Raw genomic sequence first — 72,089 nt, 5'->3', positions numbered from 1 at the left:
TGCTGGGCTTCAGAATCTTTCAGGTGTGGCCTCCAGGTCCCTATCCATTCACAATGTTTTACGTGTTGACTGTATGGATGAGTCTGACTCCAGAGGAGCGTCCTGAGCCACTAGCTAGCTAAGAACCTAACAGTCTGATGAAGTCACCACAAAGTAGCACTGATCTGTTACGAAGTTACATTAATGTCCCCCTTGGCCACCCACCCAGGCAGTCCAATACTCACATCTTCCACAGGGCACCCTTTCCCTCCCCAGCCCTCCCTCCCCAAATCATCAGGTTATCCTTCCTACACACTTTAGCATAACCATTATCCATCTGCCTAAGAATCTGTCCACACACAATAGTCTGTAAACTGACCTCACAACCACAGACAAGAGTTTCTGTGCAGACTCAGTTAGTGAAAGCAAACGGATGACCCTAATAGAATGCAATACTGGATTTCCCCCCCGGTGGATTGAGAACTTTGTTGTGTGAGCGCGGCCTTGGCCCTAATCGGGGCTCGTGATTGTCTATCTTGGGTTCTGGCTCCTTGCATTGTTCCTCTTTGCCCAGATCTTTTTTCTCGCCTCCATCTTCCAGCTGTGGTTTGATATTTTCTGTAGCTGAATAAAAAGAATAGGGATTAGGTCAACTTGCTATTCTGTATTGCACAAAGTGCCTCATCTTCTGTAGGCTGCTTTATTTCCCATGTCTCCCATCCACAGCACACTAAAGTTTCCCTATATCTGTTAATTTTTCCTGAAGGAAACAGGTGCTGAGGAAGAATTTTGCTTTTCACAACAATTCTTCTCTTCCTTCATCAATCTTTCTAACAAGGATATATAGCCTAAGCAATATACCTTCAGAATTATTTTGGCAGTTTCAGGCAATTAAGAGATGCAATATAGCAATTAAACCTTTCATACTGAGCTTGAAAGCAGTGTTCTCATCATTTTTTAACAATAGTTAGCTGAGCAATAACACATTTTGTCAGTCAGATGTTATTTACAACTTCAGAAGGCCAAGATTACATGCTTGAAGGAGAAGGCAAAGGAGGAAGAAGCAATCTGATAGGATGTTTTTCTATATATACATATATATGTATATATATTTTTATATATACATATTCCATATACATCTCTTTATACATACATGGTACCAAGCAAAGTATACACACACGTACACACACATAGTATCAAGACTTATGCCTGTGGTATTCTCCTCAACAAGAGGAAGAGGACCATTTCCCTAAGTGACTAAATTTCTGAAGGAAAACTTCTCAGTTATATTATCCTAAACACCAGCCTTAGTCTTATGTTTTTAAGAGGATGCATAAGAAACTACTCCTCAGAGCTTATCTTCTCAAAGAGAACAGAGAAAGGAATTTCTCTTGCTGACCTTCTAGCTTCTTTGGTGTTTCATCTTCTTTCAAGACAATATGATCCTGCAAAAAAAACAAAAAACTATCTTAGTATATTATTATTCTCAAATAGTAACACTGTCACAAAATCCTTCAGAAGTTTCTTTGTTTCAGATCTAAATTTATACATTTATCATGGTAAAAGCTAGCACCTCCAGACACTGTGTGCAGCCCTTGCACTGCTACATAATCCCAAAAACATTGGTACAAGGTAGCTCCGATGTTATGACAAGGTGCACATCTCAAGACAATTCACTGAAACACAGATGAAGACCATTAGTTCATCAGAGGCTTAAAAATTTGTCTATGATAAACAATTCAGTCCAGAAGTCTGGAATTACCATTCTTGTGAAGCACCAGCTACAGAATCACAGAATCATTAAGGTTGGAAAAGACCTTTAAGATCATCAAGTCCCATCATCAACCCAACACCACCATCCCCACAAAACCATGTCCTGAAGCGCCACGTCCATATGTTTTTTAAAAGCTTCCAGTGATGGTGACTCCACCACCTCCCTGGGCAGCCTGTTCCAATGCTTGACCACTCTCTCGGTGAAGAAATTTTTCCAAATATCCAATCTAAACCTCCCCTGGCACAACTTGAGGCCACTTCCTCTTGTCCTATCACTAGTTACTTGGGAGAAGAGACCAACACCCACCTCACCCACCACAACCCCCTTTCAGGTAGGTGTAGAGAGCGATAAGGTCTTCCCTCAGCCTCCTCTTCTCCAGACTGAACACCCCCAGTTCCCTCAGCTGCTCCTCATCAGACTTGTGCTCCAGACCCCTCACCAGCTTCGTCGCCCTTCTCTGGACACGCTCCAGCACCTCAATGTCCTTCTGGTAGTGAGGGGCCCAACTCTGAACACAGGATTCAAGGTGCGGCCTCACCAGTGCCGAGTACAGGGGCATGACCACTGCCCTACTCCTACTGGCCACACTATTTCTGATACAGGCCAGGACGCTGGTGGCCTTCTTGGCCACCTGGGCACACTGCTGGCTCATGTTCAGCTGGCTGTTGACCAGCACCCCCAGGTCCTTTTCCGCTGGGCAGCTCTCCAGCCACTCCTGCCCAGGCCTGTAGCGTTGCATGGGGTTGTTGTAACCCAAGTGCAGGACCCGGCACTTGGCCTTGTTAAACCTCAAACAGTTGACCTCTGCCCATTGATCCAGACTGTCCAAATCCCTCTGCCGGGCCCTCCTGCCCTCCAGCAGATCAACATTCCCACCCAACTTAGTGTCACCTGCAAACTTACTGAGGGAGCACTCGATCCCCTCATCCTGGTCATCAGCAAAGATAGTGAACAAGACCGGCCCCAGAACCGAGCCCTGGGGAACAGCACTTGTGACCAGGCGCCAGCCAGATTTAACTCCATTCACCGCAACTCTCTGGGCTCGGCCATCCAGCCAGTTCTTTACCCAGCAAAGAGTAAACCTGTCTAAGCCACGAGCCGCCAGTTTCTCCAGGAGAATGCTGTGGGAGACGCTGTCAAAGGCTTTACTAAAGTCCAGGTAGACAACACCCGCAGCCTTCCCCTCATCCACTAGGTGGGTCACCTGGTCATAGAAGGAGATCAGGTTGGTCAAGCAGGACCTGCCTTTCATGAACCCATGCTGGCTGGGCCTGATCCCTTGGTTGTCCTTCACATGCCCTGTGAGCACCCTCAAGATGAACCGCTCCATGATCTTCCCCGGTACAGAGGTCAGGTTGACAGGCCTGTAGTTCAAGGGGTCCTCCTTCCGGCTTTTCTTTTAGATGGGCGTCGCATTGGCAAGCCTCCAGTCTTCTGGGACCTCCCCTGTTAACCAGGACTGCTGATAAACGATGGAGAGTGGCTTGGCAAGCTCCTCCGCCAGCTCTCTCAGTACTCTGGGGTGGATCCCATCAGGCCCCATAGACTTGTGGGTGTCCAGGTGGCTTCACAGGTCCTTAACCGTTTCCTGCTGGATTATGAGGAGTTTATTGTGCTCTCCATCCCTGTCTTCCATCTCAAGGGGCTGAATAACCTGCAGATACCTGGTCTGACTAACCCCAAAGGAGAAGTTGGTATTCACAACTAGAACACAAGCAGCCCTTGATCACCCTATTTATATGCGACAATTACTGTCTTCAATGAGTGTCTATATGACCCCAACACTCAGGTAATTAACAAAACCTTTTAAGACCATTTCCCCAACAATCCCAATTGATTGTCAGAAATACACTGCAATGCTTCAGAAAAGCTTGCATGTTTGCCCACCCACAAAATTCAACTTGCAGTAATTTTTGCAAATATGCTATCTCCTTCCCCTTCCAGTATTTCCCACAATTCCAATGCTCTAGTTAAAGACATTAAAGAATTTCCAAAGTGTTTTCCTCCAGTTAGTTAGGAATTCATGGGAATTAATGTTACATTTTTTTAAAAGCAACCAAAAAGAATCAGAGACTAGCCCAATAAAGGGGTACAGATGAACAAAACAAAGCCCTTATCTACACCAACAGCACTACTCCTGACAAAACCTAGCTCTGAGATTTTTTTCCTCCTCCTTTCTTATGACCCAAGTTCCCCAAAATACACTCCAGAGTCTGCATAAAAAGTTAAGCAAAAGCACACTAGAAACACTTTCAAATTTAAGGGGAAAAAAAAAGAGGAAAAAGAATTGGAAGTTAAATCCTTTCTTTCTAATGTTCCAGAAAAAATGAGACAATGAGCTGTGTTTCATGGCATGTTACGTTTCCATGCTATCTGACATGTCACAAACATTGCCAACATAGTAGCTAGTCACTTAAAAGTATCTCCTTAGAGTAAGGCAGCAGGTTGTAAGTCCGAATATAGGGCATTTAAATACAGAAATAAAGTAATTAGCAAGGTATCCTCCCATTTTCCAAAACCAGATTTGGTCATAACTACAACCCTCTCCAACTATTACACATCCCAGCTTTAAGAACAAAAAATAACAACTAATAGAGCAAGACACACTTCTGCTGACATCACACAATCAAGTGCATGCTGGACCTGACACTCAAAGCTGATCTTGAATTAGCTTTTTCACTGTTGATCACTTAAGTGATGTCTCCTGCTAGAGTGCTTTCATATTGCATGTAGATACATATACTTAAGAAAGGTGAAGGGCACAGCCAGCCACATGAAGATTCATGACTGTGGCTCACTGGCGTTCACCGACTTTCCAGAGTTGGTATCAAGATCACCTCTGTCAAACTGCAGAATAAAGAGAAATATCTTCTCCCTATCTAGCTTAAATGCCTCTTGGCTGTGTGCCAAGAACTCCAGCTGCACCTCACTTACAAGGAGGACCAAAGGCTTTGGAAGAAATTTTTTCTTTCTTTTTTTTTTTTTAAATTATTTTTTTTAACACACATCTGCCGTCTAATTAATAGTTTTTCTGCAAAGTACAGAGCACGCTGAGATCTGGTATACCAAAGATGACAAGCTATCAAAAAGAGACTTCAGGAATAACTGTCTAATTTTAAGTTACCCTATGCATAATTCAGGTCTGTCATCTTAAAAAGAATACAGGCATTGCATTGTGACAAGACTGTAAGATGACCCACTGAGCTGCTAGCTTCCAGGCTTGACAGTGAAAGTAGTACAAATACCTTAGGCTTGTTTGGGTGTGCTCGCACAACACTGGTAGATACAGGAGACCCAAAGATATCACTTGTCTTCCCACCAGGTGGATTCATGCGTGGACGAGGCTGAGCAGAACTAGAATCCTCAAAAATACCACTTTCTTTTCCCCCTGCAAGGCAGTTGTTAGATGACTTAGTTTTACCACACTATATTAAAAAGAACCAAAAAGATAGAATTCAAAGACTTCTAGAACCCTACTGCCTAGAGACTTTTGCTTCCCTGAAGATACTAGTTGAAATCCTTTGTTACAAGAATTTACTAGAGGATCTCAGATTCACAGCTGTGTGCTGTGAATGTGCTGTAGTTCACTCACTGCACCTAACTGATGACTCAGCTGTAGAATAGAAGCAGTCTCCTTTCATCATTTCCTAGACCTCAACTTAGAATTAGACTTGGATGATGTGCTAAAAAGTCTGTGAACATGTAGGTCACTGAAATATTCATATATTCAGAAGTATTAATAGATTCAAGCCCACTCAGTTTGTAAAAATGCAACATAAAAAGACAGACAGATCACAGTGTTCCACTTTGGGAACACAAAACCAGTTCTGTGCTACGATTCAGAGCCCAATTGTGCTGAAGGAGGTGGCTGCTCTTACCTGGAGGGTTTGTTCTTTTTGGAAGGTTTTGAGGTTCTTCTGATGCTCCAAAGATATTGGATGCCATCCGGTGTGGCCTGCTTGAAGAAGAGACTTCTTCTGTACTCCCAAAGAGATTACTAGAACCTCCTCCTGGAGGCTTCAATACCCTACATTGCAGAATGAGAGAAGCAAGACACAAAAGTTTGTTTGAAATTCACAGCATTCAACAAATTTGATGTCCCCTCCCCATTTGCCCTTGTGTGTTATGAATAAGTAAGTTCAAAATAGAATAGTTCAAGTAATTCTGCTATGTTTATGAAGTATCTACTTTTCAAGACCTGTTCTAATAAAATATTCTCAAGTTCAGCAAATATTGCCAGCCTCCTAGTCAGTCAACTTAATCATTATGTTATCCACTATTACTTGGAATGGTCATAACAGTGCCACCAGGGCAAATGGCTATGCTATCTGTGGTGTTCCAGAAGCAACAGAAGATTAAGAGAAGACATATGACTCTGGTTAGTATTTTAAAAATAACCATTACAGAATCAGACTTTCTGCTAAACTGCACATACCAACTTCACACCTGCGATACAATTCCAACCCATCGACTTTTAAATAAAAGCAGGCATTTCATAAGTACTAAAAAATTGGCTAGTTTCAACCATCAGTTATCATATTAGCTGCTGTAGAGCTTAGAATGGAAAAGTGGAATGCCAAGAAGCCAAATTTTTAGTGGTCAAGATGCAAATCCATTAAGACCAAAGCTCTGCACCAGAGGTATATCAAACAGATCCACGTAAAAATTGGAGGCTACGACAGAAATGGACTGACTTCTTGAAAATCTACCAAAAGCATGCTTGTTCTTGAGTATTAAGTCCACAGTTAATACCTATGCCTTGTTCTACAGACTTCAGGTCCTGTCCTGAAAAAAACCTGAACCGCTACCTGGTACAATCAGTGGAATTAATTGGAAAATTAACAGAAAAAGCATGGGAAAGTGATGAATACCTAGTTATTAAAAATTATCTTTACAGTTATGTCTACTTGACCAATCACCCACAATCTTAGCAGCTGAATTCTACCTCTTCTAATCCAAATACTCAATTTGAGACCTCAACTAACCTTTACTTTTATACAAAGAGAACAGTAATAATTTACAAGACCTTTATCCCACTCTACCTGAACAGATTTCAAATATCAGTGCATTAATACAACACATTCCCTCCATAGATCTGTGACAAATCAGGTGAGGTATCCGCTAGGCACAAAAAAAGGTTCCTCTCAGAGCCAAGATCTACTCCAATTTAACTCTGAGATTTAATTTCACAAAAACAGAGATATTTGGCTGCCCTGTTAGAAAATTAGCTTTGTCAGCATTTCAGTTCTCAGGATGCAGAAAGCAGTTCTATTCTCCTTGGGAGGAAGCAGAAAAACGTTCCTCTTTTAGTCTGGGAGTAGTTTATGTAATCAGAACCATATAAAAAGCAACCAAAACAAAACAGAGAGACTGTCTTTACTGTCCAATTTCAATATTTTAATCCTTAGTAAGACTCTGGATTTAATGAACCCCTTTAGCTTGAGGGAGTAACTAGAATTTCAGTAGACAGGACAACTGTCATATCCACTGCACAGGTAAGATCATATCTGAGCATAAGGTTTACTTACAATTTAGTGTCCAATAGACTACAGATTCAACTATGCTACAGGCTTTCCACATATCTTAAAAGATCTAAAACTGCTATTAAAACAGACATCATATAGGCAAATTATTTATTTCAATCATTCACAATGGTCCAGAAACCATGAGGCAGTTTAAGCATTTAAACTGGAAGACGGAAGTGAAAAGGGAACAATAAAAAAACCAAAGCAAACAAACAACTAGAGGTGTTTAGGAAGAGGCTCCTGTTAAAAAGGCCTGCTAGTATGCCTTATAGAATTTAAGTGATTTCTGACTTTACCCATTCTTTTCAGCTATTTTTAAATGCATCTTCTTGAGTTCTAAGTATACTATCAAAGAGATTGAAAGGAAGAGAAACATAGTTTATACAGATGGAGTTTCTTACACTATAGATTCACTCCATTTACCATGCTGTTTTCTTAACACATGCCTACAAGCGTAGGAGGGAATAACTACCTACATTCAGATTTTTTTTGTTTCAGACAACCAGTCATAAGAATCAAATTACTTCTCATACCTGCAACCGGATTTAAGAACCATTGCAGAAAAAAATTCTAGAGAAAGCCCATTTTAAGATTAAAGGTCTTGATTATTCAGTTAACAAACTTAATTAAGCATCAAGGGAAATCCAACACAATCTTATATTGTCGTCCTATTTTCAGCTCAGTATACATGTTAAGAGAATGCTACTGTTGCAGTGAATAAGTCAGAGGCATCACTTGAGGTGCTTATGAGGCACTTTGAAATCAGCAGAATAGGTGACCTTTTCCGCCAGCATCACCCAAAAGAAAGTCTTGACTTTGCATACACAAAGGGGATTTGCCTTCTCAGTTTCAGAAACTTGTAACTGCTTGGAACCTTCCAAATATCCCATAAGCTTTCAAGCAATGGTGGTACCAGGTCCATAACATTCTAACTAATGCAAAGTCAGGTAACTAAGTCATTCATAAGAATTACCAAAAATAATCTTGAAGTACAGCAACAAGGTCTTCCAGCTTATGATAGCAAGAGGACAGGGTTTTGCGCTCCTTCACTTCAGCCAAAAACTGGGAAGAATACAAAGCTACTTTCTTGCTGTGTCACCTCTAGAGCATTACTGACCTCCTTGTACTCCCATGTCACTCAGCTGTAGATCAGAGTGAGATGTACACATCTCCCACACCAAATAAGAAAATAAGACTTAGTCTGTGAATCCTACCAATGGAAAACAGCATACTAAACTCGATAAGCCAGCGTGAGCTGCTTCAACAGATCAACAGAGTACAAGGACATTCAGCATACACTTCATAGTAATTTTAGTTCATGCTTTAGAGTAATTTTAGTTTATATTGGTATTATGCCAGTTTACATTGATATTTTTGTGTCTTGTAGCCAGATAAGTTAAGATCTTCCTTCGGGAGGACGAGGGGGGAAAGGAAGATGTTTTGTTCTTTCAAACAGTAATGGAAAAAAAACCCAAATCCTTTGTTTTCTACATAATCTAAATATGCCTCTCCTCTCTCTCCCCTCCAGTAGACTCGAAGTCTGTCAAATCATCTAAAACAGCCAAATTAAGAACCCTACCCTGTAAGTTTAAAAGCCTCTACTAATTGCTTTGTTCTCTTCTGGCAGGCTTGAAGAATTTTAATTAGTTCTTGTGGTCTTTTTTTCCTACATTCTAACACACTTGAATTTGAATGTCTTTTCCTCATTAAACCTTTCAGCCGACCTATGGAAGAGGTGCCAAGACTTCATCAGTGCCTTGAAGTAATGGGTATATAAATAAATCAATCAATAAATATATTTTTAAATTCTGCCTGAAATTTAAACACTGAAGTCCTACTAGTTTTCAGACAGTTCTGATACAGCAGGTAAACTAGCAGAGTTGCAGTATACATCAGAGTCCATCACTAAGGTAACTAGCAGAAAGCAGGTGGTAAAGTTTGGAACACCAGGCTCTAAAGCAAAAACCAGAAAGTTCCTGGGGGCAATCCTGCCGTCGGATCAGTACAAGCTCATGGCTCATTAAATAGCTCACACATCTTATAAACAAACAGCAAGCTTTGTTAAGTCAGTTATGCTCCTGATCTGAAAGATCTGCAATATTCCGCAATAACACTGATGTGGAGGAGGGGAACACGTGTATCACATTTCCAAGGTGGCAGTATCTTGTATTTTCAGCTCTATACAGCAGCTGTGAAACTGCTCGTATACTAGATGAATTGAGGATACATAAAAACAATGCATCTTTACAGGGTGCACCAACAGTAGAATCACAGAATCATTAAGGTTGGAAAAGACCTTTAAGATCATCAAGTCCAACTGTTAACGCAACGCCACCATGCCTCCTAAACTATGTCCCAAAGTGCCACATCCACATGTTTTTTAAATGCTTCCAGTGATGGTGACTCCACCACCTCCCTGGGCAGCCTGTTCCAATGCTTGACCACTCTCTCGGTGAAGAAATTTTTCCAAATATCCAATCTAAACCTCCCCTGGCACAACTTGAGGCCACTTCCTCTTGTCCTATCACTAGTTACGTGGGAGAAGAGACCAACACCCACCTCACCCACCACAACCCCCTTTCAGGTAGGTGTAGAGAGCGATAAGGTCTTCCCTCAGCCTCCTCTTCTCCAGACTGAACACCCCCAGTTCCCTCAGCTGCTCCTCATCAGACTTGTGCTCCAGACCCCTCACCAGCTTCCTTGCCCTTCTCTGGACATGCTCCAGCACCTCAATGTCCTTCTGGTAGTGAGGGGCCCAATGCTGAACACAGGATTCAAGGTGCGGCCTCACCAGTGCCGAGTACAGGGGCATGACCACTGCCCTACTCCTACTGGCCACACTATTTCTGATACAGGCCAGGACGCTGGTGGCCTTCTTGGCCACCTGGGCACACTGCTGGCTCATGTTCAGCTGGCTGTTGACCAGCACCCCCAGGTCCTTTTCCGCTGGGCAGCTCTCCAGCCACTCCTGCCCAGGCCTGTAGCGTTGCATGGGGTTGTTGTAACCCAAGTGCAGGACCCGGCACTTGGCCTTGTTAAACCTCAAACAGTTGACCTCTGCCCATTGATCCAGACTGTCCAAATCCCTCTGCCGGGCCCTCCTGCCCTCCAGCAGATCAACATTCCCACCCAACTTAGTGTCATCTGAGGGAGCACTCGATCCCCTCATCCAGATCATCAATAAAGATATTGATCAAGACCGGCCCCAAAACAGCCCTGGGGAACACCGCTTGTGACTGGCTGCCAGCCAGATTTAACTCGATTCACCGCAACTCTCTGGGCTTGGCTGTCCAGCCAGTTCTTTACCCAGCAAAGAGTAAACCTGTCTAAGCCACGAGCCGCCAGTTTCTCCAGGAGAATGCTGTGGGAGACGCTGTCAAAGGCTTTACTAAAGTCCAGGTAGACAACACCCGCAGCCTTCCCTTCATCCACTAGGCGGGTCACCTGGTCATAGAAGGAGATCAGGTTGGTCAAGCAGGACCTGCCTTTCATGAACCCATGCTGGCTGGGCCTGATCCCTTGGTTGTCCTTCACATGCCCTGTGAGCACCCTCAAGATGAACCACTCCATGATCTTCCCCGGTACCGAGGTCAGGCTGACAGGCCTGTAGTTCAAGGGGTCCTCCTTCCGGCCTTTCTTTTAGATGGGCGTCACATTGGCAAGCATGGTCAAGCATGGTCCCACATCTGGGACCTCCCCTGTTAACCAGGACTGCTGATAAATGACGGAGAGTGGCTTGGCAAGCTCCTCCACCAGCTCTCTCAGTACTCTGGGGTGGATCCCATCAGGCCCCATAGACTTGTGGGTGTCCACGTGGCCTAACGGGTCCTTGACTGCTTCCTCCTGGATTATGAGGAGTATATTGTGCTCTCCATCCCTGTCTTCCAGCTCAGGGGGCTGAATACCCTGCGGATACCTGGTCTGGCTATTAAAGACTGAGGCAAAGAAGGCATTAAGTACCTCAGCCTTCTCCTCATCCTTGGTGACAATGTTCCCTGCCATATCCAGTAAGGGATGGAGATTCTCCTTGCCTCTCTTTTTGTTGTTAATATATTTGTAGAAGCATTTTTTATTATCCTTTACGACCGTGGCCAGATTGTGCGCTAGCTGAGCTTTTGTCTTTCTAATTTTGTCTCTGCTTGACCTAACAAGATGGGATCCTAATGATGATACAACGATACAATTCTATCCCACTTTGCTTTCAGAGCAACAGCAATTCGTTTTATTTTGGAAAAACAAAACCTCCTTAAAAATACAAAGCATCATTATTAAAGTTTAATAAAATAAAACTGGGCAGTTAATTTGATTCATCAAACTACTTGTTCGCTATATCACTGTACACATTAACTGGATCACTAGAATACACCCCACTGTACACTTATTTAAACTGAAGCTTTCATTTAAAGTATTTTAGCATCATTTATTTCTAACAGTAATACACCTGTGTTATGAAGTTCCTAAAATATAAAGCATTTGTTTATAATTTCCTCGCAAAGATTTTTCACAGTAGGACAGGTTATTTTTTTCCCACTTCCAGAGCTGTTGGTGGTTGCTGCAAGGATTTTGAATTAGGCTCAGTTTTAATTAGTGAAACTTCTATACACCAAGAACTGCAAAAGGATTTGCATTATCATGAAATAAAGTTTTGTTTAGGGAACAAATAGAATAAGCTCTGGAAAAGCGTCCTTAAACCAAGCACTTTTTGCTTTTGGCGGCACAGGCTGTAGGTCAATAGTCACCATCTCAGAGACCACTCTATAAGATCCAGTAACATAACATACTGCAGAGTGCTGCACTATGCATGCTCGCTGTGCCGGGTCTGCTCATATAGTTGTGTGTATGACTATAGTTTGTTCTCAGGCAGGATGGAAACACTGCTACAACGCCAGACAAGCTGTAACAAGACCATCTTTGCTTGCTGTTAACTGAAGTTATGATGGTCTGCATTTCAGACTCTATCCAGGAACCCAATTCTATGAGTTAAACGTGGTTTCAAAATTACTATGAGAAGAGAAGCTTGTCAGAGACTAAGTGCAGAGCATCCTCAGAAGTCTTTTAAAACCAGGTCATAGCTTAGAGCGCACAGGAATAAAAAGCAAACTTAGAGCACCCTTACACAATTTCAAAACGCTTCCTTCCTTCCCCTCCGAGCACACGATTACCTCGCAGATGGATTAATCACTCCAGCTCCAAGTTATGAGGATATATGCCCTCGTCCGAGTATAACAATACAGTTCAACTTCACAAGGCGAAAACAAGCCAACATCTGCTTATACAGGCGTTTGTGTTGGATCCTCTCAAGGCTTCACAGAGCGTAACCAGGCCCTCCTCCCTCCTTGAGGAGGTACCGACACAGGGGAAAGAGGGCCTCCGCAGCGCCAGGCCTTTCTTCCCGCACAGGAACCCCCTCAAGGTCCAGACCCCCTCTCCAGTTCGGTACCCCCAGCAGGCGCTCAGCCCCGCTCCCGCGACGCCAGCGCCCGGGGCGCGGGAGAGGTAAACTGAGGCCCAGCCGCGTTACTGGGCACCCCGCGCCGGTCTCCTGCCCCAGCGGCCACCGGAGAGCTGGGGGCGGCGCTCCCGCCCACCGCGGCCGAAAATGCTGCTCCGCAGGGACCCACTCACTCAGCCGCAGCCGCCCCTCAGCGCCGCGCCTCAGCCGAAGCACACCTTTCCCCCAGTCCCCCAGCCTCCAGCCGCCGCTCCCGCCCTCAGCCGCAGCCTGCACCTCTCCCATCTCCAGACAAAGCCCCGCCGCGGACTCTACGCCGCCGCACGGCTCTGCCCATTTCCCCCTTCACCCCCGCACCACCAATCCGCCCCCACTGTGCCACCTGGAGCTGGGCTTGGCGGAGTCAGCCTCAGGGCCCTGGAACATGATGGCGCACGACAAGCTCGACTCCGCACCCCCGCGCGCAGCGCTCCTCCTCAGCTGCCTGGACCGCAGGTAGCGCCGGCGGGCCCGCCCTACCCTACCGTTGGTTGACCCACTTGCCCGTCATGTCGAGCAGCCTATCGAACACAGCCCGCCCTCTCGATATCCCGCCTGTCCGGTGAGCCTCCCAGAGGGAGGGAAGCTTGAAACGGGACCGCGTCGTCGTTCATCCTGGCCGCCTCCCATTGGTAAGAGTGCGCGTCCGTCAGAGGGAACGGCAGAGCCATTGGCCGAGAGGAAGAGCAGGACGAGCCGCGGGAGGGCATTTAAAGGGCCAGGTGGGTAAGTGGCTAGCAGAGGGCCGTGGCCTCCCCAGCGAGTGCGGTTTCTTGCTCGCTGAGGGGCGACCTCGGCCGCATGCCCGATCCCGAGGGCGGGCTCCGGAGCGTGTAGTCCCTTCCCCTCAAGCGAGCTCGGCAGGCCCTGCCTCTGGGGCGAAAAAAGGCCGGGTTTTGTCCATTGCTGGGTGGCGCCGTGCGGCAAACGGCTGCGCCAGTGCCGGGAGGAGTCGGCTCCGGTCTGTGCCTTAGCCGTGCAGCCAGGCCCCTGGAGGCCTTATATGGGCATTTCACCCCAAAACGTCCATGTAAAGCAAAAATCAGGAGTATCTCAGAGACGCCTTTACAACCTGGTGACACCTGCATTGTGGCTGTCGGGAACCTCTGAGGCTTCACCCAGCTTGTCAGAGAGGAGAGGGTTGTGCCTCGGTCTTGTGAGGTGCAGTAAGCGGAGAGGCAACGTGCACACACGGTTATCAACCCCAGCATGTGATCTGATTACACACAATCCATCCGCTACAGTTCATCGCTCTCCCTCCCTTGGGAAGTAGCAGCCCTGAGTTGCTCCCAGCTCTGCAGGCTGCAGCTGAAGCAGTGTTGGGCAACCGCTGTGTGAAAGCCATCGGTTTCCTGGAGCATCTGGGCTCGCAGGGGCTGTACAGTCACAGTCAAGGAGCCAGCACTTGCATGGCCTTTTTAACCAAACATTTTTGATTGACAGTAGCCTTACAAGTTAGCATTTTCAGCTGAAGGTTTTATTTAATGGCCTGACAGCTTTCCATATGCCAAGAAGTAAATTTAGAGGCAGCCATATTGCTGCCTTTGTCCTGAAGGATTAAAAACCACCTCAAAAAACCCAACAGACAAAAAAATATGTACTCTAAATGCAACATCTCGCTTTGTTTCATTTCTTGCTTTCCTAATCATTCTTTACTTCTGACTCATTCCTTCTGTTTTTACAGTGTTAAGTTTCGGTCATTAAGGGGAAAATTGGATAATCCTTGAGAAAAGAAAGTGGTAGGATTCAGTACCAGCTTTGACTAAGGTGGAAAAGAGTTGAAGGTCTCTCATAGCTGTGAACCTTTGCCACAGCACGGTGGAGGTGAGAAGCTGCACAGAAAGAGCTCAGACTTGGTCATACAGTCCAGTTTTCTCAGTACACAAGCGGCAAAGTTGAGTCCTCGCTCTTTGGATGGCAAGGAAGCATCAGAGAATATTACTAGTTTTTTGTTGAGCTTTTTAAAACTTTCTTAATTTCTTATCAACTAGTTTATTAACACTCTTGGGCTTTCTCAATGCGTAATTAAAGCTGCCATTGTATATTGCAGAGACCAAAATCCTAAATGTGTACAAAAAGGAGTTAGTAAAATTTATGACAGAGATCACAGGATAATTCAGCTTGAAATTTATCTCAGGTCTCTAGTTCACCCTCCTGTACATTGCAGGGTGAGATCAGACCAGCTTCCTCTGAGCTTTACTCAGTTTTGTCATGGAAAGCTCTGAAGACAGATGCTGCACAACCTCTCTGGGCAACCTGTTCCTCTTCCTGATTGTCCTCAGGGTGAGAAAGTTTTTCTGGTAGTGGCTATATAAAAGATGATGGCCCAAATACAACCTCTACGTCGAAGTTCCTGCTTATCTGAAGCTGTGAAAGAAAAAAAAAAAGCTAAGGGAAAAAAATTAAAAACCAAGATATACAATACCCTTTTTATTGTTCCCTTTTGCTTGGGGCAGGGTGTGTGTGTGTGTGTGTATCTTGCGGTGGTTTTTTTTCTTTCTTCCCCTTGTGACCAGGGACAAAGACAGGACATTCAAGACAGACAGCCCTCTGGTTTGACACATTTCTGACACTCACAATTAGCGGACACTACTGGGAATGGAAGCTGTAAAGTGAAAAAAACCCAAACCACCAAAACCTTCTCCTACCATGGTGAAAATCATGAACATTCTGGGATGGGATGTCAGTGGAAGTTACGGCACTGATTTCACTGAAACCAGAATTTCACCTTGGAAGGCTTGGCCTTACAAATTTTTAGCACACACACCCCCCTCCCCCCGGGGCCATTATTATGTAAATAAAAGTTAAATTTTTCAATCCAATAGGGCATGAACAGCAAGTAACACACTGGACATAAGTTAGACCAAGTATTAGTATGTATTTATGCACAAGAATAAAAACAGCTTTACAAGTTGAATTGGAAATTTAAACGGAGGAAGTTTAACAGCTTTTGTATATTATATTAAATAACCAAAACACCTTTTTCCAAAATTGGTAAAGAATAAATAATATAATTTACAATATGGTACAAAAAATAATCAGTAAGGACAGGCATTCTGCTTTATACATACACTATATAGGTATTATTTATAATCTATAAAACAAATTCACATCTCAAACAAGCCAGAAACCTTAGATGATATGGCTTAACTATTATTAAAAGAAACAGCATTAAATTTTGCTGCCAGAACCATAAGCTCTAAAGCAGTTATCATGTTTCAATAATTAATGATAACTTATTGCTGTAGTGCTTGCCAAGGTTTCACTTAGTTAACATTTACAAATTGCTCTGAAATTAAGAGATTCAAAGGTTTGAAAAGGTTAAAAAAAAGTGCAGTACTTTCCTTATAAATGCATCCGAAGTCTGAGTGTAAAAACCAAAATGCAACTTAATTTCCACTCTGGGATCTGCAGAGTCAGTAAATGAGATGTCTTTATAGATTAGATTTGATCCAAGCCATTTAGTTCAATTTAGAAATATAAAGGAGGGGTGTCAAAAAAAGGCTTAACAATGCCATAATAAGAACAATTAGTATTCCTATTCTTAGTAGATTTAGTGATAAAGGATAAAATGAATTGTGTGGGTAATGAAGATGCAACACCCAGCAGAAAACCCAGTTAGCGCACACATGCACACACAAGTACATCTAATTCTTGGGATGTAGTACTGCTTTTCACCTGGACTATGATGACAACAAATACTGAATTTTCTGCCATTCACCTTGCTGAACCACTCAGAACTTCCTTATTATATATAGCCACTAAACCAACATGGGAAAGCCTAGAGCAATTAATACTAGAACTGGAGGTTGTTAGTGTCCGTTTGTCTTCTCCAACCACCTTACAGTGCCCCAAGAAGCTATTAAGCTAACGAAGTCACATTTACTTCAAAAACAATCCTGTGTGCATTTCAGTGTAACTTGCTTGAATGTTTGCTTAGGATAGGCTGACATTGTTACACATACGGATTTTGTTACTTCTGTTGGGGAAGCTCAAACAATTCAAATTGCAAACGTTTTGTGTTTTACACACACAAGCATACATGTATGTGTGTGTATATGTATGTGTGTGTATATATACAAACACACCCCCCCCTCCACCCCCAAAATTTTTAACTTAGCAGCCTTAGGCACAAACTGATAATGATTAGTATTGTAAAGCACATCCACCTAAAATCTAGAACTGGTGGAATCAGAGGTGTGTTTAAGTGACCTTTCACATAATAAGGATAACAAATTCTGCATCAATTCAAAATTGCCACAATTATCTAAGTTATTTTCAAGTTTTTCCCTGATAAAACCTACTTGTCCTGAAAGGGCTTTATTATTATTAAACTGCAGTTTGCAAAGCATTACATTTCTGAAATCAAATTCTGTTTCATAATGACAACTTTTAAGATGCTGATGCCAAACACATTTCTAACCACAAAATTCTGAGTGCTGAACTGACCTCTGTCATTTCCACTTTGTTATTACTTGGTGGTCTGTTTTCACTTGCAAAGGTTCAGGATATTAAAGTTTTCTGATCTCATGGCATCATTAAAAATAGCCGCTACACTGATTTCATTCTGCAATTCTATATTCCCCTATGGCAACTGAATGGGCTGAGAAAGGGCACCTTGAAAGCTCCCTGTATCAGATGGCAGAAGGTCTTCGCAGATCTTGATGAAGTGCTCTGCCATATAGGTGCAACAACACTGGCACATATTCTAGGCCACCTAAGCATCAAAGCCAGTGTCACATCCACTCCATTACCAGCATGGGTAAAGAAGATGAAATGTTTGTCAAGTTACCTAAATACACTGGAGATCATCAGGATGGTCTTCCAATATTCAGAAGTTTAAGAATGAGAGTTCAGATTTTTTTTTTTATACAGTACTTGATTAGAATGTATCGCTCTCCTCCTGCATGTCCTGTAATCCACAGCCACAGTAGGAGCCCTCTACTGTTGTCCTGCAAGTCCAAAGGATTTTTGGAGGTACAGCATATAGTAATCAGCACTACTAAGTAAGACGCCAAAACCAAGAGGAAACAATCTGGGAAAGACTGAAACAAAATACAGCTCAACTCCAAGTTTAGAGGGAGTGACTCTTGAGATTAGTGCGTATCCTCTCCATACCAAGGGTGAATGCTCAGAATGATACACTCCTCAGCATTCATTTTTGAGAGCCTTCAACTTTTTATATTCTAGGTTTACATGATTACTTGATATTTGCATCAGAATTCTCAAACAAGGCTCTGCAGGAATAATGAAAGAGAAATAATGACGGAAGGACTTAATAACCCACATGACATGCAGTTAGAATAGGAAGTTAGCCCATAGGTATGAAATTCTCCATTCTTCTATTCATGATTGTTTTCTTGCTAGTAATACAGGTTTGCCTCCCCGTTGGGAACATCCAGTTGTACTAATGCTGTTTTTACACATACGTATGGTTCCTATGTCGAAGAGGAGAATGTAGCAACCTGATAACATGGGGTCTTGGAATGTCATCCAAATCTCACTACTTTTTGAGTGAAATCAGGAAGGTTGCTCTGGGCCACAAAAAAGGTGCATCAGAAAACTTGTTACCTTTTCTCTTACTGATAGAAAGCATACAGCAAACATAGTTTATGCAGTTAAAAAAAAAAACCTCTGTAAAGCAGGGTAAAGTGATTTGGAAAACAGCAAATCCAATCAGTGCATCGTGAGCAAGGTTACAAGAAGTAATGTAACTAACTGTAATCCCACTCAAATGCCTTGTAAAAGTAGCTAAAGGCAGGCAGAACTACGTCCACCAAGTATAGTGCAAGTTGGGAAAATGAACCCCTGATAGCCTAAGAGATGGAGACATTTTGTTTATTTATTAATAATATAAAGTTGAGGTTTATATAGGATGAGCCCCATGGATAAGTTCAGAGCTACTTAGAATAGCCAAGGGACATCCTCTTACTGGAGAAGCAGACAAGTGCTTAAAAAGGGGGCACAGTAAAGGTTTTTTCTCTCATGACCTGTAGGAAAGGAAATAGGAAAAGTCTCCTGAGTTATAAAGGTAGAATCAACAGACAACCAGCTGTAGAGGAAGTGACTTTATATTCCTTTGAACTTTCTGGTATCAGGATCTGGGTCTTTCAAATATTAAAACACTAACATTAAATGCATAGAGATTTAGTAGAGGGAGTACCAGATCCACTAGCGCTTGGGAGTACTATAACGAAAAATGATGCCCTGAGGTAATACAGAGCACCTGTAATTCACAGAACAAGGAGGAAATAAGGAAGGACTAAGGGATTAAGCTAGGACTTGACACCTCTCCTCTTCATTCCTGTTCAAGACCTCAACAACTTTAGCGTTAACATATTATTTGTTTCTATACAATATTCTTTCCTATTTCCTCTCCCAGGTAAATCCTCAGTTTTTGTGGAGAAAGATGGCAATATATACAGGTTTCCAGCAAAGCCAAGACTAATTATGACAAAGCTTTCATACTGATTCCAGTAAGCTCTTTTGCAGTGTTTCCCGACTTAAAAAGCAACCGTTCTTCAGGGAAAGCAAGAATGCACTCTCCCACTCATGGGATGAACTGTGCAATGTGATGAAGAATGTCAAAGGTGGAAAATGTGAGCACAGTCAGGATGATGATGATTGTGACTTGTAATGGGGTTTAAAAATAGAGGAAAATCCCCAAGGATCCAAGCAATCTGGGAGTAAGCTGAATCAGAGCTCCCCTACAAAACAAGCAAGCAGGTACATGCCCCTGCTGGAATGGTCAAACAACAAAACATAGCCGAAGAAACAGAATGGTCTATAAAAATGAAGCATCGTAGAGTTGCAGAGCCTTTGAAGAGAGTGCAAGAAACTTCAGTTTGACTGACTGATAAAAAGAGTGCCAACTAGGGCATGTCAAGATGCAAAGCAGTTCCTATACCTACCCCCACCCTTCATCCTCCACAACTTCAATGTGGATCCCAAATCATGGCATTTTGATTACTACGCAAAAAATAATTTGCATAGGGGAGCTTCTGGGCATATCCTTCCCTGCTCGAGCTTCTTGCTTAGGCCATTCTGAAGTACAAATCCATGACTGTCCCACAAACCTGCCATTTTATATCACTGATGCAGGGGACACACCGTTTTCTGTAATACTATCCCATGTTTTGTTGTTCCCAGTATATTGCACGTTCCAGGACTTGCAAGTACTTCTTCAGACATTTGAAGACAATGCTTCTCTTTCAGAAAGAAGTGCACAAGACAGGGACAACTGAGCTCAGCTGCTTCTCTACAACCCTGCCCTTGCCATGATCCAGCGCTGCAAGCTCCAACTCTAGCTGAACAGTCTACACCAGCCTGCTGGTCTCACACACTCACTGTGAGAGATCCCCAATTGGGGGACCACCACCTCCATCAAACAGAATTTCCCTGCGGGTTGGCTCAGGTATTGATAGTTCCTGGGCGAGGTCATTAAAACGAGATATGTAATCTATGCTGTTCTCATTCATCATGCAAGCCAGCTGGGAATCTACCACCTGGAAGAGACATGAGAGAAAAGAAGAGCTACATGTCAGTAGAAATTCCACAGAATCACAGAATTGTTTAGGTCGGAAGAGACACCTTGAGATCATTTTGTCCAACCATCCTGCTCAAGTAGGGTCAGCTAGAACAGGTTGCCCTGGACCTTGTCATGTCAGGTGTTGAATTATCTCCATGAACCGAGATTCCATAACCTCTCTGGGCAACCTGCTTCTCTGTTTGGCCACCCTTGCATTAAAAAAGTTTTCTTGTGTTCAGGTAGAATTTAATGTGTTTCAATTTGTGCCCACTGCCTCTTGTCCTGAGAAGAGTTTGTCTCCCTCATCTTCATTCCCAGCCTCTCCTCATATGAAAGATACACTTTATCTGAGTTAGAGAATAGCTCTTATCCATGGCTAAATGGAATCCTCTAAAAAACCCCCCTGTAGTCACAATGGGCCTTACCTGTCTATCCTTAATTCAGCATTAAGGTGCACTAGTAGATGCACTGTACAAAAAACATTATCTCCAACATAACAACTGCATTTGTGAATAAAATTTGATTCTGCAGGACACTTAATAGAAGGCCTTTCAAAATTCTCCCATCATTAAAGCCAATTTTAAATGACACTTGCTTCCTCTGAAGACTCCCACGCAAACCCACATCTGCCACAGCAGCTGCTCTGGTGTGCCTAAAAACCACGGTGGCTTACCCCATTTTCTTCTGAAGGCAGTTTGTAAGATCAAGGTCTGCAATGTCACTTCAAATCCACACAAATAAATTACCATATATTCCTTTAACTAACACACACCTTGACAGATTCTTACCAGCTGTGCGTGGAGTCTGAAGCTGCCAAGGGCACATTAGAACAGCATGAGCTTGCTGCAGCTTCCAGTTACAAGATCCATACAGAACCTCCTTATCCAAATCCAAATGGCAATGGAGAAATGACATTTTACTTCCATCAGGGCAAGCCCCCACAAAGTTACAAGGTACATGATGTTACACTGAGTCAATGACTGTAAACTGTAAGATAATTAAGACTGAAAGAAACCTGAAGAGGTCTCTATTTCAACATCCTGCTCAAAGGGTCACCTAGGAGGACAGACCATTTTACTTACAGCTTTATCAGTGTTAGTCTTGAAAAGCTTTGAAGGCAGACACTGCACAACATCTCTGGGCAACCTGTTCCCCTGCCTGACTGTCCCTGGGCTAAAAAAGGTTTTCTTTATATGTAGTCAGAACCTTTCTCAGTTCAGCTTTTGCCTGTTCCTCCCACCATGCATCACCACTCTGTGAAGGGCCTGGCTACATCTTTTTGATGACCTCCCCGCACGTACTGGCAGGCAGTTTGGTCGTCCTTGCCCTGAAGTGTTCCTCAGGCTGAACAAGCCCAGTACCATCAGCATTCCTTACAGACAGGTGCTTCAGCCTCCTAATCGTCTTGGTGGTGCTCTGCTGAACTTGCTCCAGTTTATCTATGTCTTTCCTGTATCAGGTGCTCAAAACTGGTCACAATATTCTAGACATGGTTTCACAGCTGTTGAGTGGGATAATCATCACTTCGTTCTATCTACTGGCTATGCTCCTGCTAAAACAGCCCATGACACTGTTGATCTTAGCTGCCACAGAAGCTCATGTTCAGCTTGCTGTCTATCAAGATGCCCTGGCACTGCTCAGCAGAGCTGTTTCCTAAACTATCAGGCTCTAGCCTGTGTGGCTGTTGGGGTTATTCATTCCTGGGGGCAGGACTTTGCATTTGCCCTTGCTGAATTCCATAATGTTCCTGGCAGCTCATTCCTCCAGTCTGTCTCTGTCCCTCTGAAAGAGAGCTCTGTCCTCAAGAGTATCAAAGCCTTAATAACTCCTGGTCTTCACTCTACCCCTTCAAAAGATTTCAAAACAGAAGGATAATTCTACCAACAGAGACTATAACTTGGCAGCATAGAACTTTCAGCCATTCTCTCAGGTAACCTAGTATTAGCCACTTCCTGCTGCTTCCTTCTGGACCTATTTATTTTTTCTACCAGTCCTCCAGGTGTAGTGTACCTGCATCAGTATTAACTTTTCTCTCACCTTTAGCATTTTCAATTCCTGCTCTGCAAAGCAGGACACATAAAACAGGATTACAACTCACTTTGTCAAAACAAAGATATGTCCAACAAGGTAAACACAACCTCTTCCAGCAAAAAAAAACCTGGGTCAAAGGTGCTCACAACACTTCTTGCACCAGCTCTGGCTCAGCACACCCTCAAGTCATTTTACATAGAATCATAGAATCTTTGGGTTGGAAGGGACCTTTCAAGGCCATCTAGTCCAACCCCCTGCAATAAGCAGGGACATCTTCAACTAGAGCAGGGTGCTCAGAGCCCCATCCAGCCTCACCTGGGATGTTTCCAGGGACGGGGCATCGACCACCTCTCTGGGCAACCTGGGCCAGGGCTTCACCACACTCACTGTGAAAAATTTCTTCCTTATATCCAGTCTAAATATGCCCTCTTTCAGTTTAAAACCATTACCCCTTGTCCTGTCGCTACCGGCCCTGCTAAAAAGTCTGCCCACATCTTTCTTATAAGCCCCCTTTAAGTCCTGGCAGGCTGCAGTAAGGTCTCCCCGGAGCCTTCTCTGCTCCAGGCTGAACCCCACCCAGCTCTCCCAGCCTGTCCTCCCAGCAGAGCTGTTCCAGCCCTCAGAGCATTGCTGGGGCCTCCTCTGACCCCGCTCCAACAGGTCCGTGTCTCTCCTGTGCTGAGGGCTCCAGAGCTGGATGCAGCACTGCAGGGGGGTCTCCCCAGAGCGGAGCAGAGGGGCAGAATCCCCTCCCTCGCCCTGCTGGCCATGCTGCTTTGGGGGCAGCCCAGGACACGGTTGGCTTCTGGGCTGCAAGCGCACATTGCCGGCTCATGTCCAGCTTTTCACCCACCAGTACCCCCAAGTCCTTCTCCATGGGGCTGCTCTCCATCCCTTATCCCCCAGCCTGTGCTGATACCAGGGGTTGCCCCAACCCAGAGGCAGGACTCTGCACTTGGCCTTGTTGAACCTCATGAGGTTCACACAGGTCCATTCCTCGAGGTTGTCCAGGTCCCTCTGGATGGCATCCCGTCCCTCAGGTGTGTCAGCCACACCACTCAGCTTGGTATCATCTGCAAACTTGCTGAGGGTGCACTTGATCCCACTAAGTCATTGATGAAGATATTAAAGAGTACTGGTCCCAGTATGGACTCCTGAGGGACATTGCCCATCACCGATCTCCATCTGGACACTGAGCCGTTGACCACTACACCCTCTGGATGCTACCATCCAACCAATTCAGCATCCACCCAACAGTCCACCCATCATATCCCTCTCTCTCTGTGACCCTGTTTTACTAAGCTCAAGTACAGATGTCAAAGCATCTTTGCCTTAAGTATCTCAGGAAGGTATGGTGGACAATATACAATAACACTGCACTGAAAAAGGAAGCAGATAGCTGAATGTAATGTGATGACATACCTCTGCTACATCTGCCAGAGACCGTGACACAAAAGAGTCCCGTGAGTTTCCATCCAGAAGGCTGGGTCCCAGTAAGGAGGTGCCACTGGCAGTCCCAACAGGAGTTGGCAACATTTTTCGTCCCTTCTCAGGGGAGATGAAACTTGCTATAAAGAACAGGCACATCAGTAAGTCACTACACTGAATGTCTGCAACTGGGAGGATAAAGAGATGGACAAGAAAAGAGAAAACGGAGGCCAGATATCCATTTCTTATACCTCTTAAAAATTATGTGTTACTAGCATGAACACCATCAGCACACTGCTAAGAGCACAGAGACTCATTACACTGGCCCCATTAAATATTAGTTTAAAAAGCCCCAAACAAACCCAGTGATCTCATGTCTTTGAGATTATGCTCACCAAGCACAGAACGAAGCCTACTTTTCCAACAGCAGAGCCAAGGGCATCTTTTCATTTTGGCAGAGCAGCCAAAATGTCTCAACCTAACTGATGAGTCAGTCTCCAAACAGACTACAAAGAACTGCCAAGGAATTATTTGTCCCAAGGTACGGGCCCCAATCTAGCAACAGGATCTTTTCAGGAACAGACTTGTAAAGAGAAAGAAAATGCATTCAAGGCAACACTGCTGAAATGAAAGCAAGAAGTAAGGGAAGAATCCTAAAAACATCCTACTGGGTTTACTATTTTCCAAAGGATTCACTTCTAATAAACAGCTTTTTTTAAAAAAAAAAAAAAAAAAAAAAAAAGAGAAAGAGATTTTCTGTTGCAGTTCTCTGCATACTGACACTTACAAAACAAACTGCTGAGAGACGAGTCTGTGGAGTCGTTAGGGTACCACTGGGGATCATGGCTGGGAGAGGCAATCCAGTTCTGTTGAGGACTACTGGATGGGGACGGAAGACTTTTGGAGCTGTCACTGCCATTCAGCTTTGCAGGAGAGAGAGAAACACCTTCACCTGTAAGCCAATGTCAGGAATCACTGATTCAGTCAATGCAGTAGTTATAGGACACTGCATTCATTTATATTTAGAAAGGAAAAAAAAAAAACCAACAAAAAACCACCTGTCTATGCTAGAAAATAAAGGCTAAGCACATAATTTTACTTCCAACAGGTGTTAAAAAAAACCCAAAAAACACCAGAAACTTCCTGGAAAAGTTTCTGCTGACATGTAAGATGACAGGTATTTTTTTTTAAGTTAATAGGAAGACTTTAGCTAAGCTCAGACTTACTGTATTGACCAGAGCTGATAGCTATTTCAATGATAGAATCACTGATTTGAGTGGCAGGTTCTCCTTGAGAAAGCACATCCTCAGGTGGTCCAGGCAGAGAAATATCCAAGAGAGCAGAAACATTGGGAGGAGAGAGCCGGGTACTGGAAGCCTCTGATGAGGGAAGTGGAGGGGTGGAAAGACCATTTTGGAGAGGAGTCTTGGACAGTTCTGACAGAGAAAGGATTGATGTGCCCTGTTACAAGAAACAGAGATAATTGTTCATGAATTTATGAAGGACTTGGAAACCTGTCTGAAAAGTCACAGCTTAGCTCCTAAGCATCAGATTAAAATCAGACCTTAAAAAAACCAAACTAACAAAAGAAAACAACCCCCAAATAGGACTAATAATCCAGCAGATAACATCACTAAATTTTTAGGAATCTATTATTATTTATATAATACATTTGTATTATTTTAATGAAAAATATCTGTAAGCATAAGCAAACATGCTTCAGCCCACATCCTGCCAAATCATCTGAAAAAATATGGGTCTGTAACATTCCAAAGAATATTTAATACAGCCTACATAACAGAAACAAGCATAATAATAAAATGAACATGATTTTGATGAAACTACAAGATAGTTCTTAAGTTATTACTTTGCCTTTGTATAGGCAAAAACCCTATAATTCCCTAAAGAGTATATACATACTGTAAACTGCTAACTCACTCCTCGTTACAGCCAGACTTCCCAAAACTCAACTGATCTTTTTTAAGGAGTCTTGTTATTAGTACCTCATCATAGAACTGTCTGTGATTTTTTCTGATTTGGTATATTCAAAGCTGTCCTGAGAGCAAGAACCAGAACCTAAGGCCCCACTACCACAAATAAACGCCTATGTTCATGTCCTAACATCTCTGCTATAAAAAAATCCACTACTTCTCCTTGATGCTCTCCAATCAAATTAATTTGACCTTTTTCGCATGTACCTGTCACAGCAAAGGTAGAAAGTACTTCCACTGAAAAAAAAGACAAAATCCTGTATTCTGATGCTTATGTATCTAACACAAGGTCCTGGATCTCACTGGAGAAAGAAGTTTGGGATAGGGTAACAACACTCTTACAACTTAGGTGCTGCCATAGTTACTGTTTAAGTATCTATGTCTTACTGGATCTAGCACAAAGAAAAGTGATTCTCTGAAGAGGATGCTGGCATTACAATCACGCTTTTACTCTTACTATTCCTCCTTCTGCAAGATACAAGCAGCAGGACTGCCAACTGCTGAATCTTTCTTTGTGATATCTAAAATACACGTGTACGATACAGCAGAGCAATTATAAACTCCTCCACTGTATCAAGAAATACGTGAAACCAGTTTGTCCTTCAGAGGTCAGAGATTATCAGCTTCACTTTGCTTTTTTTAGAGAATGGCACTGACATAATTTTAGGCAGCTTTCCAAGTTTTCTGTCTTTAAATTTCTTTAGATGCTAAAGATTTCAATTCCCACAAAACAGCACCAATGGTGTACCTGGGAACGAGGAGATTTAACTAGTAATTCCAGCAGTGTTTTCAGAACATTACCCATTTCATACAACTGTTCTTTCAACACGTACTCTACCTGGAAGCCATCAGGAACTGCTCCCTGCTCATGCCGTGTTGGTAGGCTGATGAATGGAACCCGACACCCAGGGCCCGAGCCCTAGAAGCACAATAGAAATCAGGTGAGCGACCAACATCAGATGCTGCAAATATAGCTGGGGAGGTAAGAGACAAGTGCGTATCACCCTTTATGCATGCTCTATCATGCCTTTCAAAATCATCCATGAACTCCCTGAGAAAGTTACACAGATTAACATGTATCTGGTCTCAATAAAATAAATGGCAAAGAGAAATCACAGCTTCCATTCCAAAGAAATCCCTGCAAGTCCATGTTTTGCCCCAAATTCCTTGCTGAATTACCGTCTATTGAAATGCTACCATGTCTTTAAAAGCCCAGATGGATGGCCAACTTAAACAGTCCCAGAGCTGAAAGCTATTCTATAGGATGGAAGTCTTTCCAATGTGATGATGATTTGATGCCTCAACCCCAAAATAACACACTGTACAACATAGATTGGGTTTACCGTGATAAAAGTGTCTAACAGCAAGCTCCAGGAGAAAGCTCACTGAAGAGTCATTAATAATACAGCTTTTTTACACAATGAAAGAGCAAGACACTTTACTTTTAAAAGCATGCTCAGGAGACTGACCTCTACAGTGGTGATGGAGCCTCCGTTCTGATGTGCTACTGTTGACTCCTGCCCTGTTACCACCGTGGTCACTCCGTCTGGTGACAACGGAGATACGCTTGACAAACCATCTGCATCCAGGACAGGCACAGGGCTACCAGGGATAATACCAGCACTTTTAGCTGCCAAGTCAATAGCACCTTTTGTGAAACAAAAAAGCAAAAAACACATTACAAGCCTTTTCTTAAGGCAATAACTTTGTTGTGACTCATCTAAAATATGAATTTTTTTTAAAAAAATTGCCTAGAGTCAAAACCTAACACATGCAAAAAGTGAAAATGGCAACTATCTGATCAGCTGTTACTCTTCACGAAGTGTAGCATTTCTTTCAGCTAAAACGTTTAATTTTTCTGCCCTGTACCAACATGTTATCAGGTATATCAAAACAGTTTACAGAAACATCCCAGTTCTCCTCTCCTGCCCTTTCCTTCTTTTTTTTCCTGCAAATTGTTAAGTATTTGGTTTTGCAATTTCTAGAAATTTCCTATGGTTTACTAGAGTAGCTATAAAAACAACATAACCTTATTTTGTTACCTTGCCTCTAGCAGCCATTTAGACTCAATATGAAAACTTGATATTGTTGCAGGGTCAACCTCACCCAGATCTTTTAAAATCCACTTAAACATCTGAATGTCTTCCCATCAGAGAATCCTCTAAGTAAAACATAGAGGCAGTCATTGTTTTCACCTCACTAATCATTCTAATTATGGGACCCATTCTTTTGTTGCAAGATAGTATTTGCTTGGAGTACACTGGCATGTTTTTTTCTTGTAGAATTCATAATCTCACATTAGTAGATAAGCTGTTTGTACGTTTCTTTCAAATATGTGACAACCCCTTTTCAAAGTGGTCTTACAATAAAACATCACAAAAGTGTTCAAGTTTGGTTACAAATTCTTGCTTTGTCTGCAGGTCAGACACAGCTAAAGAACCTAGTTCAGATTGTCCCACCACTGACTGCTCCCTTTCTGCAGTCATACAAAGCCGCAGGAAGTAAGATATCATTAACACAGGTGTTTTCTTTAACTTCCAAAGGCACTAATGATTTTACCCAGGAAATAGAAACCAACAATGTAACACCGTACACACCACAACAGACCATGACTCTCATTCTGTTTAAGAAATGACTTACTAGACAGATGGTTGGTAGCCTGGGTTGGAAGAACTTTGGGCACAATTGGACGAGAAACGGCAGCTTTCGTCAGTGAAGACTGGATTGGCCGAAATGAACCTCTCCCTAGAGTGAAGGATTAAGTACCTCTCAAGCACATGAAATCTAACATCTTTAAAGCAGAGCACAACACAGTTCAATGGACGCAAACAAATTCCAAGCAGTAGAGAGCTCTGGGAATACAAATAGTGGAGACGACGAAACTAGACTTGCAGTAGCAATGCAAGTGAGCCAGTGCCTTATCACAAAAAGGCAACAGAAAGTGTTGCCGTGTTATTGAAGCTGCTTTCATTATTTTCAATTAAGATAACCTTAAGGGTCTCATGCTGATTTTGAGATTTAAGCCAAGTTGGGGGATCATCTATACTAACGAGTGTATGAGCAGAAAAGGACAAATGGGCGGTATATTGATTATAATGTATGAAATTTAAACAGTATCCCAGGTACTAGGAAAAGTCCATTATAACATCTAGACAAATGACTACACCCTATAGAAAAAAATTTCTTATCTAAGTAATTTGTTCCAAAATTTTGTCTCCTTGTAGAGAATTCCTTATTCTTCCCTGCTTTCAATACTGGGAAATGGAAGAAAAAAAATTCTATCATAATCATGACTTGTTTAACAACGATCCGGGATAACAATCCCATTATCCTGTAGGAAGTGACTCAAGCAACTGGTATTTACGCTCTGGTTTTGAAAGGATTATTTTCCTCTTTTTAGAAATTATTCCTTTATGCAGTTTTAAGGACACTTTCCATCTCATGGTTGCATAAAAGTGATAGAAGATATGCAGACTCACCTGTAATGGATGAGTTGGATAAGATAGAAAAGGAGCAGACATGCTGGGACGGATTTCCAGATGGCCTGGGGAGCAGTGTTCTCTACGTGAAAGAAACAACAATAAACCAGAACATATTTAAACACAGAACAGAGGGCAAAGCTCATCTTCTAAGGCACAGAAGGGCATGATACCTTCCAGAATAAGCAGAGTATTTACATGGCATAACTGTCATGCAACAGACACAGCAATAAGGTCTGTGTAATCTTGAGAAAGAAGCTACAGATAGGAATCGTGTTTTCTCTGCAAACTACTATAAGAAAAAAATTCCACATGGACAATCTGAGAAATGCTAAATGGAACTATATTCCTTTCTGATTATTCTTGCAGTAATTTTCAAATCTGTCACAGAACTACAGCAGTGATCTTAAGGATAGGATCTAGTCTGTGTGTAACTGATCTTCCATTACAATTAAACAAGGGTGAAGTAATGAGGCAGCTGTATAAACTTGGGAGCTCTTAAAACAAATGGAATTCCATAGACGAGAATATCTCGGTACCAAAAAAATAGTATGCATTTCTAGGTCTCCTACTCTTATACAGAGACAAAAGGGTATATTGACACTTGGTAGCTTTTTTCCCCCAAACAAGTTTCCATTATTTTGGTTTGAAATTTCTTTTATGTTCTCCACCTGCCACAAGTCCCTAGGACTAGCCTGTGGTTTCACAGTGGCATGTGCCTTTTTGCTGGGTTATCAGAGTACTCTAAGAGAGGTTAATGCCTGCCTACCACCAAAGTTCCATGACAAAAGGCTTCCATAAATCTCTTTCCACATCCGCTTTTGAAAAAATCATTTTCTTTCGAGTAGTGTTGTGTTTTATTGCACTGTAGAGGTTTATACCCACCCCAGTTTAACAGCTGTTAGTGACTAGTAAGCAGGAAAAATTATCTAAAGGGAAATCTTGTTGCAATAGCACTGCCAGCTCTGAGAACAACATATCAAAATCCCACATGAACACACTGCTTATGCATCAGAACCAGCAGGCCCAAACAGCAGAACCTGCTTTCAGGTGAGGGGCTTTTTCACTTTTTTAAACCACCTGATGCACTGGACTACTACCATTGCTGACATTCCTCATATAAGGAATGTAACATGGCTGATTACAATACAGACTAAAATTCTCGTTCCTTCCTATGTTCAGCTTCACTTTTCCAGTGGATGTATGAGGGCAGTTCAGTGTTTTATTTCAGTTAGGTGCAAATCATGATAGCCTTACTGATATCTATTCAGGAAGCAAAATAGGCATTTCACACTTTGCCAATTGTTCTGACCTGTACTACTAACGGCTTCCGCAAGTGCCTGTTCCTTAACTTCCTTGGCTTTGGCAAGAAGAAGTCAGACTGCATCTGGACAAGAACAGGAAATGCATTAGAAATTATTTTAAGCATGCAGGCACAGCACACATTATAGCCCTCAAACTCTGTTTTTCAATAAAGTTGTAACTATTAAAATATTGTGTTTGGTTTCAGACAGTAGAATATTCTTTCTGCTAGAATAGGAAAATTTTCCACTAGGACTGTATTTTTTTTCTTCTTGCTTTATGGAAATAAAGCCTTCTCCCAAAAAAGCCATTTCACTACTTAACTACTGCAGCTTATTATGAAGTTGTTACTAAGATTGTATATAGAAAAATAAAATGAGTATTTGAATTAAATACAGCATTGAGGTTGCAGCAAAACTAGCTGCACGGTAAAACAGATACCAGTTTTGCTAAACCTTGCAAATATATTTGCTGAAGCAACTTAATTAGAGAGTGAATCAGCTTCATCAGGCTGTGTGATGGCATTCAGATTCAGGTCTGAAGAGGTGATGTCACTTCAAAGCATATAGTCAAAATCTGACTAATCTCAGCTAATATAATGTTATGTTTGAGCATCACTAAGAAGCACTGCTTCACAGGGAAGCCCATACTTTCTGATGAATCAAAAACCCCTTGTAATACCTATTGGATGCTGGCTCAGGCACAACACGCTACTCTTTTCGTTCAGTCATCTCACTTACACTGATTGTGTCTAAGTGCTGCCGGAAGGTCAATTCTGCTTCTTTGCTAGGCAAGAACAGTTTCCCATGGCGGCTGTTGGGTGGTAGAGTGGTAGGAACTGCAAAGAGTCCACCATCCACATCAGTGCTTCCAGAACTTGAAGGACCAGCCACCAAGAGAGGTCTAGGGAGGTTTCTCAAACCTAGAAGATTTTAACAGCAATTTAAATGAAGCAAAGTGAAAACAAAAAGAAAGTAACTATTTAGTAACTGAAGGATCATACAGAGAGCTGGGACTTATGGATTCTGGCCCTGCCACCATATGTTTGTGATCTCAAATAAAGAAACTCTTGATACTTCAGTTTTCCAACCTGCAAATTGACAGTTGATCGGCCTGCTTCACAAGGACACCACAAACATTCACCTGCTTTGAAATCCTCAGAAGGGGGTTAAACGCAATTTTACACTACTAAAGAAACTAGAATTTAAGCACCCAGTTTTATTCCCACACAGACTGTATTAAGCAGTTTATCTGTTCAGCTTGTAGATTTGAGGGCCCTTCCCACTAAACAAACTATATATCCACCGTCCCTTTTGTAGCGGAAGACAATACAAACACAGGCTTATTCTACAATGTTTATTTTACACTCCCTCCTCCACCCCCCCATCCCATGGTAATTCAAAGTTTAACCCAAATGAATTGATTCTGGTGAGAGAGAAATGAAAGAGCAGGGATCAATTTACCAAAACACCTTCCAAAGGATGGACTTAGAAATATATTTGGCACATTGAAATAATGGCATCTGGTCTAAGTAAAACTTCTCCATCTACATTTAACTTTAAAAAATATTGTAGGATTTCACAGTGCTGTGCCCTCTCTACAGGCATCCAGCTAGGATGAAAATCAGTATTGTTAGTATGCCACCCTGAGATAACCAAGAAGTGTACCTGCTTCTTTTCTGCAGAAGCGTTCGCTGCACATGCAACACTGGGTTTTGTTACAATGGACAGTAACGGCTATTTTCACTGGTATTGCACCCATAATTGCCATGGTACTCCAGCCTCTGCTGCTGGGCTGGAGATCTCAGCTGGGAGGCAGCAGGCACCTGACTCACCCAGAGGGGGAAGAAGCAAAGCAGGAAAGGATCCTCAGTCATGCCTGCTGCCTCCTTGGGCACAACACAATACAGCACAAGCCTGGGCCACCCTAATGCAGAGAGAGGTATACGCAACAGTATTCAAGTAGTGTTCTAAAGAACAAATTTTATTTACCTAACAAATAAACCTGCAGGTTTTATTAAGTTAAGGTGAAAATACCTGACTTGTTTGGGTATCCGTTTGACATGCTGGAATGCCATTACCTGAGGCCTAAGCTGAGTGCATTACCCCAGGAAGCACTGCCGAGAAATTAAACTAATTAACTAGGTAGAATGTTGTACTGAACACACTTTTACTGCTCCTCTGTTCAAGTCAAACAGCTCAGCTGAAGCCAACTTTGGTACTGTACAAAAGCAGGAATAAATAGTGTATATTTTTTACTTCCTGACTTTGCACTAAAGAATATGTGCTTCATTATAATATGTTAAACCACAGCGCTACACAACCCTACTTGTAATTCAGTGATGTGAATCAAAGACTAACATGGACAATTATATTTGGTTTTGAATCCATGAAGCTCTATGTAAACAGAACAGGTGTCTGTTTCTAGGGATCAGATACAAACTATTGCTATCTTCTTGCTGTTTCTGTCCGGTGTCCTCAGCAGATGATACTTACCCTTACTTAAAATGCTTCAGAAAGGATTTTCAAGGCATTAGGGAAGCATAAACTCAACCTCATAAAAATGAATGTCGCAAATTAAGGAAGTTTGATTCTTCTTGCAAGTCTGACTTAAAAAGATATGCCCTTCAAGCCTGTGTATCTCACTGAAATGTAACAATTTATCTGTTTGATCTATTAACTTACTGGCTTTTTCCGAGATATTTAAGTATGTCCTTGTCTGCAAGTAAGTGCAGTGAAGCATTAGACAAAGATGAAATTGCTATAATGCCATTTTAAAATGAAAACCACACTGAGCACCTAGTATGTTTTACAGCATGAGTTAAATTGCTCGTGGTCTGTTGCTGCTTAGAGCATGGGTGTGAAAAGCACAACATAAGAATCACAATTGTACCCAGAAACCCTGATACCTCCACAGACTTTTTCTAAAGTCATAAAACATTGGCTGGCAAATGCAACTGTACTGAAGAATAGAACTGAAATTCTTGGTCTGCATGCCTAGGGCTCACAAGTTACTTTCTATTAAAAGAAAAGGTAATTCATAATCATTCTGTATTTTATAATGGCAGAATGGCACATAAAATTTTCAGTAATTATTTTATCAAAAAACTTTACACCATATATTTACTCTCTTGCTCGGTAAGCCTTCACTCTCAAGATCCCATACCCTGTATCAGTCAGCTCCTAACAAATGCCACTTCTGCCAGGGTGACTCCTGAGAGTTCTGCATTATAAACTGTATTATTGATGTGCATTGTTTTTCAAGATTCCAGGAAATACTGAATTTAGGACAATACTAAAAACAAATTAAGACATACCAATATTCAACAGTTAAGCTCATGAGAGTTCTTACTCTTATTCTCCCAGTGTTACGTTACTGGGATGTACTCATCATGGTATGAGGTCCGATCTCTTGAAATGAATTTTTATGAATACTCACCTGAGGAGCTGGAAGCAGCACCAGGAGAAAAAGTCTTGTTGTTGCGAAGGGCAGATTGATTTCGTGCACAACCTGGACTCCTGGTGCTGATGGCAATCACCTTTCCCGGAGGAGTCAGCGACTGCTCCTCTTGAGCAGGCTTTATAGGTGACGTGGCAACAGAGCTCATCTCGGGCATCTAAAAATGCATGCACATTAAATGCATATTGTGTACTGTTACAACAAATGTATTGTTAAACTCATTCTACTCAGGAAGCTTAAAAAAAAAAATCTGACATACTACAATATCTTTAAGTACTCGTAACCAATACCTTTGTGTGTGTGTGTAGTGAGCAGCTGAAATTCCCTTCCTGTGCATTTAGCAGTGTTAAATGTCATTGGTTCAATATCATTAATGTTACAATCAGGTTAACACTCAACAGGCTTCACAGATTGTGCTGGACCACCGCAGGATTAAAGAAAAAAAAAAGGGGGAGGGGGTGTTAAAGACACAAATGTGTCATAGTAACAAAAAAGGTGGTGTTTTTAATTCAGTGGAAAACTAATTTTCATAAACTCTAACCACCCAGAGGGCTCATCTCGTTGGAAGTACACCTCGACAAAAATATTTTACTCTTAACTCTAATCAAGTAGAGACAAATAATTTTAAAGTTTTTCCATCCCTTCTCCTATTTCATACTGTAACACAGCAGTAACAAGAGGCATATGGCAAGGTGCTTTACTAATCTTCCATGCCTATCCAGTTATTCCATTATGTTGTTTAAACGCTTTTCTAGAAAACGCTCCCTTTTTAAGGAATCTGTGTGCAACCACAGGCATAAAATTACCACCTACACTTGACTGCAATGCAATTTGCTACAGTTAGTTTTATGCTGGTAATCTTCGTTTAAAGGAATGAACCACAGCAGTTGGCCATTTTTGGCTTTGTTACATAGCATCTTGAGAAAATAGCAGAGATCTAGACAATCAATTCTTCCTTTGTTAAAGTACCCTGTGGCAAAAATATTATGGTTCCTGTCATTATTTGATGAAATGCAGAGGATTTAAAGAGACAATACTTTCAGAAAGTCTACAGTACTTTCAATTAGGCAGTAAATATCATCCTCGCCTGTTGAATATGTATCAGTCCCATGACATTCATTGCCGCAGGAAAACCACCTCTTTCTGAAACACAGCGAGTATAAAGTGGTATTTGACAAATAAAAGGAAAGGTTATGTTACTTCTTTTCATTGGAATGTATGATATGGTACATATCTGAAGGAACGCCATTATTTTTCAGGAGCACTACACTACTTTGATTAAGACACTAAGAACGCTGAAGTGACAGGAAAACACTTGCAAATAATAACTGCTGGTTTTTTTCCCCTCTTTTATTCCTCTCCCCCCAAGTCTAAGGAGATGTCCTTCTTTCTAGTTTGTGATTGTTTAATCATGACATCGTTGGCTGTCACTTGTCACCAGAAGTAAAAGCAGATGCCAAAAGGAGACATTGTCACAGATCTGTGAGATGTCAGACCAAAAGTCTTTATAGCTTAAACAAAGTCTGTATCTGGAGCTGTATCTGAGAAAAGATGGTTTTAGATCTGTAAAATCCTACATTCTCTGTCTGTAAAAATCAGGATCAAAAGGAGCTTCAGAGGGGGGGGTTAAGTCTGCACCAACAAAGAAAGATCAAAGAACTATGTGTGTTTGGGAACAGTGGTACATCTGCATCCTATATTGGAATATGATGCAAGTGGTGTCTTTAACTCATCGTATCTCCATCACAGGAATTCAGTCAGTTCTGTTGAATTCAGTTTCTTACCAAGTTTCAATTGGTTGCGCTAGGTGAATGGCTGCCCATGTATCATAAACACTGGTTAAAAAGCACAAGAAGCAGCTTCATTCCCAGTTAACTGCCTAAGGAAAAAGTTATTTTTCTGGGTCTGTTACAACAACTATCCTAGAGTCTTGGAACTTTTACAAAAGTCACTAAGGCAGGCTCAGTTACATTGGCTACGCCATCCCAAAGAAAAAAATTCTTCTCACACTTACTCTTAGTCTATCTTGAACTACATAAACACTGGAAATTAAGGGTTGCAGTTTTCACATGGAATATTAATCTCATCTAGGCTCCCTCTGACAACAAGGCTCCATTTCCCACAAAAGGTTGGACCAGATGATCTTCTAAGGTCTCTTCCAACCTGGGCTCTTGCAAGGTTCTATGAACCTGAGAGAACAGAAAGCACCTACCTCACCTAACCTCATGACTGATCTTTTCAGTAGTCACATTAAATGCTCACTGTAATACCATTGAGACTCACAGCAAACCAGAAAACTACAAGGTAGTGTAAAAAGCAAATGCAGCATATTGAGGAAAAGTCCACTCTGTAGGCAAGCCAGGTTGTGTTGTCTGGGTTTTCTTTAAACACAGGAATCTCCAAGATCTTGACAAGGCTGGTCATTGATTTACTATGAAAACAGAATGGGGCAATTATTGCCCAGATGAAATAGAAGTTTAGCAACTGGAGCATGAACAAGAGCTACTTACTAGTTTGGGATTGACTTCAGTAGAGATGAGTTTTAGAAGGCAGTTTAGGAGTCTCTGCTTGTGAAAGGTGGTACATGCAGGAACAGCACTTGACTCCGATGTTTGCTCCCTAGCATCCTGGGTTTCTGGCTCCAAGACAGCCAACCAGTCATATTCCAGCTGCAACTTGTTCGGTTTGCCCATCATGAGGTAGACTTCAGCCAGCGTCAGGCTCTCAGAAGTTCGTAGACTCCATCCTTCTTCTCTAACCTGTTGAGAGAGCCGGCTTGGGTCATCCTTGAGAGACTTTGAACTAGATTGTCCCTGAGGTGGAGGTGGAAATGAGGAGCCCAGCTTCTCTTGAGAATCCTCCATTACTGCATCTGTTATATCCTTGGTACACGCATCAAGCTGTTGGCCCTGGCTGTGGCTAGCCTGAGTTTCATATCCGGATGAGCCACTGCTGGGTGAAGCCACACCACATCTCAGTAGCTGTGAATACGAGTCAGATGTCTCTGTGCTCCTCCCGCTTGGAAAAGCCACAGGAGAAGTATCACCAGCTGCTGGAGTAGAGTCTTTCCCATGCAGTTTGTCTGTGCAAGAACATTTCTCTGGGACAATCAGGTCCTGACAGGACTTCATGTATCGTGGGAATGGATCGAGCAGAGAGAGCTCCTCCACATCAGGGATCTTACAGCAAGCACAAGCTGTGCTGCACAATGGCAGCACAGTTGCTTGGTCACTAGCCAGGGCCTCCCTGCTCTCCACACAGAAGGCCACTGAGCTCAGCTTTTCGTTGTTCCCTCCTGGATCTTGAAGTCCAGAAGGCGGTTTTTGGAGAGAATTAGTGATGCCAAGATTTGAGGCTGTTCCTTCCACCAGGCCAGTTTCTGGGGCACCATCTTCAGTGCTTGCAGAAACTTCAGCTGTGGGCTGAGAGGTCCTGCTTGACTCTGCAGTGCTCTCTGCCCTTCCAACACCCTTACCTTCTGTTCCCCGCGTGTATTTTAGCTGTCCCCTAGCTGTCCCCTGACCACTCTGTATGCCTAGGATTTGCGCAGGGGGTAGTAAGTGAGAGTCTTTCGTGTTCTGTTTGCATTTGCCAGTTTCTTGCCAATGCACTGTGCAGAAAGCCTTGGAGTGGACCACTCTGGCTACCCCCGGTAGTGGAGTGAGTGTACAATTCTCTCCTGGAAAGAGATGAAGCATCACTTTCTCCTCTGAGAAGCTGCCTCTTGTTTCTGAGTCTCTAGAGTCTTGAAGCTGCCGTTCTTCTAGTGTTTTACGCTAAAAAAGATGTGTCAAAGAATACAACAATTATCTGCCCCTTCGAAACAAGCATGTGGTAGCCTATTTTGCAAGTTAAAAAAAAGTAGCTGATCAAGGATATGTTATCTATTCAGCATAGATGTAAAGACTCTATAATCAGAAATTAAGTCCTTCTGTGGTGATAAGGACTACACTGAAGACCTACTACAAGCACAAATCAAATCTCTGTTCCACACAAAATTACTTATCTCTGCTTCACACACCATTGTAATCGTAAAAAAATTCAACCAACTAACAAACCCCAACAAAACCAAACAGAAAACCCCAACATCAGTGCACACCAAAATAGACTCCCCTTTCTGTGCAGCAACCTCCATCTTACATGTTTTGACATCCTTCTAAGTTTCAAGTGCTATGCTGCTACTTCTTCCAAGCTCACAAATTAAAAAGAAAAGCCTGAATTAGAGAACTAAAAACAGGATACAGCATACCAGTCAACAGGAGAACAGAATGGCTGTGAACTCACAAATCCTTCTACTCCATGGATCAAAGTTCAGAGGTAGGGCTATCTCTAACGTTGTACAGCTTAGACAGCGTAGAGATACATAACAGGTAGCAGCAGCTACCTAGACAAGAAGCTTAAGCCTCCATTTGGTGAAATTGCATAAAGCAAGTGGAAAGATCTGTCCTTTATCTCTTTGCTGAAACTCAAAACAAAACAGTTACTATGCAGGCTTCTATGGTGGTCACCCATCTATAATGAAGCAAGACTAGGCTCACTGTTTAAGGAAATCAAATAAAGATAGGGAGCTTAATTTATTACTAACTAGTTTTTCAGACGATCATAGTAGAGAAGAGTTGAGGTAAGAGTAGAATATCATGGGATTTCCCATGAAAGGCTCCATTACTGACACTGAGATACTGACCTCTAATTTCCTAAGCATGGGCTGGTAAATTTGTGAGGTGGAATCACATTTCCGATGCAAAAATGAACTTGGAATACGAAGGGAATTGCTCCCAGGACACAGCACACAGCACAGACTAAGCAGAAAAAGGATACAATACGCACTTCATGGAGAGCCCACTTTTGCTTCAGGAACTCAATGAGGCTGGAGACCTTCCGATGTAACTCCACGATCATCCTGTATGCAAGATGAACAAAGCAAGGGAACAGAGGAAAAATGTCAGCAGAAGTTCAAATCGCAGCCTTGATGCTAAAATGGGAATTAAGGGAAGAAACCGTCATTCTGTAATACAAGCACGGAGAACACATCTACCACTCCCAAGCTTTAAAAAAAAAAAAAAAAAAAATATCAAGAAAAACAAAACCATGTTATCTCACAACTTAAAATCTGGGTAACTCACAGCTGAGAAAGACCTAAAAGCCTACCTGATTGTCATGATTCAAGAAACTAGTTTCTCCAGGTGGACGAAGATAGGAAAAGATGCCAAGATTTAGCTAAACTGCAGAAGTGCAGGCAAGGCACAAAGCCACCATATGAAGTATAGAAAGAAAGAGAAAAAGGGGCACCCCCTCCCCAACATTTACTTTTTGGTCTCAAAGAAGTTTACAAAAGAAACCTAATGCTAAAAATCTTCATTCTTTCTGCATGATCTTTGGTCATTATACCGAAGTACTCTATTTGAAAGAACAATCGACATCACAGAGGCCTCATGTTTTCTGCCCTGAGTTTTGGACTAAATGTAAGTACTAGGATGAACAGCCATTGATGACGCTGAAACAACAGCACCAACTACATTTTGCAGGGATGAAATTAAGCTACAAATACCTCCCTTTCTGTTAGTACCACTGTGTTGCAGTTGACATGTTCAGAATCTTAGTGCAGGTGCCTCTGACCATTGTTTTACTTCTCTCCCCTGTGCCTCCATCTCATGGCATGTTCAATACAAATTTTTGTAAACTAGTGCTGAGTATCTCCATTTTACTTGCACTCTGCTCTGACAACTGGGTGTAAATGGCACAAAGTATATTAATCTCCAAATCCAGCAGCTCCCATCATTACTCAAATTAAAAGACATAAAGAACAATGGCAATCTAACTTTTAAGTCTGATATCCCATGTTTACAACAATCATGTACTCTGGTTGGACAAAGTCTTCAGAATAAGTACATTTAGGCAAACCGCATTATCAAAGATGAACTGCCCAGGTGGCAAAGAAAACCCTGAAGAGAAAGGAAGATGCCAGAATGCTGCTCATATATTTTCCTGTTGTATTCTGACTATTAGAATCGGTTCTTCATTACCTAAGCCGTGGATTCTGGGCAAGACTCTGTACTCGAGCCCATGCATGATTATTTCGTGGCTGCAACTCCACAGGGACCTTGAGAGGAAGACGTACCGGCTTCTGGTCCTCTTCATCACTAATGCCTGAAGGGAGATGAAGCACAAAGGGCATGGGTCAAAGCAAGGACAATTCAGTCAGAACACTATACATGGCAGGGGCGGGATTAAAAAAAAAATAAAAATCACACAGTTGAACTGAAGAAGGTAAAAAAGGTCTAAAATGCTCGATGCTAACCAACATACTATTGCTTATTCACTGGCACAAGGGACTAAACTTTGCATATAGTGAAAGCACAACTGGTAATGCAGTAGCAATCTTGTCTGGTGTAGCTATTTCCTTTTCAATTTATCTAGTGACATATTCCAAGACTTAGAGAGCTGGGTGGGTCCTAATGTTATTCAGATTATACAAGAAACAGGATAGGTAAGACAATAGGGACATATATCTGTGCCCAACACAAATCTGAAATAGCACATATTCCCCTGCCAGTGATATACACATCAAAACAGGCCTACTCTCACTCATATTCTTCCAACCATCTGTTAAAACCATTTCACGTTCCAGCGTCTCTTTCTTACCATCTGGATCACAGAGTTTCTTCAAAGCCCTGCACATTGGAGCTTTGATACGAAGGTTTCTGCCTTTGTAACGAACAGTCGTAGCCCTGAATGCATTGAAAGAGAAGTATTTACAGGCACCGTTAACAAAAGTTTGTGAATACATACGTATTAGGGACACAGAGTGAAATACAATCATGGCTATAGGAATGAACAAAGAAATGTAAGGGTTTGCAGTGAAGATTCACAAGAACATTCAATCTTTCCTATCACCTTAGTTTTCATTATACAAATGCTACTCTTGTGACCCTTCTCTTCCAGACTTTCACAGAACACTGGGATGTCCACTTAGGGAGGGACTGCTGTGTTCTAAAGCAGATCAGAATTATGTTACTTCAGTTGAAGAGTACCCTCAGAGACAGCTTCTCCATAAACGGCAACTGATTTTGCTTTAGTCTCCTCTTTATACTCCTAATTATTAATTATGGAAAGAAAAAGTGTAAAGTTTTTGAAGAGTCTTCCACTCTGGAACATCAATATCACATGTGTTGCAGAAATGAGATCCAACAGTTTGTGCAGCAATCTGAACACAGTAACTTTTACAGTACAATTTCACTGGCTTTTAGATTCAATACCGCATTAAGAGCTATAAAGATCCTTAAAAGAGGCCATTTTTGTTTTCACACAGTGGAACTGTTTGATTTCTTCACTCAGTCAGCCCTATTTTCTTTTTAGAGACTTAAAAAGCAGGCATTGAGACAAACAAGGTTACTGATTGCAGTGTTTACTACCTAATACTTCAAGCAATAAGGATCAGCTACCATAGAAGCAGCAGGGTTGAATACAAGTCATTGCAAGTAAAATGAAAGAAATTATGGAAGAATTATCCTACAGCAGGATCTTATTTTTTTCTGTGCTGTAAGGAAGACAACATCAGGCAGAAAGAACACTTGTCTACACTGCTAAGAGGGAAATTTGCAGAAGGGCAGCAGAAGTGAAGCCAGATCTGAGAAGATGGAGTTGATGATGTGAACGGCTCAGAAATTTCAGTTACGAGGCTGTGAAATTCTACAGATTCAAAATATCCCAGGGCTGGAGGGCATATTTCCTCCATCTGCACTGAGCTACCAGAAGCTAGAGGGAATATGTTAGCCCTCACTCTTTCTAATGGACTCTGACAGAGAAGTAGTGATGGCTCAACTAATGAAAAAAGAAGGCTCTCAAGTGCTGTAGAGAAACTAGCAATAGTACTACTTAAGAAAAAATAAAAAAGACCCAAGAGCTACTTGCCTGCTTTTTAAACAGTGCTTCCTATTTCCACATCTGCAACAGCAGACAACACTATGGCTGCTGTGACACAAGCATTGTTTTACCCTTCCTCTTTCAACTTAACTTGAATCGTTGGGTCCTTGAATTGTGTCAAAGTAGCATGTCCCACCAAGTACAATGATCAATCTCTGCCAGTGGAAAGATTGTTAGAGGAGGGCACAGGAACATTTGCAGATATCTAGTCAATGACATAAGGTAGCAATGAAAGGTAAAACTTCCGCCTGGTCATTGCAATGGACACCTTAGCCTTAATGCATGAGGCTCGTATCTCTTGCCATTATACGCTTCTTGTATATTAAAGTGCAGATATGGTTTTATCAGAAAATCAGCATTTTTTAGAAAATAAATCTCCTGAAAAAAGTTTAATCATATGCAGCTAGCACCCTTCGTTTTTTTTAAATGTGTAAACAAACCAAGTTTCAGTACAAGTGAGGATGAGATCAGTATGAATCAACCCAAACTGACTTACGTCAAGTGAACAGGGACTGCAATGTGTAAAGACTGGAAACTCAACTACAAATTCTGTTGCTCTCAAATTCAGCTGGTCAATGTTTGGACAACTTCCCTCTTGGGTCCGAATCTTTAGGTGGAGAATCTCCACTTTTCTTCAGGAGCCCAAACTTTGGTCTCAGTCAGCAGTCAGCAGTCAGAAGCAACAGCTTAGTATAAAAGTTCCTGGTACAAAACCTGAAGGATTTCACAGAACCTAGAGAATTTGCAGTAAATAAAAACTCTAGATACATATTACATTTCTTTGTCCATTATTATTTCCTCCAAGAACAATAACTGAAAAAACAGCTGAAGTCTTAAACTTTTACTACAACTTCTAGAAATCTCTCTTCCTGTTACATAGTTTTATGCTAAAGTAACACATCCTCATGATTCAAAACAAATACCTTTTGCCTTTAACTACAGGGATTCAATGAAAGCTACATTTACTCTATTACCACTAACGCTGTTCATCACAGTAAGTAATTTTAAAAAGCGCATGTTGAGATGACAGGATGCATGAATGCACTCAACCACTAGAAAATGCAAAGTCTGGGAATGTGATGGAACGGTTGTGTGGAAAACAATGCTGCTGCATGAACATACCAAAATGACTGTCTTTCTTGTTCTTGCAAGGAGTTAATTACAGCACTACAGCAATCAGAACTGCTGTAATGATTTCCTTGCTTAGTGAAGACATGCCTAGATGTTCCCTCCTGTTCTAGTGGAAAACAGCTTCATAATAGCCTCATATAAAATCTACTAAAGCCAGTGAAAAGAAACCCAGTGATTCAATGCACCTTGAAACAAGTTGCTAAATTGCAAATTTACACTACTTTAAGACAGCAATTCTTTTGATTACTTGTGTGAGCTGATACTCTCCTCCTGCATCTTCATTCTAGCTAATGCAACAAGTTTTTATCAACTGTGCCCTTGAAGTAGATGCATGCAAGTGAAGAGTCATAAATAGCACTATTATTATTATTATTATTACTTTTGACAGTGCAAGGGTTTAAGTGAAAAGGGGGTTTGTGGGGAGAAACTTTATTACTTCTTAGATTAACTGATATGACTATGTAAGACAAGACAAGCTTTGTGGAAATTGTTCCATCATGTGACTTGAAGTTCACTGAAAGAAGGGCCTGAATGCTCAAATGGCTACTTGATCCACCTAAAAACAACTAAGCTAATTTGATCAAGAAAACAAAGGAGGAAGAAAAGCACTGCTCTTCATTTTTCCTGTTTGCTATTTCTCTTAAAGACCCTAACTAGTTAGTCATAAAGCATTTATTATTGGGTCAGGCCTCCTGGCAGTTGCTCCTGATCAATTCTCTACCACCTTGGGTTGCAGATATCCACGATCTGCTACCACCACAGAGCAGCTCAAAAATGAACAACAGATCAGCATCATAAGCATTTGTAGCTGTGCTTAAAAGGCCCAGGGGTGGGGGTGGAGGGAACCACCCACCAAAACACAAGATAAAAGCCAGAGAAGACGTGTGAAAAACATAAGTATATTATGGAAAAGATAATTAAAAAAAATACAAAAATCTAGGAGAAAAATCCTATGGGAGGAAAGAAAACAAATACAAAACTGCTGATAGCCCTAGAAGAGGACCAGGAACTACTGTATTCCCCAAGTACTGAGTGAGAATGGCACAGTTCAGAAGTCAGCAAGCAAAGTACATAGTTCAGTAAATGAAGAAACACAGAACACACAAACATTTGACAAAACAATGTTAAAAACTTCACATGGAAGTTTTCACCCTGGCACTAAGGCACCCTTCCACAACTACAGCAATCAATACTTTTATTTGTTCCCTAAAATATGTTTTAGAAGTAGTATCCCAGCTCTCTAGATTCAGGTGTTCTGCTTGGAGAGTCAGGAATAATTCTCCTAATTTGCTTTTCCATAAAGTAGGATGGGTTTCAAGCAATCTAGGGAGAGTCTGATAAGAAGTTATTCCCTAAACAAATATAAAATTAGACACTGTAAAAAGAGAGAGAGACTGTAATTTCCTTATTGAAATCCATGTCTGGGAGGCTGAAAAAAGAATAGCCTACTAATTTAAAAGAAAAGCACAGTAAAATGGAGACAGCCTGCAACAGAACTACTCTTAGTTCAAAAATACTTATTTCCTTCTCTTCTCTTACCTAGGTCCTGGATGTTTCCAAATGCAGAAAATAGTAAATCTTAAAAAATGTTGTTCTACTGAATATGCATCAAGAACTACTAGTACAACTTGACACCAAGAGCATATTCTGCCTACTTAAAAAAAATCATTTTTGAATACCTTTTTTTTCAGGATGAATTGCTGTTTTATTGTCAAGATTTTTAGGGAGTTACAAATTCCCTTTCAGCATGCCAAACAACTTTTACAAGGAAATCAAAGGCAATGAAGGATCACTCCCCACAAAGCACACTCAGGAACTGAACCAGACAGATCAATCAATACCTGTTAGAAGTTTCGGTCTTTAATGGTCTTTCTTACTTGTGATATTAAGAGCCTCTCAGGTTGAGGGGCAAAAACACATATGCTAACAGACACTTAGTAGTACCATGCTTTAACAGTTGTCTATTTACGGTATTTCTTTAATTATGTGTTTGTTGTGGTTTGCTTTTTTCCAAATCATCCACAAATCCTACAGATTTACAAAGCTATCCAGAAAATACCTGTAAGTTTCAATTACATGTAAGTATTATGCAAAACCTCCTAAAAGTGAAACAAAAAAACTTCGGTTTAAGTTTATTTAAATGGGTTTCTGAGCAGTTCTGATATACTGCTGTAAATCTTTGTTTCGTGTTATATACCCTAACCACACAATCCAGTGACATATCATTGCTGTAATAAAAAACTAGCAACAAAGGGCTGGGCAGAAACTAATTCAGATTCCTTATAATTTCTGAGGGAGCTTTGTTTCATGTTTGTCCGGCTTAGTGATTCTGAAAACTTCTTTAAGCAGCTCGTGTGGGCCAGTGGTGATCCGAGTATGCTAAACTACTCTGGTTACAAAAGAGGACAGAACAATTCTTGTCTTCCCCTGGCATTAGAAAATAGATCAAGTTCAGATATTTACAAAAACATCCCTGATTCATTCAGCTACAACTGTACCAAAGGCTATGGACTAGCCTGATTTTACATGTTACTGAAATTCTGAAGACAAGTACACAGACATATAACAGTGAATGACCTTAACTTCAATGACTGAACAGGGACATTTCACACAAAGATTTTGCCTTACTTGAAATAGTCAGTTGATTAAGTGTCCTGGTTTTGCCTGGGATAAAGTTAATTTTCTTCCTAGTAGCTGATACAGTGCTGTGTTTTGGATTTAGTATGAGAATAATGTTGCTAACACAATGATGTTTTAACTGTTGTTAAGTAGTGCTTATGCTCAGTCAAGGACTTTGTGGCTTCTCATGCCCTGCCAGCAAGACGCTGTGAGGGGGCACAGCCAAAGGGATAGCATATTCCGTCCCATACGATGTCATGCTCAGTATATAAACTGGGGGGGTTGGCCAGCGCAGCTCAGGAACAGGCTGGGCATAGGTCAGCTGGTGGTAAGCAACTGTACTGTGCATCAGTTATTTTGTATATCCTTTTATCATTATTATTATTATTTTCTCTTCCCCTGCTGTCCTATTAAGCTGTCTTTATCTCAACCCATGGGTTTTAACTTTTTTTTTTAATTCTCCTCGCCATCCCACCCGCAGCCGGGGGGAGGAGTGAGTGAGCGGCTGCGCGGTGCTTGGCTGCCAGCTGGGGTTAAACCACAACATTAAGTTTTCAGGCACTATTTAGTACCTGTGACCTGGGTTATAAGCTCAACTAGGAAGATTTTAAATATGGTTTCCTTATGAGCACTGCATAAGGTCATTTGTTTTTCCATACACCATGTAATTATTACAGAAAGGCAGAGATTATGTGTAACATAAGCAAAATAAGCATTAAATTAGAATGCGTAACTCCAGGGTCTACAGTTGTCCTGCAAATAAATTGCCAGGTAGCTCCTCACAATCTTAGCCTCTCTTGACCTTTGTTACCAATTAAATCAGACTAACATTTACCTACTTCAGGAGAAGATAATCAGAATAATGCATGTTCACATTCCCCATTTTTAAACACTTTGGAGTCGCTTTCACTCAAAGACTTTCAATATAGTGACAAGCCTTACAACGTGCATTGCACTCAGAGGAAAAGGAGGGAGTATCACACTTAAAAGAGACATGTTAGGAGCTGAAAACAAGAACTGCTTGCAAATAGAGAGGGGGTTCATAGAATTGTAACATCACTGAGCAAGATGGGAAGTTTAATCTAATGGGATATATGCAATGTGTTTGCTTCTGTGAGATACTAGGCTGCCCTGCACGTGCAGGGGATTAATTCAGATGGTGTAGACATCCAGTTGGTAATTAAGCCAAAAATGTGAATATTGTTTCCCTGCACAGTTCACTCCTCTTTGACTGACAACGTTTACCCACCAAATGGGGTAAGACATGCTGGAGAAAAAGGGAAGCAAAGATGTGTCCTCCATGTGGTAGACAAAAAGCTTATGCAAGAGCAACTGTATTTCTGAACTGCCTAAGAACATTAATATTATGTACATTCTAGTTTTTGGTTAGAAGAGTAGCATTAATATTTTCAAATGCAAAGACTCCTATTTTCAAAATTGTTTGTTACAAGACTGGCTTTTATAGAATAAACACCTACACTTCATAGAAATCATTAGCCCTCACTAATAATTCATTAGAGGAAAGAGTTTAATCATGCAAAGTGATTGCTTTGCTGTAGACATGATACAGCTTGCTAAAAGTCATCATTCTCATTTACTATGGTTTAGTCTATTTGGATGACACAGTATTAGGAAGGCTCTCCAGTACAAGACAGACCAAAATGACTGCCTATATCCTGAACTCTAGAGATATTCAGGACACTAGGGGAAAAAAGCTTATCCCAGGCCCATTTTAATTGATAACTCCAATTTAAAGTAGTAATTTGCTTTAAGAGTCATTTTGTTATATGAAAAAAAACTACTGCTAAGATTTTAATAGTACGAAACTGAAACCAAATGGCAATTTCTCTTCTAATTTCAAACTTCACAGTTAACAAAAGAATGAACAACTGATTTAATAAATAATCACATTCAAGACCTGCAACACAACAGCACACTGAACAAAGTACATCCCCCAGGAGATAAAGGTTAATAAAACTGTAAGGAATTAATTTGGAGACTCAGTTTGTGAACAATAAAAAGGCACGACAACAAGTATCTATTTTACGTAAGGTAAAGTCAAAAAGCCAGCAGCCCATGAGTGGGCAAACTCTTCTTCCTGTTCACAGTTAAGTTTACTTTAGCAATAATTTGTCTGTGTACAATGAAGCACCCTAAAAGCAGAAATGCCAAAAGTAAAAAGGGATCTGTAACAGACAGAAAATAATACTATTTTCAAATAACTTTTCAAGACATGATTAGGTCAAACCAAGGCCTGCTGAGTAACTACTATTTGAAACAAAGTTTAATGATCAGACTCCTTAAAATAATATCCTTTAAAAGATATTTCACTGTAGAATATACAAATTCTAAAAGCAGGGCTACTTCAGAAAATTTTACATACAAATATATTAGGTATTTCCTCACTTCTAGTAGTACAGCAATGTCTAATGCCTTCTTATTCTAAAAGCACATTGCCAAGACTGAACCCGCAAATCTCGTAATTCCTTCTTGAAGTCAAAGAGAATGCTCATTCTTAAAGTCAAGGAGATGCAGAAGCGACCAGAGGGCTGAGGCCTACGATGTAGTGGAAGCGCCGTTTCAGCTGTGAAAGTCAGGACTCATGAGCACTGTTGGCAGAACTGTTTGGAGATGAACTATATTCCCTATATTAAATCAATATAGTTATAATGCCGTAACTTCTGTAAAGATTTCTTATTTCATTACATTCTTAAACTTCACACATCTTTTCTTATTAATAACAATTAATGGCTTCACAGAAAAGGTGAAGAAAAAAACCCATACTAAACAAAATAAGAATGGAAAATGTCAAACTGCAGCTCTAAAAAAAAGTGAGAAATGCCCCCTAGATTCTGGATGACCAATTCAACAATCAAGCTGCTGAACAACCCAGTTTTAGGAGTTTCAGGAATAAATTCTTACTTACCCGGCCTGAATGAGCTCATTGAGTTTAGCTGCATTTTTGTCATCCATACCTTTACATGAAATGGGATAACACAGTGAATTAGAATTTAAAGTGATATAGTCGTGACCTTTTTTTGTGTCCTGTTTGTTTTTCAAAGTGATTACATTTTGTTCTCACATAACGATTAATGTGCGTAAATGTGCTATAACACACCCTTTCTGAGAAGTTGCTATTTTCATAAAGTGCAAGCTTTACATGATCCTTGCCAAGAAAATTACATTTTATTCATGGATTACATGACCCTAGTTTAGGTGCTACAGTCATCTTGGGTTACTGCACGTTAATCTGACACTGAGGTATTAAAAAGAAAAGCTTCTCCATCTTCCTGCTCAATCTCTGTTGCTAAGGCAGCACAGGATAATGAAAGAGCATCAAGCCCTCAGAGTGCTGGATGAAATAAAAACAAGTAAATAAAAATACTAAAGTGCACATGTAGCCCACATTTTTCTTCTATGTATTATACAGCATATTTTTCAAACGGACATCATGGTAACTTGATTTATATTCTCTATGAAAGCTAGGTCCAAATCTAGTTACGGAACAATTAACCTCCCTCTGGCAATGCTCAAAGTATTCCTGACATGCTTTCATTTCTCAGTAGCTCTACCTAAGTCATCTCAATTTTTGGGAAGATGGGACTGGGTAAATATCACAAGGAGGGGGAGGAGGGGGGAGAAAGAAAAAAAAACACTCAAAAAAAGCAAAACAACTTTCACCAGCTGCAGAGCAGATCCCTCAGCAACTGGGTGTAGAGGCTTGCAGCTTAAGATCATTTGGTCTTGGAGACTAGAATTTTCCGAGTGACTGTGTGTAAAACACATAACCAAGTACCAAAGTTATAAAAAGACAGAAGCAGAGTATGCATGCATTGCCACGGTGACTATGTGAAATCTTATTCCCAGTCATAGCAAGGAGGGTCTGTTGACGCTTTTAAGACAAGACGTGGATATAGGCAAGAAACATTAATACTGATTTCTACTGACAAGGCAATCTATTTTGCCTCTGAACCTTCTTTGTCATAAAACAGCTCAAAATTGCTTCTCCAAGATGAACTAGCACAATGGAGATCTTTAAACAAACGGAAATAAAGTCAGTACGAACATTCACAACAGTCTTGTTCGTGACACATTACAATTAAAATCCCAGGTGAGGAAATAACATAGCAAAAGCAAAGTTATCATGAAATACCACGATTCTATTAGGAATTGCACACATCCACTCATTACAGCTTCTTGCCTTTTCCCCTTTGCAACTAGTATGACTTTACAAACAAGTTAAAGCATTTTGATTATTTTCCATGTCACACAAATTAAACTAATAACACTGACTCTACAAAAAGCTTGGGGACAAATTAAAAAACCCACACAAATAAGAAGGTATATGTGCATGGGCTAGTGCATACAGTGCATGTTCCTCTGCCCATTCTCCAAGACACTCACACTAGAGCTCTCTCTATTCTGGAAGCCATAAGGAATCTTGGGCTGCATCAAAAGCAGCATGGCCAGCAGGGCAAGGGAGGGGATTCTGCCCCTCTGCTCCGCTCTGGGGAGACCCCCCTGCAGTGCTGCGTCCAGCTCTGGAGCCCTCGGCACAGGAGAGACATGGACCTGTTGGAGAGGGGCCAGAGGAAGCCACAAAAATATCATAGGGATGGAAGAACCTCTCCCATGAAGAAAGGCTGGGACAGTTTGGGTTGTGGAGCCTTGAGAAGAGAAGGCTCCAGGGAGACCTTATTGCAGCCTTCCACTACTTAAAGGGGTCTTATAAGAAAGATGAGGACAGACTCTTTAGCAGGGCCTCTAGCGATACGACATGGGGTAATGGTTTTAAACTAAAAGAGGGTAGGTTTAGACTAGATATAAGGAAGAAATTGAGGGTGGTGAAACCCTGGCTCAGGTTGCCCAGAGAGGTGGTAGATGCCCCATCCCAGGAAGCATCCCAGGTCAGGTTGGACGAGGCTCTGAGCAACCTGATCTAGTTGGAAGATGTCCCTGCTCGTTGCGAGGGGGTTGGACTAGATGACCTTGAAAGGTCCCTTCCAACCCAAACCATTCTATGATTCTATGAACATGCTACTAAGACTAAGCTCAGATACCTTGCTAAGGCAACTAATCAACTTCCAGAAAATGGGGGAGCATTGGTATGACATATACTCAATTCATCTACACTCATCCTTACAGACAGAACCAGTCCCCAGGATTGACAAAGTCAGAATGCATCTTGGTTAGCCAGTAAAGCTGTTATTTCTGATTATGCTTCTTCATCTTCAGGGTTCAATAAATAAAGATTTAGCGAATGACTTAGAGAAACGAACCATCCCAGATGTTTACTGCATAGTCAGAAATAATTTTGCATGCAAATGATATTACTTACACATTTAATTGCTTAGTTTTCAAGAATAATAAAATAGACAGATAATCTAAGCTGCATATACATTTACCTGTCATCTGTGGGCATTACATGCACTGCATTCCACAGATAGCAAAAGCTAAAGAAATCTGTTGAAGAAAGAGGGTACTAATTCAACAAACTAAAAAGGTCTTCAAAAATAAAAATACATTTAATGAAAAAATGATGCCACAAATTACTGCAATAGAATACAATGAACACAAAAATTCTGAGTAACTAAAAAGTGAAACTGTACTAGACATTGCCAACTTCAAGGGTACACCTTTCTGACTCTACCATATAAAAATAATTTTAAGTCATTCATACTCACATCCCCCAATCTTTTTCCTTAGTTCCCCATAGCAGATTAAGCCATAAAGCTCCAGGGAGGATTTTTTCAGCCCTTGAGAAAACACTGGAAAGCAGAAAAGGTGTAAGTGAGATGCAGATTGCAGATACTCATGTCAACACTGAAAATGAGATGATTTGTATTTTTCAATCTCAAATGTAAGACAAAGTTCTGTTTCAAGAAACACTACAATGAGATGCGTTCACCAATTTCCTTTTGGTGACTTAAGTATCTGAGAAATGCAACATTTTTTAGATTACAGAAAAACCAAAGCAGCTTCCACAGAATTTAAACAGATATGCAACAGTTCAATATGCAAAATAAAAGTAATTCATAATAAAGCTAAGTGTCACTATCAGCATAACTTAACTGTTTACAATTTCTAAAGGAAATGTCCAGATGCCCTCAATACATCTAGAACCCTTTCTTATAGGAAAATTAAGAAGTAGGTCTCAATTTTCCAGAAGACAGAAAATGTCTTCTATGAATACGAATGCACCTGAAAGATTTAATGGAAATTCTAGATTCTAAATTTTTACATGAAGAATAGCATACATTTTATTCCACTTTACAATTTTTTTTTTCCTTCTTCCTTATCAACACATGTGATTTGGACATTATTGCTAATAGATCTAAATACCTATGACAGCAAGGAAAGACAGTTTACAAATCAGATGAAAAGATTTATTCTTCATCAAGCATTCCATTCTCTTTGACTTGCAGACTCATTTATTATCAAAACCCAGGCACACATATTTCCACCAACACTAAATCTAATCAAACTACTGCACTAATTCCTAAATTCCTTCAGCCAATGAAATTTCAGACCTTATAGGTACGGAACTTTACATTATCCAGAAAACAGATGAAGTTCCTCCATCACTTTTTTTTAAAGTTCTTCCATACTGTGTTTGCTGTAACGTTTGTCTTTAAATAAAATACTAGGGCTTGTTTCATCTTAAAATGCCATCTTGTTTTGAAAACGAAACTAAAAAATATGCTTTAAGACAGGTGTTTTAAATGTGTAAGCCCTCCTTTAGATAATCTAATCTCAGGAACAGAAAAAACAATTTCATAAAGAGACTATATTTGTACACTATCTTTGCATTCCTTCAGCTTTTTTCAAGTTATATCCATTTCTCATTAATGAGATATTTCCAGCTTGAGAGGCTCTGGCTACAAACCATATAGGTGAATTTACTATCCAAAATTTGCCGATATTAAAGAGTTGTTTAAAGACCAAAAAGTTCAACCACCATGAAACTGCCATAATATTTTGAATATAGGATCAGAATGATAGGAAAGCCCTGGAGATAGGAAAGCCCTTCATCAACAAGCTAGCTAACAGGAGAATTGACATTCTTCATACCCTAAACAAGTCAAAAGAACTGGGTCTTTGTAAAATCTGTTCACTCTGAAATAGATTTCTTTAACCCGCTGCTCAGATTAGGCTACCTGCAAACTGATTTGAATTCTCACTGCCTGTTACTGACCAGTATGCGTTTGATAAAAATCAATTATCAGTGATCAGGTATTACTATTATTATTACAAAACAACACTAGCAGTTCATCTGACTTCCCAATTTCCTTTTCATTCAGCCAGCTGGGGAAGGAGGGAAAAGGATGGGAAGAGGAGAATATGGCAGTGGGAATCCTAAGTTACTGAACCAACCATACAATTTCAGGTTTATTTAAAGTGTGAGCAAATATTTCGCCATTTACACTTGTATCAGACTATTTATTTATTTCTACCTTCCCCCAAGAAGTGCGAAGTAGTGCTGGAGTCAATTTGCTCAATGAAGTCATGCCTGACTAACATTTAGGTACCTGTCCTCAAAGGTGTGTTCCTGAAAATAGAAAAACATTTCCTTGAACCCAGCTTTTCCCCAATATCAACAGTAGGATCAGCATTTATTACGGTGTGGTGAATTGATATAAAAGCAGTGATACAAATACCAGTTTTTGGGATGTATTTTTCAAAAAACATGAACCACAGTATGGCTATGCTAATAAGACATCTTCACAGACATCCTATTCAGTATTTATTTATTTTCTTCTCTCCGCCATTCCTACCCTCCATGATGGCACTAAAAGGCAGGACTCCAACTCTCATGAGACCAAGTGCTACACTAAGCCCATTTCATTGCATACTAACCATTATCAAAGTCAATGTACTTTGAGATCTTGTGCCAGGTGCGGTAGTAGAAATGGCGAACCTGTTCCTTATTCTTCACCATGCTTGCTGGTTTGCCTTTCTTCTTGTATTTCAGGGCAATGTTGTTCTGGATAGCTTCAAAGTCCTTCCCATGCTGGAGAATAAATACAACAAATCCAAATACTCAAAAATAAACTTGTATCTTGTCATAAGACAACTCAAACAACATGAAAGACTTTGTGGTTCTTTTTGGGAAATTAGAATTCAATGGTCATAAACAAAATTCTTGGGTATCAGAACTCAACAGCAAAAGGATTACACTAGTTTCCTTTATTTTATATAAAATGTATTATAGATGCCATGATAAATTGCTTTCCAGTTTCTTGAACTGTTCTAAAATAAAAACTGCTCGCAAACTTTAAAAAAAACCACAAAACTTTACTCATAAATGTGCTAAGCAGCAGAATTGAAAATGCCAACTTTCACACTTTGCTTTCTTTACTTTCCTCTGCATTTTTCTCCCTCTCCCTCCTCCATTTCTGACTAGGGTGAGTGAAAAACCTCTTACGTTGAACAGGTTCACTGTTATTTACAGTAAATGTAATGTTCTAGTTAGGAGTACAAAACTTGAGTTTCAAATAATGAAGGAAAATATATTTTAAAAAGTAAAAAACCCACCTTCTTACAGAAAACACATTTAAACGCTGTAGGTCATTCAAAAGTTTATTCTCGGGGTAAAAATAAAAATGAGACACCTAAGTGTCCCTTTAAAACTAGCTAATTCCTATAAAGTCCTTGGAGTTCAAAAGAGGAAAATTTAATTTTGTGCACATTATCCTCGAACTCCTGCTACCACAACATTTTTTAGTATTCAAAAAAGGCTGGAACTAATTTACATACAAAGAGTAAAAACCTCTTTTGAAAGGTAGTCACAAAAAATGAATGGAAGTGGGGTACCAAACAAACGGAGTTACAAATCCATCTTAGAGCAAATTTTTGAACTTTTTGCTCAGCATTAAAAAAAAAAAAAAAACCCCAACAAACCCCACATTTTCTCTGAGTGATGAAGGGACTTAAAAATGACATGATTCCTGGGAGTATTACTGCAAGTCAGAGGAGTTAAAAAAGGAAAACAGTGTTTAAGTAGTTAATTTTGTCCACAAAATACATACATCTGAATCACAGCCACCACTAAAAAAAAAAATTTTAAAAAGATGCACACAGGCAAAGAAAACCCACCATCACTTCTTTTGTTTTCACATTTAGTACATATTTTCATAACAGAAGTGCTCTTAAATTAATCACAGGAATGGGACAACCAGGAATACACTGTATACATCATAGGAGATAAAAGATAAGATGATCTAACTTTTCTTTATCACTCAGCCCCAGTACTGAACTGGCTCAAACCTTTTCATGGTCAAAGACTAAACACAGCGCCTAGAAATCTTATTAGAACATATTTTCTTGTTTGCTAATATTACAGCCTAAGTGTGTTGCTTTTGAAAGTTGAGATAGGGACATTATTTATTTACTTCTCATTTGAAACAGAACAATTTAAATTATTATAAACACTCATTAATAAAATTCACAAGTATTTCCTGTGTATTTCAACACAAAAAAAAAGCTTGACCCTTGAATCACAGAATCATAGAATAGTTTAGGTTGGAAGGGACCTTTCAAGGCCATCTAGTCCAACCCCCTGCAATTAGCAGGGACATCTGCAACTCGAGCAGGTTGCTCAGAGCCCCGTCCAACCTGACCTGGGATGTTTCCAGGGACAGGGCATCGACCACCTCTCTGGGCAACCTGTGCCAGGGCTTCACCACCCTCACTGTGAAAAATTTCTTCCTTATATCCAGTCTAAATCTGCCCTCTTTTAGTTTAAAACCATTACTCCTTGTCCTGTCACTACAGGCCCTGCTAAAAAGTCTGTCCCCACCTTTCTCCTAAGCCCCCTCTCAGCCCTGGCAGCTGCACTAAAGTCTCCCCAGAGCCTTCTCTGCTCCAGGCTGAACCCCCCCAGCTCTCCCAGCCTGTTCTCCCAGCAGAGCTGTTCCAGCCCTCAGAGCATTGCTGGGGCCTCCTCTGGCCCCGGTCCAGCAGGTCCATGTCTCTCCTGTGCCGAGGGCTCCAGAGCTGGACGCAGCACTGCAGGGGGGTCTCCCCAGAGCGAGGCAGAGGGGCAATGAAACTGAAATGTCGCTTTGACTGACAGCTGTTTTATAGCCAACTGTATAGACACATACACATAGACAAACAAAAGTGTATGTGCACATCTGCATTTTGCTCCTACCAAATATCCAGATACTAAACGAAGGCATCCAAGCTTGTTATTTTCCTCTACACTTACCTCATACAGTCCCTCAAAGAAAGTATTTTTGTCCTCTGTGCTCCACGATTCCCACTGCCGTCTGACCTTCTTTCCTTCCTCCTTCTCTCCAGCCGAGGAGCCCAGGTTCCGTGCCGCTGACTTAGAATTCCCAGCAGAATTGCTGGGAGGAATTCCTGATGTGCCACCAGATGCAGTCCCTCCATTATCTGCTGCTGCAAAAAAAAAGACCAGAGTGAATATTAAGCCAACAGGAGGATTAATGGATAGAGATAAGGGAGGAACTCAGAATTTCCTCCTTCTTCACCTCTCCCATCTACATTAGTTTTTTTCTTCAAGGTATTTCACCTGAAATACAACAGGCAAATAACAAGGGCTTAAGAAATAAAACCTCAAAGAGCAAAAAACAAGGGGAAGGTTTCAGTGGCTTAATTTCCTATTTCCAGAGATAAGACAGATAAGCAGGAGTACACCAAAGCAACCTCTAAAAGACAACACACTCTTTGATGCTTATACACTGGTGTGCTCTGCAGTTGCCCGTTTGTAGCTGAGGGTAACTTCTGATGAATGCTGAACATTGATGTGACCAATAAAGCAAACTAACAACCATGAGAAAATACACGTAATTTCATATCCTTGTCTCTGCTCTTCATCCTACTGCCTCCAAAATAACTGGTAGCAAAAGGACTGAAAGATGCCTACTTTAGTTCATCACATGACAATGGATCAGCGCTCTCAAGAATCTGATCCTCAGTACAAAGAGCACCATCTCTGACACTTAGTCCATCTAGGATAATTCAAGGTATCCCAAGGATAGCAAGTCCCAACCCCTTCTCCTTCTGCAAATCCTGGTGTGGCTTTTGGAAAAAGGCATAGAAGTGTAATCTTGATTGTAACTTTGTCAGTTATTGGCACCCCAAAGAGCATGGGTCAGAAAAATAATACGAAGATCAGAAATACTAAGATGAGAATAAAGCCTGATGGAACTAAGGGAAATTGCTGCTTATGCAAGTAGGGGACAGAAAAGAAAATGGGATGGATAAACTGCAGGTAAGCGAAAGCTACATACAATGCAGGAAGATTCCACTCCTCACCTTAATTCAGAAGAAAAAGCCTCTTTTTGGTTTTAAATCGCCTCTGAAACGTTTAGCCTTAGAAAAACATTTTAATCAGCAAAAACATTAGCAACTAACCTTAAACCTGTGATTTATTCACAACAGAAATCAAAACCAAACATCATGCTTGGTTTGACACTTTAACAGATTATCAGAATGTTAATCCAGAAACCAGGGAGACCTCCCAAGTGCTCTCATTTTTTTCCATGAAAATGTAACTATTCCCAGTAACTTACATTTCCAAAATATATTCTCTTCAGTCTTGCTAAAAAGTATTATTTAAGATTTGACTGCCCTTATCAATGCAGGATTGTACTTAATAAAGAAGCCTTTTAACATTAGACATACATTGTTCATTACAAAAAAATGCTTATTAACTTTTCCATTTTTCTAGTTACTGTCCTTTGTTTTGTCTTTTATCGCATGATAAAATGGCTTGCCTTAGTTTATTTGCTTACAAATCCAGCTTATACAATACATCAATCCCAACTAGTTTCCCAAACTTTTATACGCATTAGCACAGTTCAGTTATCTTTTAAAATTCAATTACATGAAGCAGTTTGTTTACGTGACAAAGTCAGTGTTTTTACATATATACACATACATACGTGTGTGTATCTATCTATCTAGCTATATCTTTCTCATTCTAGAACCAGGATATGCCAGTTTGATACTCTTTTTAAAAATAATACTAGGATTATCAGAAGCATCAACCATTATAGGCTTACTATGCTTTAAAGATTTGAAAGACTTGTATGTAAATCTTAACTGTAACTATTCAGTTGCAGTTTGAAAGCAATTTCTTTGGATGACAAAACCATATTGCTCCAAAACCTAAAAAACTGTTCGAGTAGCAAAACATTCGAAATCAAACCTGGAAGAGTGTAAGATGCATGAGAGTACATTTTTTCCCCTGCATACAATATTTACTTGATATAAACTATGATATTGTGACCATTTTAAGGTTAATGTTTCTTTTATTTCTAGGAATGACTATTTGATCCTTTCAAAGAAAATTACTGTTACCGCAGGGAAGTGCGTAAGGCAAAACATGAACAACAATTGACATCTAGAATAAAACGCACTTAAAAACAACTTCTCAAATAAACAGCTTCTCTATTTCCTAAGGCCACTGATAAAATAAGTGAAAGGCAATTATTAGGCAATTTAATTCTGGTACTGTGAAGGTAAATAATTTTTAAAAACCAACACAAGAAAAACCTGAGCACTTTAACAGATGGCTGAGAAGAAAACCAACAGTTTTAAGACACAGAATTGCTTCTTTATTCTGCAAATGTGAGATTGGAATATCACAATTTGCATGGTAAAGAAATACAGATCTTAGTATTTTAAATCTTTGGTCAAGAAAGGGGAATTCAATCACATCAGTCCTCAATCTCAATCTACAATCTCCTGTTGCTACCAGCTCCCAATGCAAAAGACATCCTTTATCAAAAGACAGATACAGAATTCTATACCAGAGTTACTATTCTGATCACAGATCTCTAATTTCCTGAGAAATCATTTAGAGGAACCACAAATAAGGGGTTTTGTTTGTTTGCTTGTTGGGTGGTCATTTTTTGTTTGGGGTTTTTGGGGGGTTTGGTTTGGGTTTTTTTACATCCCTCTGTATACATACTCAAATAAGTAAAAAACTAAAGTCAGCTGCCTAAAGTTCAGATCTTATCAAGGATTTTCTAAAGATTGTACAGTACACTTGGTACACACGAAGTTTTCATTATTAAAAAGCCTAAGAAGCACAAGTATCAGTGAGGACTTTAGATTCTAGTAAGACTAAGTTCAGTAGATTTCCTCTTAGTTATATGTGAAAGATTAAATGAACAGAACAGTTCTATCAAGGACATGGCTAAGGACACCACCGATTCAACTTCTACAAAGGATATGTAGCTCATAATTGCTCTTTTGCTCCTTTACATATACTTACTATTCTACAAGACAACTGTAGTCCTGGGAAGGTTATCACAGTCTTTCTTGTTTCAAGCACAAATAAATTACTATCCAGACAACTGTTTAGAGTATCATATATGAAGATCTAAAAATTCTAATATATTGTCACCTCCACAGAGATTTTATATGTCATTTAATTCTTTCAGGAATAATGGAGTTTGCTGTATCATCCCTTTGCGTAATTTTTCTTACTACTGTGCATGGTAATATTTATCATTGTGTTACCACAATCCACTCTAGAGTTTACTGGATCTCAGGAAGGCAATGGAATGCAGTATATTCTAAAACACGGTATTATAAACCAACTCAGGATAAAAGGCAAAAGAAAAAGTAAAAATAAGCACACATCATTAAGTTACACCCCATAAGTGCATTCTTTCAATTTTACTGTATGAGATTCTTCTAACATACAAAACAGCTAACAAGTTTTCATCCCCTCTCTAATGATAAATGATGATGATGAATTTCAAAAAATAGATTATTTAAAACTTAAGCAACGCATTAAACAAAAAGGTCCACTGAGGTGAGCCATAGCATTACTGCTGCAGAACTGCTGGAGAGAGAGGCTTACTCTAACAATCTGCTTAGGTGCTTGTTCTAAGAAAAATAATTTATAAAAGGAGATCACTGCAGACAAGACAAAGACAAGACAGTTATTCTCACTCTGCCTACTTATCCCGCATCACCCAACCACTGGACTGGACATCCACACAATCACAGCTACGACAATTCCTTCCCTTATTCATTCAGAAACTTCCTCATTCCTTTTATCCAGTGTTCTCTACCCATCTATATGCCGTTATTAGAACTTCATTTATCCGCGAATAGCATAACATCACCTCAAACTACCTTTTCTGTATAAAAAGCTGTTGTCTTTGTAGTTCTAAGGAAAACACAAATACTTGCAAATATGTGTTTGCAAACATCCCCTTGCTAAAGGGATTTAAAGACTGCAGTTTAAAAATCTGATACGAAAAAGACAAACAATGGAACACTGCATGTATCAAAGAATTGAGTCACGAAGTATCAGTATCTTATCATGGCTACAGCCACAGAATTTCTTCCTTCCAGGCTCTACATAGCATCTTAGTGTTTGCTTTTCAGTTTTCCATTGGCAGCTCTTACATGCTAGTTGATTCATATCTTCTATGACAGATTCCACATCCACAGAAGCTGGAATCCTCACTACACCCATGTATCTCAACACACAAGCTCGTTCTCTTATTGGTGTTTTACAGGCTTAGCTTGCAAAACCTCAACTTCTTCAGGAGCCACTCTATCAGGGAATACCTTTATAAATGAGATAGTACTTTCACAGACTCTTGCATGCCACAGGCCAAATGCAGAGCATTAGGAGGCTAAACTCAATCCCCAAAGCGCAGGATGCAAATGCCAACCTGTAACATGCCAGAAAGTTTCCTTCAAAACATTCTTTTTTCTCTTTTGGGTTCTACAGGAGCCAATAGAAAGGCTAAACTACAGAAAATCATCTTCAAAAGTGATTTTGGTAAAGATTGCCATTATGAAGGCCATACCAGAAAACATCTTCAAGTGACTATTTTATTCTCAAACCTGCATCAGTGTTCAGCAGTCTTATGAAATGTACATCAAAACATTTGTTGCCAATAGAGCTGGGTAAAGTGCTATGATATATACTTTCCAGAAAGCTTCAAATGCATTCTGCTATTCTCATGGCACAGCATTCTTCAATAAGCATTTATTCCTCAATTTTAATGAAAAAGGAATGGAAGACAAACGTTCAAACTTTCTTTCTGATCGCTTGGTAAACGTGGGGGATGAGATACTGCGGAGTTCTGGTCCTGAGCCACTTTCAAACGAAGGGAGGGAGAACTGGGGTAAATCGGAGGGCAAAGAATGAATGAAAGCATGTCAGGGTAGGATGGAAGGAAAAGTACCAAGTGTAAATGAGATGGATATATAAGAACAAGGGGCCGTGCCAGTAGTTTTTAAACAGTCATTCAATGCCCTAGAGAAATGATGCTGGAGGAATGACATTTGAAATGAAGGTTACAATACATACTGCATCAATACAAATTTAGAAAGATACAATAAAACTGTATCATAAGCATATGCATCGGGTATCTTGGCATATACATCCTCTCCACAAGAGAGGACAGTAGTTAATCTAATTCACATGCTACGGGACATGCAACTTTGGTGGGCTGAAACAAACTGGACCGCTTTCTAGCAAGTTTTATACAATGTCAAAAGATGGAATGTTTTAATTCAAATCATGCTTTCAGCTGAATAATTCTTTTTTCAAGAAAGAGCTGCTTATTACTGCAAAACAAATCCTAATACTTTTTTGGGCCATTCTACACATTTTATGAATAAGTCTAGAGCAACGGCATGAAAGACATCTTCAAGCTTCAGCTCATCACCATTAGACTTTGCTACTATTTCCTCTCGTCTTCATTCTGCATTGCAAACATTCTACTCTAGTTCAAACTACATCTACAGCACACGATGGCAACGTATTCCACATTTGCTTTTACCAAAGTGGACACAATATAAACATGCATATTCTAATCACACTTGCTTCACGGAAAAAAGCCCCAAAACATACCTTAAAACCTGTGCTCAGCAACCATGTGGCATATTTGTATTTGAGAGGTAAAATCTCAGAAATCCCTCTTTTTCAGCAACCTTATATTGGTCTGCTTCTGTTCCCTCAATGAACCTCCCTGCTTTTGAACTCTCATGATAAAGTGCCTCGACCTCCCTCTATTCCTTCAAGTTCCTCCTCTGATTTCATGCGAGTTACTTTAAGACTTCCTTCCAAGCATTCATACTTCAAAAAAGTGTGCATTATTTGAGCTGTAGACTACAAACTTGAAAATACAATAAAATGATGACCAACATTTGAAAATAAGGCAATAATTCTTCTAGAAAAAAAAGCATAGATATCTGTGCAGAAAATTTGATAAACCCTTCAGCAATTCAAAATGGATTGGCTTTTTGAAGTGAAATACTTTTCAATTTTTATTTTACTGTGCTACTTTCTATCTCATTTTTGCCCTAAACTCAAAAGCGGAACTCAATACACAAAAGGCAAGAGGCAGAATCCAACGATGCAATTAAAGATTATTGTCAGGGTAATCTGAAAATTAGCATTATGTTTATACATTCTACTAGACAGGTTTGAGACAATTTGAGAATTATTATTAACAATCTTCCCTGAATCATACTAAGGTAAAGTCAAAAAGTCAGCAGCTGCTGAGTGGGCAAAATCTTCCTACAGTTTACAGTAAAGTTTAGTTTATCAATAATTTGTCTGCTACGATGAAGCACCCTAAAAGCATAAATGTCAAAAGTAAAAACGGATCTGCAACAGACAGAAAAAAACCCAAATTATTTAAAAAATTTTTTTAAAGACATTAGGACAAGCCAATGACTGCTGAGTAAGTACAATTTAAAAGAAATTAAGTTTATTGATTACGCTCCTTAATAATAGCCTTTGAAAGAGTTTCCACTTTTTGAATACACAGATTCTAAAGGCAGGACCACTTTAATGAAGTTAAGTGTTACACAGCATTATTGAAAGACTATGACAAAAACAAGTTTCTGGTTTCACTGGATCAGGCATTAAGTGCAGTCTAGACACTCCTGCTGGCCAGTGTTAAAATTACCTCTGCAGCTATCACCTTGACTGTGACATGCAAAATGGCAAAGCTTCCAGTTTTCAGAGCTGACCCAAAGCATGTGCATTTAAGCTTTGTATACTTACAAGGGGAGGAGAAAGGGTGGGACAGCAAATGGAAGGATTTAAGTCCAATACTTATTAGTAAACTTCACCCTTCCATTAGTTCCCTATTGGAAGCTAGCTCTGTGAGACACTTCACTCAGAACGCAAAGCCCTATGAATTCTCATCACAAGATACTCCATTAGGGAGAATTCAGACACGCCTGGAAAACCTCTCAGTATGCATCCCTGAATGTAAAGAACTCAAATTTTAAAGGATCACACTCCACAGTTCTGTTCTTCAATATCTGACAGTTACAACCTCAACCATATCAAAGGAATGAACTTTAATGCATTTACATCAAAACTAGCCAGGCAGAGCTGTGGCTGGTCTTACAATTCAAAAAGTGAAAACATAACCATAATTCTACCCCAATGATTTAATAAGTTTCCCCAAATCTGACAACACAGTCAGGTACTGTGATTACAAGCACTGCCTATGACCAATTACTGAAATAGTATTTTCCATTCTGTATACAATTTTATTAGCGTTATTTTGGAATATGAATCGCAAAATAAACAAAGTCTACTTTTCAATTGTATGGATGCACCTAGTTAAAAATTGTACTGCTGCTCTAAAATTGGAAATGCATGTTTATGTACAAATACACAAACAGGAATATACACGTGCACAAAGGCACATGTATTTTGTTCACATACGTATGCACTTTCAAAGCAACAGAATAATTTCAAATGCATATATTTGACTTGTCAATCATGGATAACATGTATTCCAAAGAAACACCTCCTCACATTTAATACTATTTACAGCCCTTGAAATAATTATCTATAGCTAAACACTCCTGGGTATTCCATCTGTTTGTTTATTTGGTTTAATGCAACTAGGAGAAAAATTACGTAGGCCTTTCTGTTCTATCCTCCAACATCACCCATAGGAGTTTTTCCACTTAAAACAAAAAGTTTACGAGATTAAAGAGGACCTATTAAGGTACTAAAAAAATACTTTAGTCAATTATTATAAACAAACTGTCAAGTAACTGAATGCAAGAATTTTTGCACGATACGGCAATAATAAAATACCATAATTTGCACTGCTTTATTACAGTAATGCACAAATATCATTATTAGTAAAGCCCACCTAATGTCCAGCATGTGCATACCACTGTAATGGACCAAAGAGTGATGTAATCTCCAAGACACATTTATGCTACATGGAGGTGTTTTGGTTTGGTTGGGGGGTTTTTCATTTTAGCAGACAAGAGTAAACTTTGTTATTTCAAATGTTGATGAAATCTCCGAGTGTTGTTTTTCCCAAAAATTAACAGAAAATAACATTCAAGTACTTTTGCACAAGCTATCCAAAATTAATCCAAACTACAGCTCAACTACAGTGCCAGGTATCATCCAGTAACTGTTGAGCACACACAATAGCGCCAAAGCATTCAAATATCCCTGCTGTCTTTTAGCAACTCAAGTAAGAAACAGCTTTGGGGAAAAAAAATCAAATTTTTATCTACAATGCTAAAGTGAAAAAGCATGTGTGCATATGTATGTATGCACATACATTCAGATGTATACAAAACAACCTTAATAAAAACTCAAATTACATGGAAATACCCAAACTGTTTTGAAACAGTAATGCAGGGCTCACAAAACCTTAGAGACAAGTATGTCAGTATGTGTATTTAATAGCTGTTTCCAAAATAGTTATTTGGGCAAAATGGTGACAGAAATAACTGGGGGAAATCACCAATGTTTTGTGGGTTGGTTTTTTCCCCACCCTTTTTAACTAGCACACAGTGAATATTTTGTTTTTATCCAAGAACAGGCTTCAGAGTGCAGCCACCTGATTACACAGCTAGCTAGAGTCTAATTTCCTCACCAAAATACAGGAATTTTCTAAAACTCAAGAGAGGTGAAATGCAGGAATTAAAGGCCTGCTTCAATAATGGAGGTTTCCTCCTTCTCCACATACACATCCAAACCCCCCATTTCTGTGAGCACAGAGAAGATAGCAGGCAGCAGAGAAGCTGAAGCCTTGGGACACAAAGAAGATTTCAGCTACTGTGAGAAACAGGCCCCAACACACCTTCCCCAAAACCAAACAAAAGATGGCACCTACAGGAGGAGAATGACAACCCCCAAGCCCACAAGTGACTCCCCCCACCCACCTACCTTGCCCGCGTGTTTTAATGGTGCCAAAATACAGTACCTTTGCCTTTTGCAGCACTGCTGCTGCCAACTGAAGAAGATGCCTGGGAATCCTTCTTCAGCCTCTTGCTCTGAGGTCTGACGCTGGACCTGAGAAAATGATGCTGGTCCTGGCTGTGGGAGGGCTGGAGGGCGGCCGGGGCCTGCGATAAGCTGGGGTTTGGTGGGGGGCTGCTGCTAGTGTTGCTGTTAAGAATCTTCTCTTCTTTCTTTGTGCTGCTGCTGCCTGGAGCTGCCTCTCCTCCTCCTCCTGCCCCTTCTTCTTCCAGGGACTCCTCATCTCCTCCTGCTCTCTTGCCCAGCTTTTTCACCCCTTCCTCCCCGCTGCTCTCTCCCAGTTTCACTGTCATCCTGTTGGGGAGGAGAGAGAGAAAAGAGGGGGGCACAAAGTCAGACCAGGGAGCCCCCCAGAGAGGGAGAGAAATCCCTGGGCTGAGAGGGGAGAAGTTTAGCTGCAGAAATTCCTCTCAACATGGCCGCCGTTGTTTGTTACTAAATCCCCTTTCGTTTGCTGTCCCGACCCAACAACCTGTGCCGAGGGCGGGAGGGGGAAAGCCCCGCCGGAACCCCCCCCAAACGGGCCCAAAAGGCAGCCTGGCTCCCCCGGCAGCCCTCCGGCACCCTCCCGAAGGGGTTCGGGGCGCCTTTAGCGGAGAAATCGCCCGGCCAAACTCAGGCGTGTGGAAGCGCTCGACAGCCGCCGAGAGGAAAGGCAGCCGCCGGGCCCGGCAGAGCGGAGCGGGGAGCGCGGCCGGGCCGGGCCGGCTGCTCGCCCCCCATCCTACCCATTCCGCGGCTCCTCGGGCCCAGGGGGGCTCCTCTTCCTCCTCACCATGGAGCCGAGGCGATCCGGCCCGCCGCGGGGGGGGGATTCATAGTCCTAGACGCGGCGGCGGCTTCTCCTCCTCTCTCTGTGTGTGTGTGTGTCTCTGGGGCTGGGACTGGCCGAGGCTACCGAGATTTCCAGCTCCCCCTCCGCCCCCACCCCGCCACAGCCCGGCACCTCTGCGCGGCTCCCCGCGGGGCAGCCCCCAGCCCGCGGCCCGCCCGGCAAGGAGCGCCGCGCCGCGGGCCGGGCGCCGGTCCCCGCCGGCCCTCGCGGACCGACCCGCCGGCCGCCGGCCCGGCCGCCCGGGGCCCGCCGCTCCTGGCTGGCTCGGTCAGCAGCGTCCGGCACCTTCTTCCTTATGTTAACGTGGCCCCCTTTATTGTTGGGTTTGTTTTTTTTTTCTTTTTCTTAATTTTAAGGGCAACAAGCCGCAGGCGCCTGCGGCTGCTTTCCCCCCCCTCACCTCGAAGGGGCCCGTGCAACTCGCGGCGATGCTGCGACCTCTTAGCCAAGCAAAAAAGTTTTAGAACGTCATTTGCTAGAGGACCACTCCTGGGCTGCCCGAGAGGCATCGCTAAGCAACTCCTAATTCCAAATCTGACGTTTGGACCCGCTGCCGGGATGACCGCTCGCTCCATGCCTAACTTCATAAATCCTCTCAATACTAAAGTTGGGGGTTTTTTGATACTTGGAACAAAACGCCAGATACACACACAAAAGCTTAAGACATTCAATCATGTTATCTGCTAAAACCCAACAACTGAGTTTGTTTTTTTTTTTCTTCAAGAGTGTAAAAATATTACTGACACCATATCTGAAAGAAGCCAACTTCCAAGAAAGAAACCACTTACAGAAAGAAGTAGCAGTTGCAATGCAGCTGCCTTATCACCACAGTAGGAGCCACAGTCCAACTTTAATTAAGAGAAAATATAAAAACTAACAAAAGAAGGAGATTCTGAATATCCCAGATAAAGAATGGAATTACTATGGATTAGGCTGACACCAGAATAACATGGTTTAAAACAAACAAGATGCATCAGCATTATATGGCTTACAAATTTGTGTGATTACACCTTACAGGCTGTATTCCTACTATTAGAATGATACTTTTCCCTCTAATGATTTTCAGCTCAACCACTGAATCTACCAATTCAGAATTATGTTGGGCAATGCTCCATTCTTTGCAAATGCTCAATAAACTGATTTGAACTGTGGATCTAAACTCACATTAAAACTTGGTTAACTAGTCACCTGACAGCTCCCTAATCACAAACACAAATGCATTCTCCACACGACAAAACCTGCAGTGCTTTCAGTTATTTCGAGGACAGAAATATTCCAACTCTGACAGTCCGTGCTCAAAAACTTCACCTAAGTAAGGCTTAAATCTCCTTGATTCTAAGTTTAGTTTTATTACCGCAAATTAAACGACGCATCCACTGGCATCCCCCAACAATAAGTAGGGAGATACCAAAGAAACACATCTCGGGGACAGTTACCGACAAGACTAGGGTAGCAAATGCCAGTATATGCCCCACTTCCCAACAGCTGGCTGCTTACAGCCTCCTGCCTAAACCCTCCGGCAGTGCCCTGCACCCAGTTTACCCATTTCAGCTGCTTTCTCCTTTCATTCTCACGTTGCACCTGCTCTTCCTTTTTCTTCCAAAGGGAAGCCTTCTCAACCTCGCTACTTGGGTCCTCTAGACCTTCCTACTTAGCCGCCGACCCTTCACCCTGCCTCCTACAAAAGCCCGGCTCCCCTCAGAGGTGCTTGCCGTGCGGCGAGGCTCCCCGCAGACCCCAGCGCCGGCCGCGCCCTGTTGACCGACGGCCCGGACGGGAGCGCCGGGCCCCCAGGGACACGCAGGCCTCGCGGGGGCCCCAGGCGCCGCTCCTGCCCTCCAGCAGCCCCCGCCACCGCCGCGGGAGGCTCCATCCCCCGCCCCGGGCCTCACCTGCCGCATCAATGCCGCTGCGCAGCCTCCGCGCCCCAGCTCCCCCGCCGGCGGCTGCCGCGGATCTTCCGGCGCCCGCAGCCCCAGGCACCCCCAGGCTGCGCCCCAGACCCGCCAGCTCGGGAGGAGGCCGGCACGCCCTACCACCGCTGCGGACCCCAGCGGCCCTCCCAGCTTTGCTGGCGGCGGCAGCCCCGCTCGCGGCCGGGGAGGCGACCTTTCTTCCCCGGGCTCCTCCGAAGCGGCGGCGCCGGCGCCGCCGGCTTCCCGTTGGGCCTCAACGCCCCCAGCCGGATACCGCGGCTCCCTGGCGCGCCGCGCTCGGCCGCCGCCCCCAGCCCCGCGCTGGGCCGCAGAGCGGGCCGCGACGGGGTCCGGGCCGTGGCGGTTCCGCTTCCTCGTCACCCTGCGCCGGGCCGAGGGGGCGGGGCGGGACAGAAAGCGGCGCGCGAGCCCAGCTGAGCGCGCCGGCACTGCCCTCCCCGGAACCCCAAGGAAGGCGCTCCATTGGCTCGCGGCAAGTTGGAGCGAGGCGGGAGGCGGGGCTGCGGCCCCAACGCGAGCCAAACAAAGCGCGGCGCGCGTGACGAAAGCTTAACGTAGAGGAAGAGGCAGCAGCTGGTCTCCGTCAGAGGGCGAGACGAATCCCGAGAACTGGCCGCTGATTCGCTGAAAGAAAAACCAATTGAGGGCCCTTTTGGACCCAGTCCAGCATTCCATTGGTCAGAAAGCTGGTGATTTGCATGCGGTGTTGTTTTTATTGCCTGCCGGGAAGAGGTGGTGCTTGCTGGGCCAACTCCAGTTCGTGAGGCGTTTATACTCTGCTTCGTTGGCCTCACTGCTCTGCTGGGCTTCCCCCGGTGCTCCTGTCGTAGCCAGGCAGTAAAAGCCGTGGGAGGTCCCCTGGGGCCTTTAGCCGTTCGCCCGGAGGGGCCCGCTGTTACAGGCGAGCTCTGGTCCGCACGTTCGCTGCCCGGCGAAGCCGCGCTGTGGTGGCTGCGCTCGCGGCTCTTGCTCTATTGCGCCGTCGGAGCGTGAGGGAGAGCCCTACGGCCGGCTGTCACCTGGAGCTCTTTGTGCTTTCCCGGGCCGGACCTCGGAACCGGCAGGGTCAGTGTGGGGGCGTCCACCGGGGAGATGCTTCACTGCGTCGCGGCTTCAGTGTTGAGCATCCCTTTTGCAGCGTGAGCTTGGTGGCTCCTTGGTGTCGACTAAAGAACCTACCACTTCTCACTAATTTCATATTGTTAGCTGTTCTTAAGGGGAACGACAACGCGGAGCTGAGCGCCAGCGCCCTCCCTGCCGCCGCTGGTGGGGGCGGGGGGGGGCCAGGCCGCCTAACATGGCGGCTGTGCTTCCGAGGGGCTCTGGGCCGAGCGGGGTCCTCGGGCCCGGATCGCTGCTGAGTTGATCGCTGTCCCAGCAGCTTGCTTGGTAGCATGCTTCTTACTAATTCGGGATTTCCGTGAGTTCTTTATAAAGAACCTTATAAAGGTTCTTATATATATCTCATATAAAGGTAAATTTGTAACCTTATAAGGGTTACAAATAACAGACATGAAATTATAAATGTGAAACCTCCTGGGAAGGCCTCGTGTCTCCACAACTTCTAGTCTTCTTCTAGAGCTTGCACTTGTGTAGGTACCCTTTAGTGGGGTTTATTTTTTAAAATAAACTGTCTCCAGGATTAAGAAGCTTTATTCAGTGATGTACTGAATTAAGAAGGGGTTGAAGTTAATTTGCTAACCTAACATTGTGGCCTGTTTTCCAGGGACTGCTCTCTGATACTTTTATGTGGTGACTTCATCTTAACTGCTAGAAAGAATGATTTCCAAAGATCTTACAACTGGTACTATGTGAGGGTTTTCTTCCTTAATAAATTCTTTGTGGAAAGAACATTACATCATCCTCTTTTTGAAACTTTGACTATCATAACAGGAAAGGATGCCTTAGTCCTTCTGAGGAAAATCTTTATAAACTGTAGCTTGGAAATCAATGTCTTAACAGTATAAACTTCATGATGACATCTAAATTCTGGAACACTGGGCTCCCATGGAGAGTGTTGCAAGTAGTTATCTTATGATGGTGGACTAAACTTGAACATGCCTTGGGCTCTGTGTCATCTCCTATAAATATACCGTAAAGCATATCTGTAAGTAACCATGCGTATTGCTATAAATGGACTTTGTAAACAGAAAAGAGCCAAGTTGCTTAATGGTCTTGTCTCTGCTGTAGAGTTTTATGTTTAAATCTACATCTTAATTAGTTTTTTGAGAAAAAATATTTTGCAGTTTTGCTATAATATATCACAAGATCACATGGCTTATTTTTGCTGCTTGGTTTGACCACAACCAAATGTAACAATACTGACAGGAAATGATGCGTTCCGCATCTACAGTGCCATATATTTCCATGGTGCTTTGCAGAGACACGAAGGTATGTTCAGCTCCCTGGGGAGCTCAGAGTTGAAGGTTGCCATTCTCTCTGTATGTAAATAACTTTATATGCTTGAATAGCGCCATTGCCTCAAGTGGACTGTTAAGGTGTGAAATTGCTCGTGTGTAAATGTTTGTGAAAGAAAGACTGAATAAAAAGGAGTTGGACAAAAGCTGAGAGGCAGGGGGTAGGTTGAGATGTCAAATGACACTTGAACTTTCATTCGTTCTTTTTTAATAGTAGGGAGGGTCCATGATCATGCTTTGGCAGACCTGCACAGTTACAAAATGCAAATAGTCTTTCAGTGTTTGTTGCCATGGTTTTCTAGACTAGGCAAGAACATGGATTTGTTGCACATCCTGTGTATTTTAAAGTATGAATAACAAATTGCATGCTTAATACAAATAGAGCAAGCAATGCAGAAGTGTCCAGTGGAAGGACAAAATTAATACTTTTGTTTTATGTTGAGGTGTTTTTAATTTTACATCTAATGTGCATGATTATTACACTAATTTATAACATGGAATAAACATGAAGATATTTTCCAAATATCTTTGATGTAAAAGTCACCCGTATAGTGGATGTTGTCCTGTATTTTCCTTTTAGGCTATTTAGAAGCTACTACATTTCATTCATAACTCATTTGTTCTTAAAAGGCTCTTAAGTTGTTTAATCTGGCAAATGATAATGGATGATCTTTGTGTTACTAAAGCAGTTCTTCCCATTCAGGTAAGAGGATTTAAACAAAAGGTCAGACTTCTATTGTTAATCCTTTATGGATTACTAAATAGGAAGCACCTAATCATGCAACTTTCTTTTTTTTCCTCAGCATCTGAGGTCAAGTCCGTAGAGGAATGGATCAAGTGCACTGTGTGCAGCAACACTACTGAAGCCTGGTCTTTGCCTGTGCTGGGACTTCAGGGACGCAGAGCTGTTAGGCATCTTTTATGAGTGCAGTACTCGGGAGGGAAGATCTTACAATCCTCAGATGCCCTGTTCATTTGTTTGTTTAGGATAGTAATCGTTTACAGTAGGGCTTCTCTGTTGAATATTGGAGGGCAGGGAACTTTAATTTCCAGCTAAGCCTGCACAAGTAGGGATATGTAGTTTAGTTATTGGGCAAAATTTTGTGTAACATTGAACCATGCAATTATGGAAGCTGTAAAAATTGTCACTTGAGCAGAGACAGGTAGTGGTTTGGACTTTTTTTACATGATTTTTATTCCAGTCCAGAAAGGGATGATAGACTAGACAATTGCTTGAGGCTCTTACTGGCTGTGTATTTGACTTGTTGTACTATGCAGTTGCAATAGTTTCCTCATTAGCCTGGTTGTCTGAGAAAACAAGGCATCCGCACATGTGGTCTGCTCAAATACTCAACTTCCAGTCTGATGATCCCAAAAATACTATAGGCACAAACAGTGAAAATAGTCAGCTGGGCAGAGCCGAGAAATTAAGTACTAAACTCTGCTTTGGGAGTGGCACCTGAGTGAGCTAACAGTGTTAGTCCATGACCAAGAAGAGATGCCATAAATAACTTTGTTAGAGCTGATGCCTTGTAAGGGAGAAGATAAATCATGAGATAAAAAGCTACAGGAAACAGGACTTCGTAAGTTCTGCTGCTCAGAAAACAGTTTGTTCTAGAGGGGCTTGCTGTGGTTGTAGCAAGACCTTCCTAAAGCCAGTGTGTTTGCTCCCCTCCCTAAAGTCTGTATTTGATTTCTGGAAGAGACACAACATGTTTGAATGCAGCCTGCCTCCCACCTAGTACTTTTTCCTGCTTGCAAACAAAACTTAATTTTTTGTCAGAAGGGTCTTAGTAATTGCTGTGTAGTTGGAAAAAGGAAACAGTGTGAAACTCTACATAAGTAACATGTTACACATGGCCAGAGCCAACATATGTTAGTGCATGCAGAAACTGTTGGTCACAGCTGTACTAGAGGTATGGCTTCTTTTTATCTGCTTGTGTGGAAGTGGTGTGACTTCAGAGGAATCACAAATG

General features: G+C 41.6%; 2 protein-coding genes across 2 annotated transcripts; both read right to left on the bottom strand.

Annotated features, from left to right (window-relative positions):
• Positions 1-418: 418 nt before the first annotated feature.
• JPT2 (Jupiter microtubule associated homolog 2) lies at positions 419-13,156 on the bottom strand (the record flags this gene model as incomplete). Its single annotated transcript, XM_082006994.1, has 5 exons — positions 419-603; positions 1,379-1,424; positions 4,999-5,141; positions 5,632-5,780; positions 13,113-13,156. 5 exons carry the CDS (start codon positions 13,154-13,156, stop codon positions 419-421), a joined length of 567 nt encoding a protein of 188 aa, XP_081863120.1.
• A 6,956-nt stretch (positions 13,157-20,112) lies between these two features.
• CRAMP1 (cramped chromatin regulator homolog 1) lies at positions 20,113-65,380 on the bottom strand (the record flags this gene model as incomplete). Its single annotated transcript, XM_082006546.1, has 20 exons — positions 64,869-65,380; positions 55,871-56,064; positions 53,518-53,671; positions 51,345-51,428; positions 48,587-48,635; positions 40,630-40,715; positions 40,011-40,134; positions 38,806-38,887; positions 36,498-37,763; positions 33,967-34,144; positions 31,269-31,450; positions 30,539-30,613; positions 29,227-29,308; positions 28,388-28,492; positions 27,217-27,395; positions 26,586-26,666; positions 24,983-25,217; positions 24,544-24,708; positions 23,751-23,896; positions 20,113-20,274 (listed from the first exon to the last, which is right to left on the bottom strand). Exons 1-20 carry the CDS (start codon positions 65,215-65,217, stop codon positions 20,113-20,115), a joined length of 3,978 nt encoding a protein of 1,325 aa, XP_081862672.1. The 5' UTR covers positions 65,218-65,380.
• Positions 65,381-72,089: the final 6,709 nt, after the last annotated feature.

Source organism: Phaethon aethereus, assembly GCF_964289735.1.
Source record: "Phaethon aethereus genome assembly, chromosome: 15".
Lineage (NCBI taxonomy): Eukaryota > Metazoa > Chordata > Aves > Phaethontiformes > Phaethontidae > Phaethon > Phaethon aethereus.
This window is presented reverse-complemented; position numbering and strand designations above follow the sequence as displayed.